This window comes from Rhinoderma darwinii, unplaced genomic scaffold (genome assembly GCF_050947455.1).
Source record: "Rhinoderma darwinii isolate aRhiDar2 unplaced genomic scaffold, aRhiDar2.hap1 Scaffold_4161, whole genome shotgun sequence".
In the NCBI taxonomy this organism is placed as follows: Eukaryota; Metazoa; Chordata; class Amphibia; order Anura; family Rhinodermatidae; genus Rhinoderma; species Rhinoderma darwinii.
In genome coordinates, this window is record NW_027463723.1 from 1 (window position 1) to 70,092 (window position 70,092).

Consider the following 70,092-nt stretch of genomic DNA (forward strand, 5'->3'; position numbering starts at 1 on the left):
GATGTACATGGAGGACTGTGAATTTTATGAGATGTCGCATGTAATGACATATATTTATGGGGTCACGATCGCTCTGGCCTGAGGCTACAAGATATTCAGGAGCAGGAACGGCAACATATTACTGGATTTGGCTGGACCCTGCAATGCCTATCACTTATATTAGAAAAGACGTAGATTTGGATCTGACAACTCGGTTCCCAGGATTTTGCTGCAAGCATGTATGACATTATATGGAAATGGTGCAGACCCAGCAGGAAAAAAAGTGAAGCGATGGAACATAACATACCCCACAGAATAATAATAATAATAATCTAGTATAGTGTCAGTAATAATCTAGTACACACTCTCTGTAGTGTCAGTAATAATCTAGTACACACTCTATAGTGTCAGTAATAATCTAGTACATGCTCTCTATAGTGTCAGTAATTATCTAGTACACACTCTCTATAGTGTCAGTAATAATCTAGTACACACTCTCTGTAGTGTTAGTAATAATCTAGTTCACACTCTCTATAGTGTCAGTAATAATCTAGTATACACTTTCTATAGTGTCAGTAATAATCTAGTACACACTCTCTATAGTGTCAGTAATAATCTAGTACACACTCTGTAGTGTCAGTAATTATCTAGTACACACTCTCTATAGTGTCAGTAATTATCTAGTACACACTCTATAGTGTCAGTAATAATCTAGTACACAATCTCTATAGTGTCAGTAATTATCTAGTACACACTCTCTATAGTGTCAGTAATAATCTAGTACACAATCTCTATAATGTCAGTAATAATCTAGTACACGCTCTCTATAGTGTCAGTAATAATCTAGTACACGTTCTCTATAGTGTCAGTAATTATCTAGTACACGCTCTCTATAGTGTCAGTAATTATCTAGTACACACTCTCTATAGTGTCAGTAATAATCTAGTACACACTCTCTGTAGTGTTAGTAATAATCTAGTTCACACTCTCTATAGTGTCAGTAATAATCTAGTATACACTTTCTATAGTGTCAGTAATAATCTAGTACACACTCTCTGTAGTGTCAGTAATAATCTAGTACACACTCTCTATAGTGTCAGTAATAATCTAGTACACACTCTGTAGTGTCAGTAATTATCTAGTACACACTCTCTATAGTGTCAGTAATTATCTAGTACACACTCTATAGTGTCAGTAATAATCTAGTACACAATCTCTATAGTGTCAGTAATAATCTAGTACACAATCTATAGTGTCAGTAATAATCTAGTACACACTCTCTGTAGTCGGTAATTATCTAGTACACACTCTCTATAGTGTCAGTAATAATCTAGTACACGTTCTCTATAGTGTCAGTAATAATCTAGTACACACTCTCTGTAGTGTCAGTAATAATCTAGTACACACTCTCTATAGTGTCAGTAATTATCTAGTACACACTCTCTATAGTGTCAGTAATTATCTAGTACACACTCTCTATAGTGTCAGTAATTATCTAGTACACACTCTCTATAGTGTCAGTAATAATCTAGTAAACACTCTCTATAGTGTCAGTAATAATCTAGTACACACTCTCTATAGTGTCAGTAATAATCTAGTACACACTCTCTATAGTGTCAGTAATAATCTAGTACACACTCTCTATAGTGTCAGTAATAATCTAGTACACACTCTCTATAGTGTCAGTAATTATCTAGTACACACTCTCTGTAGTGTCAGTAATTATCTAGTACACACTCTCTATAGTGTCAGTAATAATCTAGTACACACTCTCTATAGTGTCAGTAATTATCTAGTACACACTCTCTATAGTGTCAGTAATTATCTAGTACACACTCTCTATAGTGTCAGTAATTATCTAGTACACACTCTCTATAGTGTCAGTAATTATCTAGTACACACTCTCTATAGTGTCAGTAATTATCTAGTACACACTCTCTGTAGTGTCAGTAATTATCTAGTACACACTCTCTATAGTGTCAGTAATAATCTAGTACACACTCTCTATAGTGTCAGTAATTATCTAGTACACACTCTCTATAGTGTCAGTAATTATCTAGTACACACTCTCTATAGTGTCAGTAATTATCTAGTACACACTCTCTATAGTGTCAGTAATTATCTAGTACACACTCTCTATAGTGTCTGTAATAATCTAGTACACGCTCTCTATAGTGTCAGTAATAATCTAGTACACTCTCTATAGTGTCAGTAATTATCTAGTACACACTCTCTATAGTGTCAGTAATAATCTAGTACACACTCTCTGTAGTGTCAGTAATAATCTAGTATACACTTTCTATAGTCTCAGTAATAATCTAGTACACACTCTATAGTGTCAGTAATAATCTAGTACACAATCTATAGTGTCAGTAATAATCTAGTACACACTCTCTATAGTGTCAGTAATAATCTAGTACACACTCTCTGTAGTGTCAGTAATAATCTAGTACACACTCTCTGTAGTGTCAGTAATTATCTAGTACACACTCTCTATAGTGTCAGTAATTATCTAGTACACACTCTCTATAGTGTCAGTAATAATCTAGTACACAATCTCTATAGTATCAGTAATAATCTAGTACACTCTCTGTACTCAGTAATTATCTAGTACACGCTCTCTATAGTGTCAGTAATAATGTAGTACACGCTCTCTATAGTGTCAGTAATTATCTAGTACACGCTCTCTATAGTGTCAGTAATAATGTAGTACACGCTCTCTATAGTGTCAGTAATAATCTAGTACACGCTCTCTGTAGTGTCACTAATAATCTAGTACACACTCTCTATAGTGTCAGTAATAATATAGTACACGCTCTCTATAGTGTCAGTAATAATCTAGTATACACTTTCTATAGTGTCAGTAATAATCTAGTACACACTCTGTAGTGTCAGTAATTATCTAGTACACACTCTCTATAGTGTCAGTAATTATCTAGTACACACTCTATAGTGTCAGTAATAATCTAGTACACAATCTCTATAGTGTCAGTAATAATCTAGTACACTCTCTTTAGTCAGTAATTATCTAGTACACGCTCTCTATAGTGTCAGTAATAATCTAGTACACGTTCTCTATAGTGTCAGTAATAATCTAGTACACGTTCTCTATAGTGTCAGTAATTATCTAGTACACACTCTATAGTGTCAGTAATAATCTAGTACACACTCTCTATAGTGTCAGTAATAATCTATTACACACTCTCTATAGTGTAAGTAATAATCTAGTACACACTCTCTATAGTGTCAGTAATAATATAGTACACGCTCTCTATAGTGTCAGTAATAATCTAGTATACACTTTCTATAGTGTCAGTAATAATCTAGTACACACTCTCTATAGTGTCAGTAATAATATAGTACACGCTCTCTATAGTGTCAGTAATAATCTAGTATACACTTTCTATAGTGTCAGTAATAATCTAGTACACACTCTATAGTGTCAGTAATAATCTAGTAAACACTCTGTAGTGTCAGTAATTATCTAGTACACACTCTCTATAGTGTCAGTAATTATCTAGTACACACTCTATAGTGTCAGTAATAATCTAGTACACAATCTCTATAGTGTCAGTAATAATCTAGTACACTCTCTTTAGTCAGTAATTATCTAGTACACGCTCTCTATAGTGTCAGTAATAATCTATTACACGTTCTCTATAGTGTCAGTAATAATCTAGTACACGTTCTCTATAGTGTCAGTAATTATCTAGTACACACTCTATAGTGTCAGTAATAATTTAGTACACACTCTCTATAGTGTCAGTAATAATCTAGTACACACTCTCTATAGTGTAAGTAATAATCTAGTACACACTCTCTATAGTGTCAGTAATAATCTAGTACATGCTCTCTATAGTGTCAGTAATTATCTAGTACACACTCTCTATAGTGTCAGTAATAATCTAGTACACACTCTCTATAGTGTCAGTAATAATCTAGTACACACTCTCTGTAGTGTCAGTAATTATCTAGTACACACTCTCTATAGTGTCAGTAATAATCTAGTACACACTCTCTATAGTGTCAGTAATAATCTAGTACACACTCTCTATAATGTCAGTAATAATCTAGTACACGCTCTCTATATTGTCAGTAATAATCTAGTACACGCTCTCTATAGTGTCAGTAATAATCTAGAAAACACTCTATAGTGTCAGTAATAATCTAGAAAACACTCTCTGTAGTGTCAGTAATTATCTAGTACACACTCCTATAGTGTCAGTAATTATCTAGTACACTCTCTCTATAGTGTCAGTAATAATCTAGTACACGCTCTCTATAGTGTCAGTAATTATCTAGTACATGCTCTCTATAGTGTCAGTAATTATCTAGTACACACTATCTATAGTGTCAGTAATTATCTAGTACACACTCTCTGTAGTGTCAGTAATTATCTAGTACACACTCTCTATAGTGTCAGTAATTATCTAGTACACACTCTCTATAGTGTCAGTAATAATCTAGTACACACTCTCTATAGTGTCAGTAATAATCTAGTACACGCTCTTTATAGTGTCAGTAATAATCTAGTACACGCTCTCTATAGTGTCAGTAATAATCTAGAAAACACTCTCTGTAGTGTCAGTAATTATCTAGTACACACTCCTATAGTGTCAGTAATTATCTAGTACATGCTCTCTATAGTGTCAGTAATTATCTAGTACACACTATCTATAGTGTCAGTAATTATCTAGTACACACTCTCTGTAGTGTCAGTAATTATCTAGTACACACTCTATAGTGTCAGTAATAATCTAGTACACAATCTCTATAGTGTCAGTAATAATCTAGTACACTCTCTTTAGTCAGTAATTATCTAGTACACGCTCTCTATAGTGTCAGTAATAATCTAGTACACGTTCTCTATAGTGTCAGTAATAATCTAGTACACGTTCTCTATAGTGTCAGTAATTATCTAGTACACACTCTATAGTGTCAGTAATAATCTAGTACACACTCTCTATAGTGTCAGTAATAATCTATTACACACTCTCTATAGTGTAAGTAATAATCTAGTACACACTCTCTATAGTGTCAGTAATAATATAGTACACGCTCTCTATAGTGTCAGTAATAATCTAGTATACACTTTCTATAGTGTCAGTAATAATCTAGTACACACTCTCTATAGTGTCAGTAATAATATAGTACACGCTCTCTATAGTGTCAGTAATAATCTAGTATACACTTTCTATAGTGTCAGTAATAATCTAGTACACACTCTATAGTGTCAGTAATAATCTAGTAAACACTCTGTAGTGTCAGTAATTATCTAGTACACACTCTCTATAGTGTCAGTAATTATCTAGTACACACTCTATAGTGTCAGTAATAATCTAGTACACAATCTCTATAGTGTCAGTAATAATCTAGTACACTCTCTTTAGTCAGTAATTATCTAGTACACGCTCTCTATAGTGTCAGTAATAATCTATTACACGTTCTCTATAGTGTCAGTAATAATCTAGTACACGTTCTCTATAGTGTCAGTAATTATCTAGTACACACTCTATAGTGTCAGTAATAATTTAGTACACACTCTCTATAGTGTCAGTAATAATCTAGTACACACTCTCTATAGTGTAAGTAATAATCTAGTACACACTCTCTATAGTGTCAGTAATAATCTAGTACATGCTCTCTATAGTGTCAGTAATTATCTAGTACACACTCTCTATAGTGTCAGTAATAATCTAGTACACACTCTCTATAGTGTCAGTAATAATCTAGTACACACTCTCTGTAGTGTCAGTAATTATCTAGTACACACTCTCTATAGTGTCAGTAATAATCTAGTACACACTCTCTATAGTGTCAGTAATAATCTAGTACACACTCTCTATAATGTCAGTAATAATCTAGTACACGCTCTCTATAATGTCAGTAATAATCTAGTACACGCTCTCTATAGTGTCAGTAATAATCTAGAAAACACTCTATAGTGTCAGTAATAATCTAGAAAACACTCTCTGTAGTGTCAGTAATTATCTAGTACACACTCCTATAGTGTCAGTAATTATCTAGTACACACTCTCTATAGTGTCAGTAATAATCTAGTACACGCTCTCTATAGTGTCAGTAATTATCTAGTACATGCTCTCTATAGTGTCAGTAATTATCTAGTACACACTATCTATAGTGTCAGTAATTATCTAGTACACACTCTCTGTAGTGTCAGTAATTATCTAGTACACACTCTCTATAGTGTCAGTAATTATCTAGTACACACTCTCTATAGTGTCAGTAATAATCTAGTACACACTCTCTATAGTGTCAGTAATAATCTAGTACACGCTCTTTATAGTGTCAGTAATAATCTAGTACACGCTCTCTATAGTGTCAGTAATAATCTAGAAAACACTCTCTGTAGTGTCAGTAATTATCTAGTACACACTCCTATAGTGTCAGTAATTATCTAGTACACACTCTCTATAGTGTCAGTAATAATCTAGTACACGCTCTCTATAGTGTCAGTAATTATCTAGTACATGCTCTCTATAGTGTCAGTAATTATCTAGTACACACTATCTATAGTGTCAGTAATTATCTAGTACACACTCTCTGTAGTGTCAGTAATTATCTAGTACACACTCTCTATAGTGTCAGTAATTATCTAGTACACACTCTCTATAGTGTCAGTAATAATCTAGTACACACTCTCTATAGTGTCAGTAATAATCTAGTACACGCTCTCTATAGTGTCAGTAATAATCTAGTACACGCTCTCTATAGTGTCAGTAATAATCTAGTACACTCTCTCTATAGAGTCAGTGATAATCTAGTACACACTCTCTATAGTGTCAGTAATAATCTAGTACACACTCTCTGTAGTGTCAGTAATTATCTAGTACACGCTCTCTATAGTGTCAGTAATAATCTAGTACACTCTATAGTGTCAGTAATAATCTAGTACACACTCTCTAGTGTCAGTAATAATCTAGTACACACTCTATAGTGTCAGTAATAATCTAGTACACTCTCTATAATGTCAGTAATAATCTAGTACACACTCTCTATAGTGTCAGTAATTATCTAGTACACACTCTATAGTGTCAGTAATTATCTAGTACACACTCTCTATAGTGTCAGTAATTATCTAGTACACACTCTATAGTGTCAGTAATAATCTAGTACATGCTCTCTATAGTGTCAGTAATTATCTAGTACACACTCTCTATAGTGTCAGTAATTATCTAGTACACTCTCTATAGTGTCAGTAATAATCTAATACACGCTCTCTATAGTGTCAGTAATAATCTAGTACACACTCTCTGTAGTGTCAGTAATAATGTAGTACACGCTCTCTATAGTGTCAATAATTATCTAGTACACTCTCTATAGTGTCAGTAATAATCTAGTACACTCTCTATAGTGTCAGTAATTATCTAGTACACTCTCTATAGCGTCTGTAATAATCTAGTACACGCTCTCTATAGTGTCAGTAATAATCTAGTACACACTCTCTGTAGTGTCAGTAATAATGTAGTACACGCTCTCTATAGTGTCAGTAATAATCTAGTACACGCTCTCTATAGTGTCAGTAATAATCTAGTACACACTCTCTGTAGTGTCAGTAATAATCTAGTACACGCTCTCTATAGTGTCAGTAATAATCTAGTTCACACTCTCTGTAGTGTCAGTAATAATGTAGTACACGCTCTCTATAGTGTCAGTAATTATCTAGTACACACTCTCTATAGTGTCAATAATAATCTAGTACACACTCTATAGTGTCAGTAATAATCTAGTACACTCTATAGTGTCAGTAATAATCTAGTACACACTCTCTGTAGTGTCAGTAATAATCTAGTACACACTCTCTATAGTGTCAGTAATTATCTAGTACACACTCTCTATAGTGTCAGTAATAATCTAGTACACGTTCTCTATAGTGTCAGTAATTAATTATCTAGTACACACTCTCTATAGTGTCAGTAATTATCTAGTACACACTCTCTATAGTGTCAGTAATAATCTAGTACACACTCTCTATAGTGTCAGTAATAATCTAGTACACACTCTCTATAGTGTCAGCAATAATCTAGTAAACACTCTCTATAGTGTCAGTAATAATCTAGTACACACTCTCTATAGTGTCAGTAATAATCTAGTACACACTCTCTATAGTGTCAGTAATAATCTAGTACACACTCTCTATAGTGTCAGTAATAATCTAGTACACACTCTCTATAGTGTCAGTAATTATCTAGTACACACTCTCTGTAGTGTCAGTAATTATCTAGTACACACTCTCTATAGTGTCAGTAATAATCTAGTACACACTCTCTATAGTGTCAGTAATTATCTAGTACACACTCTCTATAGTGTCAGTAATTATCTAGTACACACTCTCTATAGTGTCAGTAATTATCTAGTACACACTCTCTATAGTGTCAGTAATTATCTAGTACACACTCTATAGTGTCTGTAATAATCTAGTACACGCTCTCTATAGTGTCAGTAATAATCTAGTACACACTCTCTGTAGTGTCAGTAATAATCTAGTATACACTTTCTATAGTCTCAGTAATAATCTAGTACACACTCTATAGTGTCAGTAATAATCTAGTACACAATCTATAGTGTCAGTAATAATCTAGTACACACTCTCTATAGTGTCAGTAATAATCTAGTACACACTCTCTGTAGTGTCAGTAATAATCTAGTACACACTCTCTGTAGTGTCAGTAATTATCTAGTACACACTCTCTATAGTGTCAGTAATTATCTAGTACACACTCTCTATAGTGTCAGTAATAATCTAGTACACAATCTCTATAGTATCAGTAATAATCTAGTACACTCTCTGTAGTCAGTAATTATCTAGTACACGCTCTCTATAGTGTCAGTAATAATGTAGTACACGCTCTCTATAGTGTCAGTAATTATCTAGTACACGCTCTCTATAGTGTCAGTAATAATGTAGTACACGCTCTCTATAGTGTCAGTAATAATCTAGTACACGCTCTCTGTAGTGTCACTAATAATCTAGTACACACTCTCTATAGTGTCAGTAATAATATAGTACACGCTCTCTATAGTGTCAGTAATAATCTAGTATACACTTTCTATAGTGTCAGTAATAATCTAGTACACACTCTATAGTGTCAGTAATAATCTAGTAAACACTCTGTAGTGTCAGTAATTATCTAGTACACACTCTCTATAGTGTCAGTAATTATCTAGTACACACTCTATAGTGTCAGTAATAATCTAGTACACAATCTCTATAGTGTCAGTAATAATCTAGTACACTCTCTTTAGTCAGTAATTATCTAGTACACGCTCTCTATAGTGTCAGTAATAATCTAGTACACGTTCTCTATAGTGTCAGTAATAATCTAGTACACGTTCTCTATAGTGTCAGTAATTATCTAGTACACACTCTATAGTGTCAGTAATAATCTAGTACACACTCTCTATAGTGTCAGTAATAATCTATTACACACTCTCTATAGTGTAAGTAATAATCTAGTACACACTCTCTATAGTGTCAGTAATAATATAGTACACGCTCTCTATAGTGTCAGTAATAATCTAGTATACACTTTCTATAGTGTCAGTAATAATCTAGTACACACTCTCTATAGTGTCAGTAATAATATAGTACACGCTCTCTATAGTGTCAGTAATAATCTAGTAAACACTCTGTAGTGTCAGTAATTATCTAGTACACACTCTCTATAGTGTCAGTAATTATCTAGTACACACTCTATAGTGTCAGTAATAATCTAGTACACAATCTCTATAGTGTCAGTAATAATCTAGTACACTCTCTTTAGTCAGTAATTATCTAGTACACGCTCTCTATAGTGTCAGTAATAATCTATTACACGTTCTCTATAGTGTCAGTAATAATCTAGTACACGTTCTCTATAGTGTCAGTAATTATCTAGTACACACTCTATAGTGTCAGTAATAATTTAGTACACACTCTCTATAGTGTCAGTAATAATCTAGTACACACTCTCTATAGTGTAAGTAATAATCTAGTACACACTCTCTATAGTGTCAGTAATAATCTAGTACATGCTCTCTATAGTGTCAGTAATTATCTAGTACACACTCTCTATAGTGTCAGTAATAATCTAGTACACACTCTCTATAGTGTCAGTAATAATCTAGTACACACTCTCTGTAGTGTCAGTAATTATCTAGTACACACTCTCTATAGTGTCAGTAATAATCTAGTACACACTCTCTATAGTGTCAGTAATAATCTAGTACACACTCTCTATAATGTCAGTAATAATCTAGTACACGCTCTCTATAATGTCAGTAATAATCTAGTACACGCTCTCTATAGTGTCAGTAATAATCTAGAAAACACTCTATAGTGTCAGTAATAATCTAGAAAACACTCTCTGTAGTGTCAGTAATTATCTAGTACACACTCCTATAGTGTCAGTAATTATCTAGTACACACTCTCTATAGTGTCAGTAATAATCTAGTACACGCTCTCTATAGTGTCAGTAATTATCTAGTACATGCTCTCTATAGTGTCAGTAATTATCTAGTACACACTATCTATAGTGTCAGTAATTATCTAGTACACACTCTCTGTAGTGTCAGTAATTATCTAGTACACACTCTCTATAGTGTCAGTAATTATCTAGTACACACTCTCTATAGTGTCAGTAATAATCTAGTACACACTCTCTATAGTGTCAGTAATAATCTAGTACACGCTCTTTATAGTGTCAGTAATAATCTAGTACACGCTCTCTATAGTGTCAGTAATAATCTAGAAAACACTCTCTGTAGTGTCAGTAATTATCTAGTACACACTCCTATAGTGTCAGTAATTATCTAGTACACACTCTCTATAGTGTCAGTAATAATCTAGTACACGCTCTCTATAGTGTCAGTAATTATCTAGTACATGCTCTCTATAGTGTCAGTAATTATCTAGTACACACTATCTATAGTGTCAGTAATTATCTAGTACACACTCTCTGTAGTGTCAGTAATTATCTAGTACACACTCTCTATAGTGTCAGTAATTATCTAGTACACACTCTCTATAGTGTCAGTAATAATCTAGTACACACTCTCTATAGTGTCAGTAATAATCTAGTACACGCTCTCTATAGTGTCAGTAATAATCTAGTACACGCTCTCTATAGTGTCAGTAATAATCTAGTACACTCTCTCTATAGAGTCAGTGATAATCTAGTACACACTCTCTATAGTGTCAGTAATAATCTAGTACACACTCTCTGTAGTGTCAGTAATTATCTAGTACACGCTCTCTATAGTGTCAGTAATAATCTAGTACACTCTATAGTGTCAGTAATAATCTAGTACACACTCTCTAGTGTCAGTAATAATCTAGTACACACTCTATAGTGTCAGTAATAATCTAGTACACTCTCTATAATGTCAGTAATAATCTAGTACACACTCTCTATAGTGTCAGTAATTATCTAGTACACACTCTATAGTGTCAGTAATTATCTAGTACACACTCTCTATAGTGTCAGTAATTATCTAGTACACACTCTATAGTGTCAGTAATAATCTAGTACACGCTCTCTATAGTGTCAGTAATAATCTAGAAAACACTCTCTGTAGTGTCAGTAATTATCTAGTACACACTCCTATAGTGTCAGTAATTATCTAGTACACACTCTCTATAGTGTCAGTAATAATCTAGTACACGCTCTCTATAGTGTCAGTAATTATCTAGTACATGCTCTCTATAGTGTCAGTAATTATCTAGTACACACTATCTATAGTGTCAGTAATTATCTAGTACACACTCTCTGTAGTGTCAGTAATTATCTAGTACACACTCTCTATAGTGTCAGTAATTATCTAGTACACACTCTCTATAGTGTCAGTAATAATCTAGTACACACTCTCTATAGTGTCAGTAATAATCTAGTACACGCTCTCTATAGTGTCAGTAATAATCTAGTACACGCTCTCTATAGTGTCAGTAATAATCTAGTACACGCTCTCTATAGTGTCAGTAATAATCTAGTACACTCTCTCTATAGAGTCAGTGATAATCTAGTACACACTCTCTATAGTGTCAGTAATAATCTAGTACACACTCTCTGTAGTGTCAGTAATTATCTAGTACACGCTCTCTATAGTGTCAGTAATAATCTAGTACACTCTATAGTGTCAGTAATAATCTAGTACACACTCTCTAGTGTCAGTAATAATCTAGTACACACTCTATAGTGTCAGTAATAATCTAGTACACTCTCTATAATGTCAGTAATAATCTAGTACACACTCTCTATAGTGTCAGTAATTATCTAGTACACACTCTATAGTGTCAGTAATTATCTAGTACACACTCTCTATAGTGTCAGTAATTATCTAGTACACACTCTATAGTGTCAGTAATAATCTAGTACATGCTCTCTATAGTGTCAGTAATTATCTAGTACACACTCTCTATAGTGTCAGTAATTATCTAGTACACTCTCTCTATAGTGTCAGTAATAATCTAGTACACACTCTCTATAGTGTCAGTAATTATCTAGTACACTCTCTCTATAGTGTCAGTAATAATCTAATACACGCTCTCTATAGTGTCAGTAATAATCTAGTACACACTCTCTGTAGTGTCAGTAATAATGTAGTACACGCTCTCTATAGTGTCAATAATTATCTAGTACACTCTCTATAGTGTCAGTAATAATCTAGTACACTCTCTATAGTGTCAGTAATTATCTAGTACACTCTCTATAGCGTCTGTAATAATCTAGTACACGCTCTCTATAGTGTCAGTAATAATCTAGTACACACTCTCTGTAGTGTCAGTAATAATGTAGTACACGCTCTCTATAGTGTCAGTAATAATCTAGTACACGCTCTCTATAGTGTCAGTAATAATCTAGTACACACTCTCTGTAGTGTCAGTAATAATCTAGTACACGCTCTCTATAGTGTCAGTAAAAATCTAGTTCACACTCTCTGTAGTGTCAGTAATAATGTAGTACACGCTCTCTATAGTGTCAGTAATTATCTAGTACACACTCTCTATAGTGTCAATAATAATCTAGTACACACTCTATAGTGTCAGTAATAATCTAGTACACTCTATAGTGTCAGTAATAATCTAGTACACACTCTCTGTAGTGTCAGTAATAATCTAGTACACACTCTCTATAGTGTCAGTAATAATCTAGTACACACTCTCTGTCAGTAATAATCTAGTACACACTCTCTATAGTGTCAGTAATTATCTAGTACACACTCTCTATAGTGTCAGTAATTATCTAGTACACACTCTCTATAGTGTCAGTAATTATCTAGTACACACTCTCTATAGTGTCAGTAATTATCTAGTACACACTCTATAGTGTCAGTAATAATCTAGTACACACTCTCTATAGTGTCAGTAATAATATAGTACACTCTCTATAGTGTCAGTAATAATCTAGTACACACTCTCTATAATGTCAGTAATAATCTAGTACACACTCTATAGTGTCAGTAATAATCTAGTACACTCTCTATAATGTCAGTAATAATCTAGTACACACTCTCTATAGTGTCAGTAATTATCTAGTACACGCTCTCTATAGTGTCAGTATTTATCTAGTACACACTCTATAGTGTCAGTAATTATCTAGTACACACTCTCTATAGTGTCCGTAATTATCTAGTACACACTCTATAGTGTCAGTAATAATCTAGTACACGCTCTCTATAGTGTCAGTAATAATATAGTACACTCTCTATAGTGTCAGTAATAATCTAGTACACACTCTCTATAATGTCAGTAATAATCTAGTACACACTCTCTATAATGTCAGTAATAATCTAGTACACACTCTCTATAGTTTCAGTAATAATCTAGTACACACACTCTATAGTGTCAGTAATAATCTAGTACACACTCTCTGTAGTGTCAGTAATAATCTAGTACGCGTTCTCTGTAGTGTCAGTAATTATCTAATACACACTCTCTATAATGTCAGTAATAATCTAGTACACACTCTCTGTAGTGTCAATAATTATCTAGTACACACTCTCTACAGTGTCAGTAATAATCTAGTACACACGCTATAGTGTCAGTAATAATCTAGTACACACTCTCTATAGTGTCAGTAATAATCTAGTACACACTCTCCATAGTGTCAGCAATTATCTAGTACACACTCTCTATAGTGTCAGTAATAATCTAGTACACGCTCTCTATAGTGTCAGTAATAATCTAGTACACACTCTCTGTAGTGTCAGTATTTATCTAGTACACACTCTATAGTGTCAGTAATTATCTAGTACACACTCTCTATAGTGTCAGTAATTATCTAGTACACACTCTATAGTGTCAGTAATAATCTAGTACACGCTCTCTATAGTGTCAGTAATAATCTAGTACACACTCTCTATAGTGTCAGTAATAATCTAGTACACACTCTCTGTAGTGTCAGTAATAATCTAGTACGCGTTCTCTGTAGTGTCAGTAATTATCTAGTACACGCTCTCTATAGTGTCGGTAATTATCTAGTACACACTCTCTATAGTGTCAGTAATAATCTAGTACACACTCTCTATAGTGTCAGTAATTATCTAGTACATACTCTCTATAGTGTCAGTAATTATCTAGTACACACTCTCTATAGTGTCAGTAATAATCTAGTACACTCTCTATAGTGTCAGTAATAATCTAGTACACGCTCTCTGTAGTGTCAGTAATTATCTAGTACACACTCTCAGTAGTGTCAGTAATAATCTAGTACACTCTCTATAGTGTCAGTAATTATCTAGTACACACTCTCTATAGTGTCAGTAATAATCTAGTACACACTCTCTATAGTGTCAGTAATAATCTAGTACACACTCTCTGTAGTGTCAGTAATTATCTAGTACACGCTCTCTATAGTGTCAGTAATAATCTAGTACACTCTCTATAGTGTCAGTAATAATCTAGTACACACTCTCTATAATGTCAGTAATAATCTAGTACACTCTCTATAGTGTCAGTAATAATCTAGTACACTCTCTATAGTGTCAGTAATAATCTAGTACACACTCTCCATAGTGTCAGTAATAATCTAGTACACACTCTATAGTGTCAGTAATAATCTAGTACACTCTCTATAATGTTAGTAATAATCTAGTACACACTCTCTATAGTGTCAGTAATTATCTAGTACACACTCTATAGTGTCAGTAATTATCTAGTACACACTCTCTATAGTGTCAGTAATTATCTAGTACACACTCTATAGTGTCAGTAATAATCTAGTACATGCTCTCTATAGTGTCAGTAATTATCTAGTACACACTCTCTATAGTGTCAGTAATTATCTAGTACACTCTCTATAGTGTCAGTAATAATCTAATACACGCTCTCTATAGTGTCAGTAATAATCTAGTACACACTCTCTGTAGTGTCAGTAATAATGTAGTACACGCTCTCTATAGTGTCAATAATTATCTAGTACACTCTCTATAGTGTCAGTAATAATCTAGTACACACTCTCTGTAGTGTCTGTAATAATCTAGTACACACTCTCTATAGTGTCAGTAATAATCTAGTACACACTCTCTATGTCAGTAATAATCTAGTACACACTCTCTATAGTGTCAGTAATTATCTAGTACACACTCTCTATAGTGTCAGTAATTATCTAGTACACACTCTCTATAGTGTCAGTAATTATCTAGTACACACTCTCTATAGTGTCAGTAATTATCTAGTACACACTCTATAGTGTCAGTAATAATCTAGTACACGCTCTCTATAGTGTCAGTAATTATCTAGTACACACTCTCTATAGTGTCAGTAATAATCTAGTACACTCTCTATAGTGTCAGTAATAATCTAGTACACACTCTCTATAGTGTCAGTAATAATCTAGTACACACTCTCTATAATGTCAGTAATAATCTAGTACACACTCTCTATAGTGTCAGTAATTATCTAGTACACACTCTCTATAGTGTCAGTAATTATCTAGTACACACTCTCTATAGTGTCAGTAATAATCTAGTACACTCTATAGTGTCAGTAATTATCTAGTACACACTCTCTATAGTGTCAGTAATAATCTAGTACACTCTCTATAGTGTCAGTAATAATCTAGTACACACTCTCCATAGTGTCAGCAATTATCTAGTACACACTCTCTATAGTGTCAGTAATAATCTAGTACACGCTCTCTATAGTGTCAGTAATAATCTAGTACACACTCTCTGTAGTGTCAGTAATTATCTAGTACACACTCTCTATAGTGTCAGTAATTATCTAGTACACACTCTCTATAGTGTCAGTAATTATCTAGTACACACTCTCTATAGTGTCAGTAATAATCTAGTACACGATCTCTAAAGTGTCAGTAATAATCTAGTACACTCTCTATAGTGTCAGTAATAATCTAGTACACACTCTCTGTAGTGTCAGTAATTATTTAGTACACACTCTCTATAGTGTCAGTAATAATCTAGTAAACACTCTCTGTAGTGTCAGTAATTATCTAGTGCACACTCTCTATAGTGTCAGTAATAATCTAGTACACACTCTCTATAGTGTCAGTAATAATCTAGTACACACTCTCTATAGTGTCAGTAATTATCTAGTACACACTCTCTATAGTGTCAGTAATAATCTAGTAAACATTCTCTGTAGTGTCAGTAATTATCTACTACACACTTTCTATAGTGTCAGTAATAATCTAGTACACACTCTATAGTGTCAGTAATAATCTAGTACACACTCTCTATAGTGTCAGTAATAATCTAGTACACACACTCTATAGTGTCAGTAATAATCTAGTACACACTCTCTGTAGTGTCAGTAATAATCTAGTACGCGTTCTCTGTAGTGTCAGTAATAATCTAGTACACACTCTCTATAGTGTCAGTAATTATCTAGTACACACTCTATAGTGTCAGTAATTATCTAGTACACACTCTCTATAGTGTCAGTAATTATCTAGTACACACTCTATAGTGTCAGTAATAATCTAGTACATGCTCTCTATAGTGTCAGTAATTATCTAGTACACACTCTCTATAGTGTCAGTAATTATCTAGTACACTCTCTATAGTGTCAGTAATAATCTAATACACGCTCTCTATAGTGTCAGTAATAATCTAGTACACACTCTCTGTAGTGTCAGTAATAATGTAGTACACGCTCTCTATAGTGTCAATAATTATCTAGTACACTCTCTATAGTGTCAGTAATAATCTAGTACACACTCTCTGTAGTGTCTGTAATAATCTAGTACACACTCTCTATAGTGTCAGTAATAATCTAGTACACACTCTCTATGTCAGTAATAATCTAGTACACACTCTCTATAGTGTCAGTAATTATCTAGTACACACTCTCTATAGTGTCAGTAATTATCTAGTACACACTCTCTATAGTGTCAGTAATTATCTAGTACACACTCTCTATAGTGTCAGTAATTATCTAGTACACACTCTATAGTGTCAGTAATAATCTAGTACACGCTCTCTATAGTGTCAGTAATTATCTAGTACACACTCTCTATAGTGTCAGTAATAATCTAGTACACTCTCTATAGTGTCAGTAATAATCTAGTACACACTCTCTATAGTGTCAGTAATAATCTAGTACACACTCTCTATAATGTCAGTAATAATCTAGTACACACTCTCTATAGTGTCAGTAATTATCTAGTACACACTCTCTATAGTGTCAGTAATTATCTAGTACACACTCTCTATAGTGTCAGTAATAATCTAGTACACTCTATAGTGTCAGTAATTATCTAGTACACACTCTCTATAGTGTCAGTAATAATCTAGTACACTCTCTATAGTGTCAGTAATAATCTAGTACACACTCTCCATAGTGTCAGCAATTATCTAGTACACACTCTCTATAGTGTCAGTAATAATCTAGTACACGCTCTCTATAGTGTCAGTAATAATCTAGTACACACTCTCTGTAGTGTCAGTAATTATCTAGTACACACTCTCTATAGTGTCAGTAATTATCTAGTACACACTCTCTATAGTGTCAGTAATTATCTAGTACACACTCTCTATAGTGTCAGTAATAATCTAGTACACGATCTCTAAAGTGTCAGTAATAATCTAGTACACTCTCTATAGTGTCAGTAATAATCTAGTACACACTCTCTGTAGTGTCAGTAATTATTTAGTACACACTCTCTATAGTGTCAGTAATAATCTAGTAAACACTCTCTGTAGTGTCAGTAATTATCTAGTGCACACTCTCTATAGTGTCAGTAATAATCTAGTACACACTCTCTATAGTGTCAGTAATAATCTAGTACACACTCTCTATAGTGTCAGTAATTATCTAGTACACACTCTCTATAGTGTCAGTAATAATCTAGTAAACATTCTCTGTAGTGTCAGTAATTATCTAGTACACACTTTCTATAGTGTCAGTAATAATCTAGTACACACTCTATAGTGTCAGTAATAATCTAGTACACACTCTCTATAGTGTCAGTAATAATCTAGTACACACACTCTATAGTGTCAGTAATAATCTAGTACACACTCTCTGTAGTGTCAGTAATAATCTAGTACGCGTTCTCTGTAGTGTCAGTAATTATCTAGTACACACTCTCTATAATGTCAGTAATAATCTAGTACACACTCTCTGTAGTGTCAATAATTATCTAGTACACACTCTCTATAGTGTCAGTAATAATCTAGTACACACTCTATTGTGTCAGTAATAATCTAGTACACACTCTCTATAGTGTCAGTAATAATCTAGTACACACTCTCTATAGTGTCAGTAATAATCTAGTACACACTCTCTGTAGTGTCAGTAATAATCTAGTACGCGTTCTCTGTAGTGTCAGTAATTATCTAGTACACGCTCTCTATAGTGTCGGTAATTATCTAGTACACACTCTCTATAGTGTCAGTAATAATCTAGTACACACTCTCTATAGTGTCAGTAATTATCTAGTACATACTCTCTATAGTGTCAGTAATTATCTAGTACACACTCTCTATAGTGTCAGTAATAATCTAGTACACGCTCTCAGTAGTGTCAGTAATAATCTAGTACACTCTCTATAGTGTCAGTAATTATCTAGTACACACTCTCTATAGTGTCAGTAATAATCTAGTACACACTCTCTATAGTGTCAGTAATAATCTAGTACACACTCTCTATAGTGTCAGTAATAATCTAGTACGCTCTCTATAGTGTCAGTAATTATCTAGTACACACTCTCTATAATGTCAGTAATAATCTAGTACACGCTCTCTATAGTGTCAGTAATAATCTAGTACACACTCTCTATAGTGTCAGTAATAATTTAGTACACGCTCTCTATAGTGTCAGTAATAATCTAGTACACACTCTCTGTAGTGTCAGTAATTATTTAGTACACACTCTCTATAGTGTCAGTAATAATCTAGTAAACACTCTCTGTAGTGTCAGTAATTATCTAGTACACACTCTCTATAGTGTCAGTAATAATCTAGTACACACACTCTATAGTGTCAGTAATAATCTAGTACACACTCTCTGTAGTGTCAGTAATAATCTAGTACACACTCTCTATAATGTCAGTAATAATCTAGTACACACTCTCTGTAGTGTCAATAATAATCTAGTACACACACTCTATAGTGTCAGTAATAATCTAGTAAACACTCTCTGTAGTGTCAGTAATAATCTAGTACGCGTTCTCTGTAGTGTCAGTAATTATCTAGTACATGCTCTCTATAGTGTCAGTAATTATCTAGTACACACTCTCTGTAGTGTCAGTAATAATCTAGTACACACTCTCTATAATGTCAGTAATAATCTAGTACACACTCTCTGTAGTGTCAGTAATAATCTAGTACGCGTTCTCTGTAGTGTCAGTAATTATCTAGTACATGCTCTCTATAGTGTCAGTAATTATCTAGTACACACTCTCTGTAGTGTCAGTAATAATCTAGTACACACTCTCTATAATGTCAGTAATAATCTAGTACACACTCTCTGTAGTGTCAATAATAATCTAGTACACACTCTATAGTGTCAGTAATAATCTAGTACACACTCTCTGTAGTGTCAGTAATAATCTAGTACGCGTTCTCTGTAGTGTCAGTAATTATCTAGTACATGCTCTCTATAGTGTCAGTAATTATCTAGTACACACTCTCTATAGTGTCAGTAATAATCTAGTACACACTCTCTATAGTGTCAGTAATTATCTAGTACATACTCTCTATAGTGTCAGTAATTATCTAGTACACACTCTCTATAGTGTCAGTAATAATCTAGTACACACTCTCAGTAGTGTCAGTAATAATCTAGTACTCTCTATAGTGTCAGTAATTATCTAGCACACGCTCTCTATAGTGTCAGTAATAATCTAGTACACACTCTCTATAGTGTCAGTAATAATCTAGTACACACTCTCTATAGTGTCAGTAATAATCTAGTACACTATCTATAGTGTCAGTAATTATCTAGTACACACTCTCTATAGTGTCAGTAATAATCTAGTACACACTCTCTATAGTGTCAGTAATAATCTAGTACACACTCTCTATAGTGTCAGTAATAATCTAGTACACTCTCTATAGTGTCAGTAATTATCTAGTACACACTCTCTATAGTGTCAGTAATAATCTAGTACACACTCTCTATAGTGTCAGTAATAATCTAGTACACTATCTATAGTGTCAGTAATTATCTAGTACACGCTCTCTATAGTGTCAGTAATAATCTAGTACACACTCTCTATAATGTCAGTAATAATCTAGTAACGCTCTCTATAGTGTCAGTAATTATCTAGTACACACTCTCTATAATGTCAGTAATAATCTAGTACACACTCTCTATAGTGTCAGTAATAATCTAGTACACTCTCTATAGTGTCAGTAATTATCTAGTACACACTCTCTATAGTGTCAGTAATAATCTAGTACACACTCTCTGTAGTGTCAGTAATTATCTAGTACACACTCTATAGTGTCAGTAATAATCTAGTACACACTCTCTATAGTGTCAGTAATAATCTAGTACACTCTCTATAGTGTCAGTAATTATCTAGTACACACTCTCTGTAGTGTCAGTAATAATCTAGTACATACTCTCTATAATGTCAGTAATAATCTAGTACACGCTCTCTATAGTGTCAGTAATAATCTAGTACACGCTCTCTATAGTGTCAGTAATAATCTAGTACACACTCTATAGTGTCAGTAATAATCTAGTACACACTCTCTATAGTGTCAGTAATAATCTAGTACACACTCTCTATAATGTCAGTAATAATCTAGTACACACTCTATAATGTCAGTAATAATCTAGTACACTCTCTCTATAGTGTCAGTAATAATCTAGTACACACTCTCTATAGTGTCAGTAATAATCTAGTACACACTCTCTATAGTGTCAGTAATTATCTAGTACATACTCTCTATAATGTCAGTAATAATCTAGTACACACTCTATAATGTCAGTAATAATCTAGTACACTCTCTCTATAGTGTCAGTAATTATCTAGTACACACTCTCTATAATGTCAGTAATAATCTAGTACACACTCTATAATGTCAGTAATAATCTAGTACACTCTCTCTATAGTGTCAGTAATAATCTAGTACACGCTCTCTATAGTGTCAGTAATAATCTAGTACACTCTCTATAGTGTCAGTAATTATCTAGTACACACTCTCTATAGTGTCAGTAATAATCTAGTACATACTCTCTATAATGTCAGTAATAATCTAGTACACGCTCTCTATAGTGTCAGTAATTATCTAGTACACACTCTCTATAATGTCAGTAATAATCTAGTACACGCTCTCTATAGTGTCAGTAATTATCTAGTACACACTCTCTATAGTGTCAGTAATAATCTAGTACACACTCTATAGTGTCAGTAATAATCTAGTACACACTCTATAGTGTCAGTAATTATCTAGTACACGCTCTCTATAGTGTCAGTAATAATCTAGTACACGTTCTCTATAGTGTCAGTAATAATCTAGTACACACTCTATAGTGTCAGTAATTATCTAGTACACACTCTCTATAGTGTCAGTAATAATCTAGTACACACTCTCTATAGTGTCAGTAATAATCTAGTACACACTCTCTGTAGTGTCAGTAATAATCTAGTATAGTGTCAGTAATAATCTAGTACACACTCTCTATAGTGTCAGTAATTATCTAGTACACACTCTCTATAGTGTCAGTAATTATCTAGTACACACTCTCTATAGTGTCAGTAATAAAGAGTTTGTCCAGTTTCAGAAATGTAATGTTCTTTTCTGTATAAATGAAAGTTATACAATTTTCCAATATTAATTCCTCACAGTTTTGAAGATTCATTGTTTACTTCCCGTGGATAAAATCCTGTCCATGGTCATGTGATGGACACACAGGTGCAGGGCTCGTTATAAGGTCATGTGATGGACACCCAGGTGCAGGGCTCGTTATATAGTCATGTGATGGACACACAGGTGCAGGGCTCGTTACATGGTCATGTGATGGACACACAGGTGCAGGGCTCGTTACATGGTCATGTGATGGACACACAGGTGCAGGGCTCGTTACATGGTCATGTGATGATGAACACAAGTACGTTTTTAGTCATGTACAAAAAATTGATTTTAAAAAATATTCAAAAAACCTCCCATTTTTCTCATAAAGTAAAGTAAAAATTAAACAAAATTGGTATCGCCACATTCGTAAAAGTCCGAACTATTCTAAAATATAGTTATTTAACCCGCATAGTAAACGCAGTAAAAAAAATAAATATATATTTTTGCATTTTCCACTATGACTCGTATGTAGAGAGTTGGTGTATTGGGATAAGACATTCTGTCTGACTCAGATATTGTTGGTGGTCCCGAGGTCCAGAATTGTATTGAATATAATTATAATGGTTAGTATTTATCTGGTTCTCAATAGCCCACAACTTTTGGTAAATTCTTATTGCAGTTACCCCAATGACCCTCTCCCCCCACCCCACCCATTGTAGAACACATACCGGGATAAGAAATGCTGTCCATCTGTAGAGTAGTGTCGGTGGTTTCCTCACTGACGGGGGCCAGGCCTGGGCCTGTAGTAACATTACTTTGGAATACCTCCAAAGTAGTGTTGGGTGTTCCGACTGTTTCCTCTTTGATGTAGCTCAATTGTAAACCTGAAGTAACATTACTTGGGTATGCCTCTAGAATAGTGCTGGCGGTGCCGGGTGTTTCTTCACTAATGTAGGTCAGGTCTACGTCTGCAGTTACATTACCCCGGTATGTCTCTAGAGTAGTGTTGGGTGTTCCGGATGTCTCCTCAAAGATATAGGTGAAGTTTGGTCCTGTAGTATCATTACCCCTGTATGTCTCTAGAGTAATATCGGGGTGTCTGGTTGTTTCTTCGCTGGTGATGTAGACCAGGTCTGGTCCTGTAGTAACATTACCCCTGTATGTCTCTTGTGTAGTATTGGGGTGTCTGGTTGTTTCTTCGCTGGTGACATAGTCCTGGTCTGGTCCTGTAGTAACATTACCCCTGTATGTCTCTAGAGTAATATTGGGGTGTCCGGTTTCTTCGCTGGTGATGTAGACCTGGTCTGGTCCTGTAGTAACATTACCCCTGTATGTCTCCAGATTAATATCGGGGTGTCTGGTTGTTTCTTCGCTGGTGATGTAGACCAGGTCTGGTCCTGTAGTATCATTACCCCTGTATGTCTCTTGTGTAGTATTGGGGTGTCTGGTTGTTTCTTCGCTGGTGACATAGACCTGGTCTGGTCCTGTAGTAACATTACCCCTGTATGTTTCTAGAGTAATATTGGGGTGTCTGGTTGTTTCTTCGCTGGTGATGTAGACCTGGTCTGGTCCTGTAGTAACATTACCCCTGTATGTTTCTAGAGTAATATTGGGGTGTCCGGTTGTTTCTTCGCTGGTGATGTAGACCTGGTCTGATCTTGTAGTAACATTACCCCTGTATGTTTCTAGAGTAATATTGGGGTGTCCGGTTGTTTCTTCGCTGGTGATGTAGACCTGGTCTGGTCCTGTAGTAACATTACCCCTGTATGTTTCTAGAGTAATATTGGGGTGTCCGGTTGTTTCTTCGCTGGTGATGTAGACCTGGTCTGATCTTGTAGTAACATTACCCCTGTATGTTTCTAGAGTAATATTGGGGTGTCCGGTTGTTTCTTCGCTGGTGATGTAGACATGGTCTGATCTTGTAGTAACATTACCCCTGTATGTTTCTAGAGTAATATTGGGGTGTCTGGTTGTCTCTTCGCTGGTGATGTAGACCTGGTCTGATCTTGTAGTAACATTACCCCTGTATGTCTCTAGAGTAATATTGGGGTGTCCGGTTGTTTCTTCGCTGGTGATGTAGACCTGGTCTGGTCCTGTAGTAACATTACCCCTGTATGTTTCTAGAGTAATATTGGGGTGTCCGGTTGTTTCTTCGCTGGTGATGTAGACATGGTCTGATCTTGGAGTAACATTACCCCTGTATGTTTCTAGAGTAATATTGGGGTGTCTGGTTGTCTCTTCGCTGGTGATGTAGACCAGGTCTGGCCCTGTAGTAACATTACCCCTGTATGTTTCTAGAGTAATATTGGGGTGTCTGGTTGTTTCTTCGCTGGTGATGTAGACCTGGTCTGGTCTTGTAGTAACATTACCCCTGTATGTCTCTAGAGTAATATCGGGGTGTCCGGTTGTTTCATTGCTGGTGATGTAGACCAGGTCTGGCCCTGTAGTATGGAAACACATAAATGATGAAGATGTCCCCACACGTGCTGCACGTAAAGCCGTTCTTCACTAAAATCTGATAATAGGACAGTAAGAAATAGAGACGAGTAAGGACCAGTTCACATAGAGTTTTCTGGCGCTGATTTTGATGCGGAGTCAGCGCCAAAAAACAGCCAAAATCACCTCCCATTGATTTTAATGAGAGGCAGAGGTTTTTTTTTTCCCCGGGCGGCTGTTAGACGCTTGCGGTAAAAAAAAGCGGCATGTCCTGTGTTGCCACGGTTCTGCCTCCGACCTCCCATGGAAATCAATGAGAAGCAAATAAGACCTGCGGCGCTAGTTTCTGAGCGTTTTTTGCAACGTTTCTTGTCCTTGCTTTAATGGCTGCGGGCGAAAAACGCTGCGAAAAACAATGCGAAAATTGCAGCGAAAAAGCGCAGGCAGGTCAAAATCTGCCGCAAAACTCCTGAAGGAATTTTGGGGCATAAATTTTCTGCCGGCAAATAACTCTGTATGAACTAGGCCTAAGGTTTCAGCACTGCCTCCCTGCCCCCCTGTCGTCAGCTTTACCTTGAGGACAGACTAGTTGCTAGGAAGCTTGTTAGACAGTGAGCCCCTAGCAACCGGACACACATAATATGGGGAACGGCAGCTTCTCAGTAGTCAGGCTACACTATTCCCCATCTCAACCTGCGTTATTAATCCGATTTTTCTTAAATGTATATATATATTTTGGTGGTAAGACTGGTCATCTCTTCCCGTTCCCCCACACAGAAGTTTGGATCCGTAGACAGACCCTCATGCTCTAGTTGTATATATATGCTCTTTGCCCCCCACCTGAAGGTAAAAATTTACAGTATGTAGGGCACAACCAAAGCAAAACTTTTCCTTTTATTTGGGTCAGATTTTATCTAGTGGTGGAATAAGGTCCTGCGATCTGAGTGGACATAGAGGTGACCCTACTGTAGTGAAGACCACCACACAAGATCTGCTAAGCTGAGACACCGGCTTTATGCCGTCATTGGTTGCACGTGGCGCTAATTGTGGTTCTTTCAGTAGTGCAGCCTCAGGCTTGGGGCCTGTAAATTCAGTTGATCATATTTCAGCATGGATGGAAGATATGAAGATTATGTAATGTACAATAGAGGGACTTATTATAGGACCCATTTAAGCCAAGTCGGACACAAGGCTTTGACAATAAGGACACTTGGACGTGAGACTGTGTCATATCCCAACCAGATGCATTTACATTTCATACAAAAGCTGACAAAAATCGTATTGTTGATAAATATCGTCACTTCCTCCTCCTAGGGTGAAATAGTATTTGGCCGAAACTATTGCGCCAAACAAAAACATATCAAACACTGCAGATAAATACACGTAGTTTCTTGTGGTTTCCCAGCAGTTGGAGATTTACAGGTTACACACCGCCGGTCTAGACAGTGAATAAGGTGATAAAAAAAAATCATCTAAATTATACATGTGCCTTTTGTTGTGTGATGTCACGTAACCTTTATTGCACATTGATTTTTGCCTTCTAGCCCCAGCGACCCAGAATACATTCACCTCTGATCACCATGTTACAGTTTACATAGAGAATGACTCTACATAAACAACGGAGTCACTGTGTACATACATTACATATCCTGTATTATACTCCAGAGCTGCACTCACTATTCTGCTGGTGGAGTCACTGTGTACATACATTACATTACTTATCCTGTACTGATCCTGAGTTACATCTTGTATTATACTCCAGAGCAGCACTCACTATTCTGCTGGTGGAGTCACTGTGTACATACATTACATTACTTATCCTGTACTGATCCTGGAGTTATATCCTGTATTATACTCCAGAGCTGCACTCACTATTCTGCTGGTGGAGTCACTGTGTACATACATTACATTACTTATCCTGTACTGATCCTGAGTTACATCCTGTATTATACTCCAGAGCAGCACTCACTATTCTGCTGGTGGAGTCACTGTGTACATACATTACATTACTTATCCTGTACTGATCCTGAGTTATATCCCGTATTATACTCCAGAGCTGCACTCACTATTCTGCTGGTGGAGTCACTGTGTACATACATTACATTACTTATCCTGTACTGATCCTGTGTTACATCCTGTATTATACTCCAGAGCTGCACTCACTATTCTGCTGGTGGAGTCACTGTGTACATACATTACTTATCCTGTACTGATCCTGAGTTATATCCTGTATTATACTCCAGAGCTGCACTCACTATTCTGCTGGTGGAGTCACTGTGTACATACATTACATTACTTATCCTGTACTGATCCTGAGTTATATCCTGTATTATACTCCAGAGCTGCACTCACTATTCTGCTGGTGGAGTCACTGTGTACAAACATTACATTACTTATCCTGTACTGATCCTGAGTTACATCCTGTATTATACTCCAGTGCTGCACTCACTATTCTGCTGGTGGAGTCACTGTGTACATACATTACATTACTTATCCTGTACTGATCCTGGAGTTATATCCTGTATTATACTCCAGAGCTGCACTCACTATTCTGCTGGTGGAGTCACTGTGTACATACATTACATTACTTATCCTGTACTGATCCTGAGTTACATCCTGTATTATACTCCAGAGCTGCACTCACTAGTCTGCTGGTGGAGTCACTGTGTACATACATTACATTACTTATCCTGTACTGATCCTGAGTTACATCCTGTATTATACTCCAGAGCTGCACTCACTATTCTGCTGGTGGAGTCACTGTGTACATACATTACATTACTTATCCTGTACTGATCCTGAGTTATATCCTGTATTATACTTCTGAGCTGCACTCACTATTCTGCTGGTGGAGTCACTGTGTACATACATTACATTACTTATCATGTACTGATCCTGCGTTACATCCTGTATTATACTCCAGAGCTGCACTCACTATTCTGCTCGTGGAGTCACTGTGTACATACATTACATTAATAATGTACTAATACTGAATTATATCCTATATACAGTATACACAGTATAGATTATATTTGTGTATACTGTTTCTATATGTTTTTTAAAATGGGGTATGGCCATATAAACCAAAAACAAGGAGTCTGAGTTAACCGTTTCTTTATGTTAATGATTATGCATTGCAGGTTTTGTTGGTACAGTCTAGGCATATGGCACATTTACTGCGCTCTTTTGAGCTCCTGCTGCTCTTTTTTTCCAACCACATGACCTATAACTTGGGTTTTCCTCATTAAGAACGCAACCATATGTCCTTGTATCACACGGGGAACCACTAACATCTATAGGTAACAGTTGGGGGTCGTATGTGGAGCGTCACAAAAAAGCCAGAATCCCACAACCGGCTGCACCACAATGTGTGATTGAGATAAAATCCAGTTCTTCTAACTGGCCAAACAACATAGAGAAACCACAAGATAAAATATAATCCACAGAATAAAATAGACGTGGCGGGGTGGGGGATTATTTGACGATAGATCAACCAGTTGGAACCAAGGAACAAATGTAGCACAGCTCAATAGGTGATTTAACTCTAATGTTAGAGCATTGTGACTGCTCACACAGCTACGACGATGGAGCAGGTTTACCTACAGTCCTATGGATAACACGTCATGAGCTTACCACCATAAACTGTGCCACAGCAGAAGCCCAAGACTCACCATTAGTTGGAAACGTCTCCTCTGAGATGACCCACGTGTGCTGGAGAGTAACTAGGAACAAGACATGGAGCCACCACCGGGAGGACCTGGAGATCATGGTCAGATCCGTCCACCTTTATTGCAACCAGTAGACAACTCAACAATCCATGATCTGGCTCTGTCCGCAGTAAATGGACACCAGTGATAAGTCCAGGCCCCTGTCTCGGGATGGTTGTCCACCTGTGGGATCACCCACTGTCCCCTCGTTCATAATCTTCGTCTGTTGGGTTGTTTGACCAATGAGAACAGAGTCCATTTCTCTTTATTTGCAGGGAGGAGTCAGAGGTGCATTCCCCTCGGAGAGATGACACGAATATTGATCCAAAAAAGCCTCATGGGGAAAGAATTTGGAGATAAGAAGTCACTCAAATGTCAATCGGTGGCTTAGGAAATGTTACATAAGAAGAACCCAACGGGGAAGCCCGAAATCTCCAAATCTCTCAAGACAATATTCTCTTATAACTCAGACCAACCCGTGGGTGTCCAGGTTATAAACCCTCCAATAAAGGCATAGTCCTGTCATCCATGGAGAGGATCCTGGACGCCACCACCAGTCAGACACAACTTTTGTGGGTTGAGTATTCTTCAGATATAGAAATGACTCCCTTTATGAGCTGGAATGGCGGGTAATGGATTAGGGATTGCGCAGGGAAGTCCAACTCCCCGCAGCTTCACCGCAGATTGTCGGTAGACATTTTATGACAGTATGTGTCTACCACAGTCTGCCATAAAACAGCAGCCTATACTTTGCTGGCCGAGCCATCGCCAGCCACTTCTAGCAATGCCGTGTTCACAGACACTCATGGAGTCCTTGTATTAGACTGTATTACGGACCTCTAGGTCCCACGTGCATCGATATATGGTGGCTCCATTAGGCTCCGTATTCTCCCCTAGAATCATAGCTCCACAATACGACATGCATTGGACCATGGCAACTTTTTATTTAGTGGATATAGGCACACAGAGCTACCTTATAGGCAGGCTAGTGACTATAGCCCCACTGGGTCAGTCGATTAGGCTTCGTTCACATCTGTGCTAGGGCTCCGTTCCGATGTTCCGTCTGAGCTTTCCATTGGAACGGAGCCCTGACAGACACAAACGGAAACCATAGGTTTCCGTTTCCATCACCATTGATTTCAATGGTGACGGATCTGGTGCCAATGTTTTTTGCTTGTCTCCGTTGTGCAAGGGTTCCGTCGTTTTAACGGAATGAATAGCGTAGTCGGAGCACAACGGAGACAAACGGAAACCATTGGCACCAGATCCGTGTAATAAGGGGTTAATAGATTAGAATATAGCATTAATAAACAATTTCCTAATACTCGCAGATATATAACACGAGCAGACTATTGTACATGCGTTGTCTGCCGGCCCTGGTCAGCACGGTGGCTCAGTGGTTGGCACCATTTCCTTCGAGCACGGGGCCCTGGGTATGAACTCTGCCTGGAGTTTTTATGTTCTCCCCATAATCTCGAAACCTACAGCTATGTCGTGTGAGATATGGAATGGGAGTGACGACCTCTCTGTACAGCGCTGTGGAACATGTTGGCGCTATATAAGCAACGGGAAATCAATAAACCGGTGTTCTGTCAATTCAGAGGGTACAATGTAACAGAGCCTCAGCTCTCTGACATAGATCAGCATATGGGGTCCAGCTCTTGCAGACATAACACAGATACTGTGAACCCAAAAAAGCGAACTCTCCCATCTACAGCGGATCAGGTAATGTCCAGACCTGCGGTCCGTGACCAGATATCGAACATCAATGGAATCTCTGGTCACCGTGAGGTTAAAGACGAGGGCTCCGAATGCAGATAACCTATAGGCCTGACTGCAAATTACACATAACCCTTCAATGATGTGTGGTTAATCAATGATCTATAGGTGATCTCACCCAACCATCGATGTATGCTGTCGCTGCACCTATTAAGGGTATATTCACACTGTGCCGTTAGATTGCGGTTTATTGCAGGATGGGGGGGGGGGTGAGACTTTGCACATTGGGGTCATCGAGTGGTTAATGGGCTTGTCCCACCAGTACATCTCATGGTCTATATGACATATTAGGAGGACCCCCTATTAGCCAGAGCGGAAAGCCCCCCCCCCCCCCCATATCTGCATAACTAGACAGACCTGCCCTTCAACATATGAGGTAATCTGGGTGACAACCCCTGTGGTGAGCTGCAATGGTGGCCGTACTAGTTGTCACCCAGCATTTTTAGGAACAGGTATTAGTCCTTATGCACACGAACGCGTTTTTGCGTCCGCGATTCACCTGAAAATCTGCGGATGAATTGCGGACCCATTCATTGCTATGGGCCCATGCACACGACCGGGTCATTGAAATCAATGTGGGCATGGTCTGTGATTTGCGGGCGGCCCGCAGATGATACTCCGCGGCAGTTCGTGCCGCAATCACGGGCCGTGCACACCGCTGCGGTCGTGTGAATGAGGCCTTAGGGTACATAAATAAGTGGTTTTCCAAAAAAAAAACTACTCATGTACCATAACAAAAAAGGCTAGATGTTCTGTCAAGTCGAATGTAGGGGATTTCCAAGATATATGTCCAAAGGATTATCATCTATATACATGTATACAGTTAAATTCATGCCATCTGATTCAGAAAATCACCCCCGAAAAACACCCGTCCTGATCAAGTCCTATTGACACAGGTGCATGGCTCGTTACAGTGTATCCTAGCTCAGTTGGACATGATCGAGACAGGTTTTTCAGACTCTGGATGTAAACAAGAATGTTCCCATTCACTGACAGGTAACAGAGATCTTGAAAATTATCAGATAATGGAACATAAAGTCTATTAGGAAGTCCCATAACTTATCAGTATAGAGTGATTAAGCGTCATTGGCGTGCTGTTCTTCCCTTGACACGCTTCTTCATTCTTCCCGATGCCTCTGACTGACATACTCGAGACGGTAAAAAGATGACAGGTCAGGTTTTCTTTGTTGGGGTGGCCAGAAATAGAACAAGATAGCGGCTTTCTTTCAGAAACAGTGCCACCCCTATCCACAGGTTGTGTGTGGTATTGCAGATCAGCTCCTTTCATTTCAATGGGGTTGAGCTGTAATACCAGATACAACCCATGGACAGGTGTGGCGCTGTTTCTGAAAGCCATGTTTTTCTAATCCTGGACACGAGTTCTGCTCTACACCAGACATTAAGGCCTAGCAAGTAAATTATTATAACCTACAAAAACCCTCAATATGACATCTACATGTGCCTCCCCCTCCGTTATCTCTTAGACCCTACAAAAACATGGAGGCAAAGTATCCGGAACGTCAAATTATCACTAGGAATTGTGTGTGGGAACATTTTTATTTAATATTGAACATATAACGATATATCCATAAACTTTAATGGAATAAACAACTAAATAGGGGCGTCCCTTGTCCAAACGAAATGTTCTGTTTATAGTCTAAGACTGTGTGTACATTGAGAGTAGAGGACCATGTGCAGCGCCAGTAGGGGGCAACCCGCTCTTCAGAAGTTCTTTTAAATAAAAGTGAGAAGCTCCTCATAAAATGACCTCCTTGTTGTGTCTGGTGGATCGGTGCTCCAGTATCCGATGTCCAGTGGTTCGTTGGCCCAGTCCGGTCCCGGTTTGTTCTGCTTTCGGATGAACATAGGAACATTCCTGGTCTTCCGTTGATCATGAAAGAAGTAGAAACCAAAGGCGATATCTTTGTCCCCGATTACAGATAGTCACCTGACATTGTGGCTGGTGTTACTTGGAATGTAGGCAAATGGTCCACCAGGATGTTTCTCCCATGGACTGGCGCAGTCTTCATGGTAGAGGTGGAAGACTGGTTAAGGTTACTTGGAATGTAGGAACATGGACCTGCAAGATGTTCTTCTCATGGACTGACCAAGTCTTTACGGTAGAGATGGTAGACTGGTTAAGGTTACTTGGTAAAGTAGGAACTTGGACCTGCAGGATGATCCTCCCATAGACTGGCACAGTCTTCATGGTAAAGGTGGTAGACTGGTTAAGGTTACTAAGTAAAGTAGAAACATGGACCTGCAAGATGTTCTTCTCATGGACTGACAAAGTCTTTACGGTAGAGGTGGTAGACTGGTTAAGGTTACTTGGAATGTAGGAACATGGACCTGAAGGATGATCCTCCCATAGACTGACCAAGTCTTTACGGTAGAGGTGGAAGACTCGTTAAGGTTACTTGGTAAAGTATGAACATGGACCTGTAGGAGCTTCTTCCCATGGACTGGCAGTCTTCATGGTAAAGGTGGTAGACTAGTTAAGGTTACTTAGTAAAGTAGAAACATGGACCTGTAGGAGGTTCTTCCCATGCACTGGCACAGTCTTCATGGAAGAATGGTTTAGGTTACTTCGTATGTAGGAATAAGCACCTACAGGATGTTCTTCCCATGGACTGGCCCTGTCTTCACGGTGAGGTGGAAGACTGGCGTAGCTTACACGTAGGTGTTGGTGGGTCCTCTTACATCAGGGCCCCTTTAGAGCTGCACTGGTTACATATCCAGATACACACTGTACATATATACAATAGACTATACAGAAGACAGGAGGCCAATGTGCCTAGAAATCTGCTAATGCCATCTAACTCTTTGGGTTGTTTTTATGCCTATGGATATTCCGATTGTCTGGCAGCTACAAATCTCAAACTGGTTCTAAAGTTCTAGAGCAATCTGTAAACCCCTGCTCAATATACCAAACAAAAACACCCATAACAACTATTCTATAAATCTACTTCTATGTGTCTTAATATGTCTATGCAGACCGGGGAGTGTGGTCAGTGAAACATCTCCTACACGGGGAACACGGTTATGCCTTGATATTGTGAGTCTTGCTATGCCTATTTCGGACTGAACAGTCGTTGAAACTTTTTCCGCAATCGTCACAATGGAAAGGCTTCTCTCCCGTGTGTATCCTGAGATGCCGCTGCAGTTTGGAAAATTCATTGAAGTCCTTACCACACTGGGAGCAGAGGTGAGACCTATTACCCACGTGGCTCCGAATGTGCAGGATTAGGTGTGAAATACGCCCGAAAGCTTTCTCACATTCGTTGCACTTATAGGATTTATGGCTGCTGTGGGCCTTCTGGTGCTGTTCCAGCTGGAAGCTGTGCTGAAATCTTTTGCCGCAGTCACACTCAAATAAGATTTCTTTTAAACTACACCTGTGGGGGATGAGTCGGCGACAGTCATAGATAAAGCTCTCCCCACACTGGTTACACGTCCGTTTCTTGTTATCAGTCCCTCGTTTTTGCCTCCTTGTCTTAGTTCCATCTTTCTGATTGCCCGGTGACTCCTGATTCTTGGCCCGGCTATGCTGTGAAACCTCTTCACCATCCCACACAATCCGAGGTGACACTTGGTCTTTTTGCCTCCTTGTCTCAATTCCATCTTTCTGATTGCCCGGTGACTCCTGATTCTTGGCCCGGCTATGCTGTGAAACCTCTTCTCCATCCCACACAATCTGAGCGGACTCTTGGTCTTTTTGCCTCCTCATCTTAGTTTCATCTTTCTGATTGCCCGGTGACTCCTGATTCTTGGCCCGGCTATGCTGTGAAACCTCTTCTCCATCCCACACAATCCGAGGTGACACTTGGTCTTTTTGCCTCCTTGTCTCAATTCCATCTTTCTGATTGCCTGGTGACTCCTGATTCTTGGCCGGGCTATGCTGTGAAACCTCTTTGCTATCCCACACAATCCGAGCGGACTCTTGGTCTTTTTGCCTCCTCATCTTAGTTTCATCTTTCTGACTGCCCGGTGACGCCTGATTTTTGGCCCGGCTATGCTGTGAAACCTCTTTGCTATCCCACACAATCCGATGTGACACTTGGTCTTTTTGCCTCCTTGTCTCAATTCCATCTTTCTGATTGCCTGGTGACTCCTGGTTTTTGGCCCGGCTATGCTGTGAACTATCTTCTCCATCCCACACAATCCGAGCTGACTCTTGGTCTTTTTGCCTCCTCGTCTTAGTTCCATCTTTCTGATTGCCCGATGACTCTTGATTCTTGGCCTGGCTATGCTGCGAAACATCTTCTCCCTCACAGACAATACGAGGTGACTCTTGGTCGGTGTCTGGTGTGAATCCAGAAACGTTCTCCCCAGTTTTGAGCTCTTCTTGTGTAAAGCAATTTACTTTCTGCGTCACCTCCCGTTCATCAACCTCACACTTGACACTTGACGGTGGTGCGCTCACTTGACTTTCACATATTTTCTTCTCCAAAAGCCCATCCTCACATTCTTGCTTGACACGAAGAGTGTATAACTGGTTTTGACCCTCAGATTTGTTGGTGTTTGTGGTAGAAGGACCCTCATGGGGACCACAGACAGAGTTGAGTAAAATGCCATCATCTTGTTTCGTTTTTATTTTAAAGCTGGTGTTTTGGCGATCATAGTTGCAGTTGACCGCGTCTTTGACCACGTTCTCATCTGTAGTTCTTGTATTTGGCGTGTGTATATTACTGGTTTTGGCAGGTGGCACAATAAATATTAAGTAGGCCTTGTACTCATCATTTACTTTACCCTTAACGTGGGTTTCGGGCACCGGGGTCTTCACAGACCCATACCCGGTTCCACCACACTCTCTAGTCGAGTGTAACTTTTTGTCACTTGTATCTAATGGTTTCAGATCTTTATTTAGGATTTCTTGGACTGCACCACTGGCATGGTTTAACTCTTTGATGGTGGGCAACTTGGCATCACCCATGACTTGGGAAACAAACTGTAAACTTCCCATGACTTTGGGGGCTGGAAGACTATTAAAAAGCTGTCCACCGTCCACCTTTGTGATTTGTCGTTTAGCTTCCGGAGCGCAATCTGTGGGTTCCTCTTTGACCAGGCGAGACTTTTTTAAGTCGCCCTTTACGGAAGGACAATACCTATTCCGATGTCTAACCAATTCAGACGAGTCGTTGAAACGTTTATCGCAGTTTTCGCACTGAAAGGGTTTCTCGCTGGAGTGAATGCGTAAATGTCTTTGTAGTCGGCTACGTTTGGTAAAGCTTTTATTACATAGGTGGCAGACAAACGGTTCATTATCCGTGTGGGTCCGACCGTGAGCGGTCAGAGAAGATTTGCTGAGGAATTGCCTTCCACAGACCGGACATTCATAGGGCTTAGGGTCGCTGTGCGTTTTCTGATGAGTGAGAAGTTGGGATTTATAATGAAAAAAAGCTCCACAATACGAGCACGAGAGCGTTCTCGAGCAGGAGTTGGTGCTCGTATGTCTTACTAGAGAGGACCACAGCTTAAAGGTCTTGCCACAGTCAACACAGATGTAATTCTTCTCCCCTTGGTCTATAACGGGTGGCATCCCTGTGCGCGGGTCACCGTAGTTCTCCCGGGTGTTCTCATGGATTCCACTCTTTGTGGGCGTTGCCTTCTCTATCTGTCGGGTACATCTGGGGAATATTTCAGGAGGAAGATTGAGTTTTTTATGTCTGAGGGTCATTTGTGTCCCACTAGTGTTATTTTCCGGTGTTGGTGTTGTGAAGGTGTTACCCTGAGGTCTGGCTGGAGACATCGCTGTGGAATAGAAGAAAAGATATTACATGAATACACAGTGGGCCTCAAAACTTTCCAGTGGGTGACAAGATACAGAGGGGCATCACCTCCCGGTTCTCTACATGATATTACTTGAGCACTGTGTGGCCGTATTAATTGAGGCGTATATGGAGTGATAAAGTATAATAATCATCATAGCTTTTGTGAATAATCAATTTCCATTATTATACGCTTATACTACATATATGTGTACTCCGGCTATGTGTACTCCGGCTATGCGTACTCCGGCTATGCGTACTCCGGCTATGCGTACTCCGGCTATGCGTACTCCGGCTATGCGTACTCCGGCTATGCGTACTCCGGCTATGCGTACTCCGGCTATGCGTACTCCGGCTATGCGTACTCCGGCTATGCGTACTGCGGCTATGCGTACTGCGGCTATGCGTACTCCGGCTATGCGTACTCCGGCTATGCGTACTGCGGCTATGCGTACTCCGGCTATGCGTACTCCGGCTATGCGTACTCCGGCTATGCGTACTCCGGCTATGCGTACTGCGGCTATGCGTACTGCGGCTATGCGTACTCCGGCTATGCGTACTCCGGCTATGCGTACTCCGGCTATGCGTACTCCGGCTATGCGTACTCCGGCTATGCGTACTGCGGCTATGCGTACTCCGGCTATGCGTACTCCGGCTATGCGTACTCCGGCTATGCGTACTCCGGCTATGTGTACTCCGGCTATGTGTACTCCGGCTATGCGTACTGCGGCTATGCGTACTGCGGCTATGCGTACTCCGGCTATGCGTACTCCGGCTATGCGTACTCCGGCTATGTGTACTGCGGCTATGCGTACTCCGGCTATGTATACTCCGCCTCTGGAATGTATTTGATAGAATCTTGCTCACTAAGGTTTGTTCTTAACCCCTTAGTGACCAGCCTATTTTAGGCCTTAATGACCAAGCTATTTTTTTTTTACGTTCTTCCATCGTCTCATTCAAAGAGCTATACATTTTTTATTTTTGCGTCGACATACGGTAGCTGTATAAGGTCTTTTGCGGGAGAAGCTGTATTTTTTAATAGCACCATTTTATTGATCAACTTTTATTGGGGGTGGGATAGAAAAATACATTTGTAATTTCGCCATACTTTTATGCGTTCTAAACTTACGCCGTTTACCATGTGGTATAAATAACATAATCATTTTATTCAGCGGGTCGTTACGATTGCAGCGATACCAAACGTATATCGTTTTCTTATGTTTTGCTACTTTTACACAGTAAAAACACTTTTTTTTCCCCCAAAATTATTTGTTTTTGTGTCTCCATATTTGAAGAGCCATAACTTTTTTATGTTTCTGCCGATGCAGCTGTGTGAGGGCTTTTCCTTTGCGGGACGTGCGACTTTTTGATCACTTTTTAGCACATTTTTTTAAAGTTATTTGTTTTCTTACGGCGTTCACCGTGCGGGTTAAATAATGTAATAGCTTTATAGTTGGGGTCGTTCCGGACGTGGCGATACCAAATATGTGTAACTTTTTTTTAAATGTTTTTCATAATAAAGCATTTTGAAAGGGGAAAAAGTGGGTTTTTCATTTTTTTTTTTTACTTTGGATTTTTATTTATTTATTATAAACTTTATTAAACTTTTTTTTTTAGTCTCACTAAGGGACTTTACTGTGCGATCATTTCATCGCTTTTATAATACACCGCAATACTTCTGTATTGCAGTGTATTACTGCCTGTCTGTTCAAAATGGACAAGCATGGCCTAGCAGGCATTAACTAGAGGCAGATCTGGGGGCCTTTATTAGGCCCCCGGCTGCCATAGAAGACACCGGCACCCTGCGATCACATCGCAGGGTGCCGGTGGGGTGAGAGAGAGGCCCTCCCTCCAAAACCAGCTATTGAGCACGGCATCTGAGGGGTTAAACGAGCGGGATCGATACTGATATCGATCTCGCCCATTCGAGCAGGTCTGCTCCCTGCTGTTTATTTATTCCGATGCAGCGCCGTAAAAAGGCTACTGCATTGGAATGAAGCCCGTTAGTGGCCACTGTAAAAACAGCTATGGGGGGTCACTAACAGGTTAATTAGTATTCGCTGAATATCAGACTGCTGGCCTCCTTACCAAGCCTTCAAGGCCGTTCTGATGCAAGACTGCTAAGTTTACTCAAGATGGACATGATGTGTTATCTGTACGCATTTCTTATGTGGCCAATAACTCATACGGTGGCGGTGCTCCACACAGTTGTGTTCGGTCGGCGAGGTACGGACCGTATGTCAGCCGTATTTCCCGGGCCGAACACAGTTCAGGGAGCCAGACTCCTAGTTATCTATGATGCTAGGAGTCCCTGCCTCCCCACGGGAACACTGTCCCATATTGAAAACATGATTACAGCACGGGACAGTATGCCAGCGGGGAGGCATGGACTCCTAGCATCTTACATAACTATGATGCTAAGAGCCCGGCTCTTTTGGAACGGGAAATACAGACGACACGATTGGTATATCGGGCTGAACAAGGCCGTGCGCAGCAGGACTAACTCTTCAGGATCTCCGTGGCTATGTTTTTCCTTATTTCTCTCTCCCTCTCAAACTTTTTATTGTAGCCTCACTTCTTAGTAAACGTTTCATTTAATTTCACCGTGAGACAAGAGAGTTTGTTCGAGGTTTCCTTATCAGGAATTATTATTTGAGCACCATATAGCGGTATTAATTGAGCAGTATATGCACTATTATTGTGACCTATATGGCGATATTAATCGAGCAGTGTATGTAGGTATTATTTGAGCAGTATATGGCGATATTAATCGAGCAGTATATGTAGGTATTATTTGAGCAGTATATGGCGATATTAATCGAGCAGTGTATGTAGGTATTATTTGAGCACTATATAGTGGTATTAATTGAGCAGTATATAGAAGTATTATTTAAACCCTATATGGCGGTATTGAGCAGTAAATGGTAGTATTATTCAAGCACTATATGGCAGCATTATTTGAGCAATATATAGCGGTATTAGCTGAACAATATATGAAGTATTATTTGAGCAGTATATGTAGGTATTATTTGAGCAGTATATGTAGGTATTATTTGAGCAGTATATGTAGGTATTATTTGAGCAGTATATGTAGGTATTATTTGAGCAGTATATGGCGGTATTATTTGAGCAGTATATGTAGGTGTTATTTGAGCAGTATATGGCGGTATTATTTGAGCAGTATATGTAGGTATTATTTGAGCAGTATATGGCGGTATTATTTGAGCAGTATATGTAGGTGTTATTTGAGCAGTATATGGCGGTATTATTTGAGCAGCATATGTAGGTATTATTTGAGCAGTATATGTAGGTATTATTTGAGCAGTATATGGCGGTATTATTTGAGCAGTATATGGCGGTATTATTTGAGCAGTATTTGTAGGTATTATTTGAGCAGTATATGTAGGTATTATTTGAGCAGTTTATGGCGGTATTATTTGAGCAGTGTATGTAGGTATTATTTGAGCAGTATATGTAGGTATTATTTGAGCAGTATATGGCGGTATTATTTGAGCAGTATATGTAGGTATTATTTGAGCAGTATATGTAGGTATTTGAGCAGTATATGGCGGTATTATTTGAGCAGTATATGTAGGTATTATTTGAGCAGTATATGTAGGTATTATTTGAGCAGTATATGTAGGTATTATTTGAGCAGTATATGGCGGTATTATTTGAGCAGTATATGTAGGTATTATTTGAGAAGTATATGGCGGCATTATTTGAGCAGTATATGGCGGTATTATTTGAACAGTATATGGCGGTATTATTTGAGCAGTATATGTAGGTATTATTTGAGCAGTATATGGCAGTATTATTTGAGCAGTATATGGCGGTATTATTTGAGCAGTATATGGCGGTATTATTTGAGCAGTATATGGCGGTATTATTTGAGCAGTATATGTAGGTATTATTTGAGCAGTATATGGCGGTATTATTTGAGCAGTATATGTAGGTATTATTAGAGCAGTATATGGCGGCATTATTTGAGCAGTATATGGCGGTATTATTTGAGCAGTATATGGCGGTATTATTTGAGCAGTATATGTAGGTATTATTTGAGCAGTATATGTAGGTATTATTTGAGCAGTATATGGCGCTATTATTTGAGCAGTATATGGCGGTATTATTTGAGCAGTATATGGCGGTATTATTTGAGCAGTATATGTAGGTATTATTTGAGCAGTATATGTAGGTATTATTTGAGCAGTATAGGGCGGTATTATTTGAGCAGTATATGTAGGTATTATTTGAGCAGTATATGGCGGTATTATTTGAGCAGTATATGGCGGTATTATTTGAGCAGTATATGGCGGTATTATTTGAGCAGTATATGGCGGTATTATTTGAGCACTATATGTAGGTATTATTTGAGCAGTATATGGCGGCATTATTTGAGCAGTATATGGCGGTATTATTTGAGCAGTATATGGCGGTATTATTTGAGCAGTATATGGCGGTATTATTTGAGCAGTATATGTAGGTATTATTTGAGCAGTATATGGCGGTATTATTTGAGCAGTATATGTAGGTATTATTTGAGCAGTATATGGCGATATTATTTGAGCAGTATATGTAGGTATTATTTGAGCAGTATATGGCGGCATTATTTGAGCAGTATATGGCGGTATTATTTTGAGCAGTATATGGCGGTATTATTTGAGCAGTATATGGCGGTATTATTTGAGCAGTATATGGCAAGATTATTTGAGCAGTATATGGTGGTATTATTTGAGCAGTATATGTAGGTATTATTTGAGCAGTATATGGCGGTATTATTTGAGCACTATATGTAGGTATTATTTGAGCAGTATATGGCGGCATTATTTGAGCAGTATATGGCGGTATTATTTGAGCAGTATATGGCGGTATTATTTGAGCAGTATATGTAGGTATTATTTGAGCAGTATATGTAGGTATTATTTGACAAGTATATGTAGGTATTATTTGAGCAGTATATGGCAGCATTATTTGAGCAGTATATGGCGGTATTATTTGAGCAGTGTATGTAGGTATTATTTGAGCAGTATATGGCGGCATTATTTGAGCAGTATATGGCGGTATTATTTTGAGCAGTATATGGCGGTATTATTTGAGCAGTATATGGCGGTATTATTTGAGCAGTATATGGCGGTATTATTTGAGCAGTATATGGCGGTATTATTTGAGCAGTATATGTAGGTATTATTTGAGCAGTATATGGCGGTATTATTTGAGCAGTATATGGCGGTATTATTTGAGCAGTATATGGCGGTATTATTTGAGCAGTATATGTAGGTATTATTTGAGCAGTATATGTAGGTATTATTTGAGCAGTATATGGCGGTATTATTTGACAAGTATATGTAGGTATTATTTGAGCAGTATATGGCGGCATTATTTGAGCAGTATATGGCGGTATTATTTGAGCAGTGTATGTAGGTATTATTTGAGCAGTATATGGCGGTATTATTTGAGCAGTATATGGCGGTATTATTTGAGCAGTATATGGCGGTATTATTTGAGCAGTATATGGCGGTATTATTTGAGCAGTATATGTAGGTATTATTTGAGCAGTATATGGCGGTATTATTTGAGCAGTATATGTAGGTATTATTTGAGCAGTATATGGCGGTATTATTTGAGCAGTATATGTAGGTATTATTTGAGCAGTATATGTAGGTATTATTTGAGCAGTATATGGCGGTATTATTTGAGCAGTATATGTAGGTATTATTTGAGCAGTATATGGCGGTATTATTTGAGCAGTATATGGCGGTTTTATTTGAGCAGTATATGGCGGTATTATTTGAGCAGTATATGTCGGTATTATTTGAGCAGTATATGTCGGTATTATTTGAGCAGTATATGTCGGTATTATTTGAGCAGTATATGTCGGTATTATTTGAGCAGTATATGTAGGTATTATTTGAGCAGTATATGTAGGTATTATTTGAGCAGTATATGTAGGTATTATTTGAGCAGTATATGGCGGTATTATTTGAGCAGTATATGGCGGTATTATTTGAGCAGTATATGTAGGTATTATTTGAGCAGTATATGTAGGTATTATTTGAGCAGTATATGGCGGTATTATTTGAGCAGTATATGTAGGTATTATTTGAGCAGTATATGTAGGTATTATTTGAGCAGTATATGGCGGTATTATTTGAGCAGTATATGGCGGTATTATTTGAGCAGTATATGTAGGTATTATTTGAGCAGTATATGTAGGTATTATTTGAGCAGTATAGGGCGGTATTATTTGAGCAGTATATGTAGGTATTATTTGAGCAGTATATGTAGGTATTATTTGAGCAGTATATGGCGGTATTATTTGAGCAGTATATGGCGGTATTATTTGAGCAGTATATGGCGGTATTATTTGAGCAGTATATGTAGGTATTATTTGAGCAGTATATGGCGGTATTATTTGAGCAGTATATGTAGGTATTATTTGAGCAGTATATGGCGGCATTATTTGAGCAGTATATGGCGGTATTATTTGAGCAGTATATGGCGGTATTATTTGAGCAGTATATGTAGCTATTATTTGAGCAGTATATGGCGGTATTATTTGAGCAGTATATGTAGCTATTATTTGAGCAGTATATGGCGGTATTATTTGAGCAGTATATGTAGCTATTATTTGAGCAGTATATGGCGGCATTATTTGAGCAGTATATGGCGGTATTATTTGAGCAGTATATGGCGGTATTATTTGAGCAGTATATGTAGGTGTTATTTGAGCAGTATATGTAGGTGTTATTTGAGCAGTATATGTAGGTGTTATTTGAGCAGTATATGTAGGTATTATTTGAGCAGTATATGGCGGTATTATTTGAGCAGTATATGTAGGTATTATTTGAGCAGTATATGTCGGTATTATTTGAGCAGTTTATGGCGGTATTATTTGAGCAGTGTATGTAGGTATTATTTGAGCAGTATATGTAGGTATTATTTGAGCAGTATATGGCGGTATTATTTGAGCAGTATATGTAGGTATTATTTGAGCAGTATATGTAGGTATTATTTGAGCAGTATATGTAGGTATTATTTGAGCAGTATATGTAGGTATTATTTGAGCAGTATATGTAGGTATTATTTGAGCAGTATATGTAGGTATTATTTGAGCAGTATATGGCGGTATTATTTGAGCAGTATATGTAGGTATTATTTGAGAAGTATATGGCGGCATTATTTGAGCAGTATATGGCGGTATTATTTGAACAGTATATGGCGGTATTATTTGAGCAGTATATGTAGGTATTATTTGAGCAGTATATGGCGGTATTATTTGAGCAGTATATGGCGGTATTATTTGAGCAGTATATGGCGGTATTATTTGAGCAGTATATGGCGGTATTATTTGAGCAGTATATGTAGGTATTATTTGAGCAGTATATGTAGGTATTATTTGAGCAGTATATGGCGGTATTATTTGAGCAGTATATGTAGGTATTATTTGAGCAGTATATGGCGGCATTATTTGAGCAGTATATGGCGGTATTATTTGAGCAGTATATGGCGGTATTATTTGAGCAGTATATGTAGGTATTATTTGAGCAGTATATGTAGGTATTATTTGAGCAGTATATGGCGCTATTATTTGAGCAGTATATGGCGGTATTATTTGAGCAGTATATGGCGGTATTATTTGAGCAGTATATGTAGGTATTATTTGAGCAGTATATGTAGGTATTATTTGAGCAGTATAGGGCGGTATTATTTGAGCAGTATATGTAGGTATTATTTGAGCAGTATAGGGCGGTATTATTTGAGCAGTATAGGGCGGTATTATTTGAGCAGTATATGGCGGTATTATTTGAGCAGTATATGGCGGTATTATTTGAGCACTATATGTAGGTATTATTTGAGCACTATATGGCGGCATTATTTGAGCAGTATATGGCGGTATTATTTGAGCAGTATATGGCGGTATTATTTGAGCAGTATATGTAGGTATTATTTGAGCAGTATATGGCGGTATTATTTGAGCAGTATATGGCGGTATTATTTGAGCAGTATATGTAGGTATTATTTGAGCAGTATATGGCGGTATTATTTGAGCAGTATATGTAGGTATTATTTGAGCAGTATATGTAGGTATTATTTGAGCAGTATATGTAGGTATTATTTGAGCAGTATATGGCGGTATTATTTGAGCAGTATATGTAGGTATTATTTGAGCAGTATATGGCGGTATTATTTGAGCAGTATATGGCGGTATTATTTGAGCAGTATATGGCGGTTTTATTTGAGCAGTATATGGCGGTATTATTTGAGCAGTATATGGCGGTATTATTTGAGCAGTATATGTCGGTATTATTTGAGCAGTATATGGCGGTATTATTTGAGCAGTATATGGCGGTATTATTTGAGCAGTATATGTAGGTATTATTTGAGCAGTATATGTAGGTATTATTTGAGCAGTATATGTAGGTATTATTTGAGCAGTATATGGCGGTATTATTTGAGCAGTATATGTAGGTATTATTTGAGCAGTATATGTAGGTATTATTTGAGCAGTATATGGCGGTATTATTTGAGCAGTATATGTAGGTATTATTTGAGCAGTATATGTAGGTATTATTTGAGCAGTATATGGCGGTATTATTTGAGCAGTATATGGCGGTATTATTTGAGCAGTATATGTAGGTATTATTTGAGCAGTATATGTAGGTATTATTTGAGCAGTATAGGGCGGTATTATTTGAGCAGTATATGTAGGTATTATTTGAGCAGTATATGTAGGTATTATTTGAGCAGTATATGGCGGTATTATTTGAGCAGTATATGGCGGTTTTATTTGAGCAGTATATGGCGGTATTATTTGAGCAGTATATGTAGGTATTATTTGAGCAGTATATGTAGGTATTATTTGAGCAGTATATGTAGGTATTATTTGAGCAGTATATGGCGGTATTATTTGAGCAGTATATGTAGGTATTATTTGAGCAGTATATGGCGGCATTATTTGAGCAGTATATGGCGGTATTATTTGAGCAGTATATGACGGTATTATTTGAGCAGTATATGGCGGTATTATTTGAGCAGTATATGTAGCTATTATTTGAGCAGTATATGGCGGTATTATTTGAGCAGTATATGTAGCTATTATTTGAGCAGTATATGGCGATATTATTTGAGCAGTATATGGCGGTATTATTTGAGCAGTATATGTAGGTATTATTTGAGCAGTATATGTAGGTATTATTTGAGCAGTATATGGCGGTATTATTTGAGCAGTATATGGCGGTATTATTTGAGCAGTATATGGCGGTATTATTTGAGCAGTATATGGCGGTATTATTTGAGCAGTATATGGCGGTATTATTTGAGCAGTATATGGCGGTATTATTTGAGCAGTATATGTAGGTATTATTTGAGCAGTATATGTAGGTGTTATTTGAGCAGTATATGTAGGTATTATTTGAGCAGTATATGGCGGTATTATTTGAGCAGTATATGTAGGTATTATTTGAGCAGTATATGTAGGTGTTATTTGAGCAGTATATGTAGGTATTATTTGAGCAGTATATGGCGGTATTATTTGAGCAGTATATGTAGGTATTATTTGAGCAGTATATGTAGGTATTATTTGAGCAGTATATGGCGGTATTATTTGAGCAGTATATGGCGGTATTATTTGAGCAGTATATGGCGGTATTATTTGAGCAGTATATGGCGGTATTATTTGAGCAGTATATGTAGGTATTATTTGAGCAGTATATGTAGGTATTATTTGAGCAGTATATGTAGGTATTATTTGAGCAGTATATGTAGGTATTATTTGAGCAGTATATGTAGGTATTATTTGAGCAGTATATGGCGGTATTATTTGAGCAGTATATGGCGGTATTATTTGAGCAGTATATGGCGGTATTATTTGAGCAGTATATGGCGGTATTATTTGAGCAGTATATGGCGGTATTATTTGAGCAGTATATGTAGGTATTATTTGAGCAGTATATGTAGGTATTATTTGAGCAGTATATGGCGGTATTATTTGAGCAGTATATGTAGGTATTATTTGAGCAGTATATGGTGGTGTTATTTGAGCAGTATATGGCGGTATTATTTGAGCAGTATATGTAGGTATTATTTGAGCAGTATATGTAGGTATTATTTGAGGAGTATATGTAGGTATTATTTGAGCAGTATATGGCGGTATTATTTGAGCAGTATATGGCGGTATTATTTGAGCAGTATATGTAGGTATTATTTGAGCAGTATATGGCGGTATTATTTGAGCAGTATATGGCGGTATTATTTGAGCAGTATATGTAGGTATTATTTGAGCAGTATATGGCGGCATTGAGCAGTATATGGCGGTATTATTTAAACAGTATATGCAGTATTATTGTGATCTATATGGAGGTATTTTTAGAGCACTGTATGTTAGTGCTGAGTACTGTGTGACTGTATTGAGCACTGGCATTTTTTAGGCACCTCATTATTTTAGGACTGTGGGGGTTTTAAAATGATTTAAGTCCCTAACAACACCCCTGGCCATCTTACTACACAGAGCTCTCGTTCTGGGGCTGACAGATATCACCTCCGATAGACATGAGGATTCAGTTCAGCCAGACACGCATGTTATGGAGGCAGAGACGCCTCTGGCGCCGCTCATCTCTATCATCTCGGCAGCTGTCAGGTCCACACTCGAGACATTAGACTGTTGGTCGAGCCAATAAGAATTTTTAGGATCCGCCAACAAATATCGAATGTCTGTAAATATAACCAGTCCAGCCATGATAATATACAGGAATGTGGCGTCACCTGGTGCAGGGGCCTCCGGTGCAGTCACACAGGCCGCACTATTGTGGTTCACGGACGGTTCTTCTCCGGTCATAATCCTCAGTATAATCTCTGGTGTCACCTTCATCAGACCTGTTCAAGGACAAAAAAAATTATCCGTATGACCAGGCTGCCATTCCTCCAGAGATTCCCACCTCACCTGCTCCGAGCCCCGTCCTTCCTCTTCAACAAAACAACGTTTTACTGGATCTTTAGTTATATCTGATCCTGGGAAAGCTGGGTGACAACCAATTCCTCCCAAAAGAGTGGTCAGCCAGCGTTTCCAGAGATCTGAATGGAAACCCTGAATAGCTCTGCAGTGACGATGCACAAAACTCACCGACAGAGAGCAGCATCTGGTAATGGTCCACCATGACTTCCCGGTACAGCTCCTTCTGCCATTTTTCCAGCGTTTCCCACTCCTCCGCAGAGAAATATATCGCCACGTCATCAAACGAAACCTGCAGGACCAAACACAGAGGCGGCCGGCGTAAGATGGCGTCTAGTGTTACCTATAGTGTCCTGCAACGTCCCCACCAGATCAAACCGCGGCTGAACAGACACGGACTGGGGGCGGTTACCACCATGATGGCGACGCACCGGTACACAATGCTCTGCAATATACGCCATTCTGCCATAACATTAACCTGATGAAGCCCGTACACGTACGGCGAATGAGTGCTATAAGAACATGGCGTGAGCACAACCCGCACCATACGTGGCCAGTGTCGGCGGTTTTATACAACGGACATCCGCCTGCACTTGACAGGAGATAGCGCCGATCCTGGGCTTTTTAACCCATCAGATGCTGCAATCAATAACAACCACAGCATCTGGGTGAGGGAGCTAAATCCTGGGGTGCTGAGCGGTTGCTATGGCAGCCAGAGGCCTAGTGAAGATACCAGATCTGCCTCTCGTGATTGATTATTAAGCCTTGCCAGAAGCAGGACCTAGTAGTAGAGCGCAGAACATGGAAGCGCACTGCCATATATATAATAGTTACCGTGCACCAGCGATTCAGCGACCGCACGGTAAAGACCCCTGGGGGGGGGACTAAAAAAAAAAAAGTTAAGAAATGGTTAATTTGAGGGAGAGACTCCATGACAGGTCAGGACCGTGCGCCCTTCTATAATAATCTCCGGCCGACGCCTCAGGCGTCAAAAACGCTCAATTTATATTTGAAAATATAAAAAAAGTTAAAGTAGAAAAAAAAAAAATGACCCTATTCCTAATTTTGACTTCAACAAAATAACACCCAGCGACGCGGCAGGAAAAACAACGTCAGAATTGCCGTTTTTTTTAGTCATTTCGTCCAAAAAATTTAATAAAAAGTCGTATGAACCCAAAAATAATACCAATGAAGCTCCAGTTGGCCCCGTAGTGCTGCACTATTATATTGGGGGGCGCTATGTGTGGGATACAATATATTTGGGGCACTATAGACGTGTCCTGTGAGTCGCCGACTAGAATTGTACCGTATTTACTGCGCTCGTCTGTACAGTGTACGGCGCGTCTGTCAGACTCCGCGTGTACGGCGACGTTCTGCGAATATGGCAGAAAACGAAGGGGCCGCCGCGCTGTTGTAGTGCTGCGTCCCCCGCACAGTGACACTAGACAGAGATTGGTTGGGGCTAGAGGCGTGGCCTAACATTAATTTGCGCCGCACGTGCCACCAGAATTCTCTCTTTTGTACTGTATATTTAAGCACAGCGTAACGCTCTGCAAGAGCTCACTGTACAAAACGCAACGCTATGCAAGAGCTGACTGTACGAAACGCAACACTCCGCAAGAGCTGACTTTACGAAACGCAACGCTCTGCAAGAGCTGACTGTACGAAACGCAACACTCCGCAAGAGCTGACTTTACGAAACGCAACGCTCTGCAAGAGCTGACTGTACGAAACGCAACACTCCGCAAGAGCTGACTTTACGAAACGCAACGCTCCGCAAGAGCTGACTGTACGAAACGCAACGCTCTGCAAGAGCTGACAGTAAGAAAAAGCTCCGCAATTGCTGACTGTACGAAACGCAACGCTCTGCAAGAGCTGACTGTACGAAACGCAACGCTCTGCAAGAGCGGACTGTACGAAACGCAACGCTCTTCAAGAGCTGACTGTACGAAACGCAACGCTCTGCAAGAGCTGACTGTACGAAACGCAATGCTCTGCAAGAGCTGACTGTACGAAACGCAACGCTCCGCAAGAGCTGACTGTACGAAACGCAACGCTCCGCAAGAGCTGACTGTACGAAACGCAACGCTCCGCAAGAGCTGACTGTACGAAACGCAACGCTCCGCAAGAGCTGACTGTACGAAACGCAACGCTCTGCAAGAGCTGACTGTACGAAACGCAACGCTCAGCAAGAGCTGACTGTACGAAACGCAACGCTCCGCAAGAGCTGACTGTACGAAACGCAACGCTCCGCAAGAGCTGACTGTACGAAACGCAACGCTCCGCAAGAGCTGACTGTACGAAACGCAACGCTCCGCAAGAGCTGACTGTACGAAACGCAACGCTCCGCAAGAGCTGACTGTACGAAACGCAATGCTCTGCAAGAGCTGACTGTACGAAACGCAACGCTCCGCAAGAGCTGACTGTACGAAACGCAACGCTCCGCAAGAGCTGACTGTACGAAACGCAACGCTCCGCAAGAGCTGACTGTACGAAACGCAACGCTCCGCAAGAGCTGACTGTACGAAACGCAACGCTCCGCAAGAGCTGACTGTACGAAACGCAACGCTCTGCAAGAGCTGACTGTACAAAACGCAACGCTCTGCAAGAGCTGACTGTACAAAACGCAACGCTCTGCAAGAGCTGACTGTACTAAACGCAACACTCCGCAAGAGCTGACTTTACGAAACGCAACGCTCTGCAAGAGCTGACTGTACGAAATGCAACGCTCCGCAAGAGCTGACTGTACGAAACGCAACGCTCTGCAAGAGCTGACAGTAAGAAAAAGCTCCGCAATTGCTGACTGTACGAAACGCAACGCTCTGCAAGAGCTGACTGTACGAAACGCAACGCTCTGCAAGAGCGGACTGTACGAAACGCAACGCTCTTCAAGAGCTGACTGTACGAAACGCAACGCTCTGCAAGAGCTGACTGTACGAAACGCAATGCTCTGCAAGAGCTGACTGTACGAAACGCAACGCTCCGCAAGAGCTGACTGTACGAAACGCAACGCTCCGCAAGAGCTGACTGTACGAAACGCAACGCTCCGCAAGAGCTGACTGTACGAAACGCAACGCTCCGCAAGAGCTGACTGTACGAAACGCAACGCTCCGCAAGAGCTGACTGTACGAAACGCAACGCTCCGCAAGAGCTGACTGTACGAAACGCAACGCTCCGCAAGAGCTGACTGTACGAAACGCAACGCTCCGCAAGAGCTGACTGTACGAAACGCAACGCTCCGCAAGAGCTGACTGTACGAAACGCAACGCTCCGCAAGAGCTGACTGTACGAAACGCAATGCTCCGCAAGAGCTGACTGTACGAAACGCAACGCTCCGCAAGAGCTGACTGTACGAAACGCAACGCTCCGCAAGAGCTGACTGTACGAAACGCAACGCTCTGCAAGAGCTGACTGTACGAAACACAATGCTCTGCAAGAGCTGACTGTACGAAACGCAACGCTCCGCAAGAGCTGACTGTACGAAACGCAACGCTCCGCAAGAGCTGACTTTACGAAACGCAACGCTCCGCAAGAGCTGACTGTACGAAACGCAACGCTCTGCAAGAGCTGACAGTAAGAAAAAGCTCCGCAATTGCTGACTGTACGAAACGCAACGCTCTGCAAGAGCTGACTGTACGAAACGCAACGCTCTGCAAGAGCGGACTGTACGAAACGCAACGCTCTTCAAGAGCTGACTGTACGAAACGCAACGCTCTGCAAGAGCTGACTGTACGAAACGAAATGCTCTGCAAGAGCTGACTGTACGAAACGCAACGCTCCGCAAGAGCTGACTGTACGAAACGCAACGCTCCGCAAGAGCTGACTGTACGAAACGCAACGCTCCGCAAGAGCTGACTGTACGAAACGCAACGCTCCGCAAGAGCTGACTGTACAAAACGCAACGCTCTGCAAGAGCTGACTGTACGAAACGCAACGCTCTGCAAGAGCTGACTGTACAAAACGCAACGCTCTGCAAGAGCTGACTGTACTAAACGCAACGCTCTGCACACGGACACCGTCTATAATGTTATATCAGTGTATACAGTGCAATAGTCTGCAGGGTATGGGTGACAGTCTGCAGATATGATAGACTAGTGTCCAGGCACGGTGCAATGCTCTGCAGAGGACCTGTAAATGTGGTGCAATGCTCTGCAGAGGACACGTAAATGTGGTGCAATGCTCTGCAGGGGGCCGCAGTACAGTATTAAATAGACCGTGTGATACTCTGCAGATAAATATATATGCAATGTTCTGCAGACACATAGAGGACAGGTCCGTGCAGAGCCGGTATTACGACACTCTGCAGCACCGTGCGCGGAGCCGGCGGGACGTGACGTGCTGCCGCCGCTCATGTGACGGAGACGCCCGGATCTATTATAAGACGCCCGGCCCGGGTACAGGACGCCCGGACCTGGTATAGGACGCCCGCCTCGCGACACTCACCCCTTCACCCCACATCCTCCCAGGAGAAGGACTTTCGGGTGTTCCGTGCGCAGTTGTCGCGTGATGACGTCACTGAGCACGTGCTCCGAGGAGGGAGGAGTCACGTGACCAGCGCCAGTCGCAGCAGCTCAGCCGAGAAAATAATGATAATAATAATATAATATAATATAATGGTCATAAAAATGTTATAATAATATAGTAGTAATAGTAACTAATCATGTAATAAATAGCAAATAATGTAATACTGGGGCTATGTTCACACAGGCATAAATGTACACGGAGTATCCGTCCTGGGCGCGGCAGGGAATTCCGGCTGAAAAACCGCACCAAACTGTGGTGCAGTTTTTCGGGCCGGAATGTCCGGTGCGGAAATCTGTACATAAAAAACAAAAGTTTCACATTGACATGTAGTCATGGCGACGCGCGTCCCTCTGCCGTCCTGCAGCCCCGCCTCCTGGGGTGACGTTTCATCCCATGTGACCGCTGCAGCCTGTGATTGGATGAGTATTCTCATGGGATGAAACGTCATCCCGGGCGGGCGGCCTGAATGAAGGAGCACCGGATTCTGGGTAAGTATAAGATTTAATTTTTTTCTGAGTTGGGTTTTCTGCAGCGGAATCGCAGCTTTTCCGCTGTAAAAATCGCAACCTCTGCTATTTGTTGTGGGTTTTACCTCCCCATTGAATTCAATTCAACATTTGACGTATACCTACGTCATAGCGGGGTAGGTGAAGTATGGAGCGGGGGTCACAGGGTGTCGACACTTCAAAGTAACGAGCGGGACCACACGTTTAACCCATTAAATGCCACGGTCAATAGCGACCGCGGCATTTAAGTCGTTAGAAAGAGGGGGGCCACTTCGTCTAACAGCTCATCGCCCCCCCCCCCCCACGCGCGATGTGATCCCGGGGCGCAAATGGTTGTTATGGCAGCCTGAGGGCCTATTGAAGACCCGCAGGTCTGAGCTCAATAGACGCCTGTCAGAAAGGCGATATATTGCAGTACATTAGTATTGCAGTATATCGTGCAAGTGATCCAATGGTCGCTGGTTCGAGTCCCCTAGGGAGCGAAGAAAAAAAGTAAAAATCAGTTGAATAAAGTTTTTTTTTCTGTTAAAAAAAAAATATGCAAAAAAACCTTTCCCATTTTTCCCCTGAAGCATTGTACAAAAATAAATAAACATAATTGGTATCGCCGCGTCCGTAAAAGTCTGAACTATTACAATATATCATTATTTAACACGCACGGTGAACGCCGTAAAAAAAAAAGAAAAGTAAAACGCCAGAATCCGTTTTTTGGTCACCTCGTCTCCCACAAAAAATGGAATAAAAAGTGATCAAAACCTCACATGAACCCCAAAATGGTACCATAAAAAAAACGACAGCTTATCCCGCAAACAATAAGCCCTCATACCGCTCAATCGATGGAAAAATAAAAAAGTTCTTTTCTTTTAAAGTAAACGTTTTTTACTTTAAAAGTAGTAAAATATAGAAAAAATATCTATAAATTTGGTATCGCCGTAATCGTATCGACCCGCAGAATAAAGTTATCATGTCCTTTTAACCCCTTCCTTCTTTAGCCACTTTTGACCTTCCTGACAGCCTCATTTTTCAAATCTTTCATGTTTCACTTTATGTTGTAATAACGTCGTAATGCTTTTACCTATCCAAGCGATTCTGAGATTGTTTTCTAGTGACACATTGGACTTTATGTTACTGGCAAAATTTGCTCAGTATTTAATTGCGAAAAATTGCAAAGACAGGCAGTTATACCGCACAAAATAGTCGCTAATTAACATCCCCCATATGTCTACTTTATGTTTGCATCGTTTTTTGAATATAGTTTTATTTTTCTAGGACGTTACGAGGCTTAGAACTTTAGCAGCAATTTCTCACATTTTCAAGAAAATTTCAAAAGGTTTTTTTTACAGGGGCCAGTTCAGTTGTGAAGCAGCTTTTAGGGCCTTATATATTAGAAACCACGAATAAGTCACCCCATTTTAAAAACGTAACCCCTCAAAGTATTCAAAACAGCATTTAGAAAATGCCTTAACCCTTTAAACATTTCACAGGAATTAAAGCAAAGTAGAGGTGAAATTTACAAAGTTCATTTTTTGTTGTTGCAGAAATTCTTTTTGAATCAATTTTTTTTTGTAACATTGAAAGTTTTACCAGAGAAACGCAACTCAATATTTATTGCCCAGATTCTGCAGTTTTAGAAAATATCCCACATGTGACTCTAGTGTGATAATGGACTGAAACACCGGCTTCCGAATTAAAGGAGTACCTAGTGGATTTGGGGCCTCCTTTTTATTCGAATATATTTTAGGCACCATGTCAGGTTTGAAGAGGTCTTGTGGTACCAAAACAGTGAAAACACCCCCAAAAGTGACCTCATATGGGAAATTATCTATGGGTATAGTGGGCATTTTGACCCCGCAGGTGTTTTGCAGAAATTATTGGAAGTAGGCCGTGAAAATAAAAATCTACATTCTTTCAAAGAAAATGTAGGTTTAGCTAATTTTTTCTAATTTCCACAAAGGCTAAAGGAGAAAAAGCACCACAACATTTGTAAAGCAATTTCTCCCGAGTAAAACAATACCCCACATGTGGTCATAAACGGCTGTTTGGACACATGGCAGGGCTTAGAAGGGATGGAGCGCCATTTGGCTTTTGGGGATCACATTTAGCAGGAATGGTTTGCGGCGGCAAAGCCCCTGAGGGACCAAAACAGTGAAAACTCCAAAAAAGTGACTCCATTTAGGAAACTCCACCCCTTGAGGAATTAATCTAGGGATGTAGTGAGCATTTTGACCCCACAGAGGTTTCATAGATTTTATTAGAATTGGGCAGTGAAAATATAAAAAATCCTTTTTCTTCAATAAGACGCAGTTTTAGCAAAAAATGTTTCATTTTCTCAACAAATAAAGCAAAAAAAGAAACCCAACACTTGTAAAACAATTTCTCCCGAATACGGCAATACCCCACATGTGGTCATAAACTGCTGTTTGGGCACAGGGCGGGACTCAGAAGGGAAGGAGCGCCATTTGCTTTTGGAGTACAGGTTTTGCTGGATTGGTTTCTGGTCGCTATGTCGCATTTGCAAAGTCCCGGTGGGACAAAAACAGTGGATCCCCCCCAGAAGTGACCCCATTTTGGAAACAACACCCCTCAAGGTATTCACCTAGGAGTGTAGTGAGCATGTTAACCCCCACAGGTGTTTGGCAGAAATTGGTGTGCACTCGATGTTGCAGAGTGAAAATGGGATTTTTTTCTATAGATACGCCAATATGTGGTGCTCAGCTTGTGCCACCATAACAAGACAGCTCTCAATTATTATGCGGTGTTTCCCGGTTTTAGAAACACCCTTCATGGGGCAATAATCTTTTGCCTGGACATTTGAAAGGGCTCAGGAGTGAAAGCGTACCATGTAAAATTGAGGCCTAATTTGGCGACATATAAAGTATTGGTTCACAATTGCAGAGGTTCAGATGTGAAATAATAAAAGAAACATCTGAGAAGTGACTCCTTTTTAGAAACTACTCCCCTCAAGGCATTTATTTATTTTGGTCCACACTCCGCACCTTTGCAGTTTGGGTAATTTTGCTGGGAAAGTGTTGTCCTGGTATAATACGGGCGCCCTCGCTTCTAGCAGATATGTTTGGGCCCCCCCTCCCCTTCCTGGTTCCCTAATTTTAGGTCCTTGATAATTCGCCTCTTGAAATGTTCCCCTCGGGTCGGCACAACTGCATATTTTTTTATTTCCTGACTTATTGGAGCCTTAACTAATTGTATTTTTTCATAGACGTAGTGGTATGAGGGCTGTTTTTTTGCGGGACGAGCTGTAGTTATTATTTGTACCATTTTGGGGTACATGCGACTTTTTGATCACTTTTTATCCTATCTTTTAGGAGGCCAGGTAAACAAAAAAAAACAGCAATTCTGGCATAGTTTTTTTTATACAGCGTTCACCACGCCTCATAAATTACATGTTCGCTTTTTTCTGCCAAATTTATAGGACTTTTTTATGTTTTACAACTTTTTTGCACAATAAAATTACTTTTGTAAAGGGAATGGATTTTTTCTGTGGCCAAGTTGTGAGAACCATAACATTTTAATTTTTTTGTCGACGGAGCTGTGTGAGGGCTTGTTTTTTGCGAGACGAGCTATAGTTTTTATAGGCACCATTTTTGGATACATGCGACTTTTTGATCACTTTTTATTTCAATTTTTAGGAAGACAAAGTGACCAAAAAAACAGCAATTATGGCAGTATTTTTTAGCAGCCGAGCAGAGTACACCTCGCTGCATGGTGCGTGCCCAAGCAGTACAAGGCAATGGCACATCCGAGGAAGTTGGAGGAGACTGGTAATGATGTATAACAGCCAGGGGATGTCAATCAAGCATGGAAAGGTGGGTTTGGAGGCAGGACTATGTGACTCTTCAGGATAGTGGCACCGACCCATGACCCTTTACTGAGTAATTAGCATATAGTGGGTACCGGTTTAAAAGTTGATTTTATAGATTTTTCTGCATCTGAAAACAACATACAGGGGAATGTATGGAAATATTTACAGGTCCTGTATTACCGCATGGTGGCGGTTCAAGGGGTTAAAACTACCATACAGGTTCCCATTAAATATACAATGAATTGAAAACAATTCCATCTGCCCTGCAATTTTATTATAAATATAGCCTATATAATTACAGCACCAGAACCAAGATCAGTACATAAATACAACACCAGAACCAAGCTCAGTACATAAATACAACACCAGAACAAAGCTCAGTACATATACACAATACCACAACCAAGCTCAGTACATATATACAGCACCAGAACAAATCTCAGTACATAAATACAACACCAGAACCAAGCTCAGTACATAAATACAACACCAGAACCAAGCTCAGTACATATATACAGCTCCAGAACCAAGCTCAGTACATATATACAACACCAGAACAAAGCTCAGTATATATATACAGCACCATAACAAGCACAGTACATAAATACAACACCAGCACCAGGCTCAGTACATATATACAGCTCCAGAACCAAGCTCAGTACATATATACAACACAAGAACCAAGGTCACTACATATATACAGCATCAGAACCAAGCTTAGCACATATATACAACACCAGAACAAAGCTCAGTATATATATACAGCACCATAACAAGCGCAGTAAATAAATACAGCAGAACCAAGAACCAAGCTCATTACATAAATACATTACCAGAACCAAGATCAGTACATAAATACTGTAAAGTCCATGGCCACGGACCGTCGGGATTACTCAACCCTCGATGGCCACAGCCAATGGCGGATCATCATAGGGCGTTTTGGGCGGCCTCCCGGGTGGGCCCATGGCCAGCCAAAGTACAATGTTGTTTTGTCACTTTTTTGCCGCGATTTTCGCAAAAACCACGAAGAAATGGCATTGTATATGTCCTGCAAAAGGACCTTTAGGCATAAGGTCACATGACCTCATCTCTGAAGTTCTTACTACTGTTTAGAGACCTGCTGGTCACATGACCCCAGCTCCATGAGCAGCAGCAAAACTCCACAGAGAAGATGAGGTGAGCGGCTATGTAAGTATAAGGCCTCATGCACATGACCGTAGCCATGTGCACGGCCGTGATATTCGAGTCGGCCGGGGGCGGAGTGTCACCCGCCAGCCACCCGCAAATCGCGGGCCGTGCACATGGCCGCGTCCATTATTTTCTATGAGCCTGGACCCGGCCGTAATAAGACTTGCCCGTTCTTTCTGCGGTCCGGGCTCCTGGGACATGCACGGACCGTGGAAACCACGGTTGTGTGCATGGCCCCATTGGAATGAATGGGGCCGCAATTCTCCCGCGGATTTTCGGGGGAATTGTGGCCGCAAAAGCACGTTCGTGTGCATGGGGCCTAAAGGGATGGATTTGTTTAAGGGGTCTGTATTTAGGGGGTCTGGTGCAGGGACTGTATTTAGTGGGTCTGGTTTGGGGACTGTATTAGGGGGTCTGATTTGGGGACTGTATTTAGGGGGTCTGGTCTGTATTTAGGAAGTTTGGTGTCTATTAGTTTAAGGGGTCTGTATTTCGGGGGTCTGAGGTCTGTATCAGTTTAAGGGGTTTAGAGTCTGTATATTTAGGGGTGTTAGTTTAAGGAGTCTGTATTTAGGGGGTCTGTATTAGTTTTACGTCTGGGGTCTGTATTAATTTCTGGGGTCTATTTAGGGGGCCTGTGCTAGGGTCTGTATTAGTTTAGGGGTCTTTATTTAGGGGTCTGGTCTGGGGTCTGTATTAGATTAGGGGGTCTGGTCTGGGGTCTGTATTACTTAAGGGGGTCAGGTCTGGGGTCTGTATTTAGGGGGTCTGTATTTGAGGTCTGGGGTCTGTATTTAGGGGGTCTGCATTTATGGGTCTGGTGTCTGTATTAGTTTATGGTATCTGTATTTAGGGGGCCTGGTCTAGGGTCTTTATTAGTTTATGGGTCTTTATTTAGGGGTTTGGTCTGGGGTCTGTATTAGATTAAGGGGTCTGGTCTGGGGTCTGTATTACTTAAAGTGTCACATTATAATTATCACATTATAATGATAGCCACTCCCACTAACCTTGAGGGGAGTGGTGTGTTGGGCATGGAAGTAAATGTGTAATAATAATAAATAAATAATAAAGTACTGTGTATAGTGGACATGTGAGGTATAGGGGACATGACTAAGTGTAGTGTGTAGAAATCAGGGCTGTGAGTGAAACAAAAAAAGTGAGTGTAGAGTGTAAAACATGGAGGCATAGTGTTTGGATAGTGAGGCACAGCATATATCGCCGAATAGCAGCCTATTTATAACGCCCATAATGTAAGAGAGCGGGCTGCCCTGCATGCAGTGCCAAACATCCGCACACCAGGCTATCCCAGCATCATAAGACCCGGGCGCGTCCTGAAAAAAAGTATGTACAATGTAAGTAACCATGAAAAAACATGGGGTATTAGTTGTTGTTTTGGCCAAAAAAACGCAAGCTCGCAATCCACGTCACGGATCCCCACACTTGCGAGTCCCTACCTAGAACTTTTCGTTCCAAAATCTAAGATATACAAAAAAATGGGACATAGAATGTAATTAAAACCACAGAAAAGGCCATACTCACAGATTAGGTGGTGGGTAAAATACCCGTTCCAAACAGGACGCAACCAGGTCAGAGAATGCTGTTGATGGGAAGTGCCCAGGTGTGTTTAAATAATGATAGCCACTCCCACTAACCTTGAGGGGAGTGGTGTGTTGGGCATGGAAGTAAATGTGTAATAATAATAAATAAATAATAAAGTACTGTGTATAGTGCACATGTGAGGTATAGGGGACATGACTAAGTGTAGTGTGTAGAGATCAGGGCTGTGAGTGAAACAAAAAAAGTGAGTGTAGAGTGTAAAACATGGAGGCATAGTGTTTGGATATATGCTGTGCCTCACTATCCAAACACTATGCCTCCATGTTTTACACTCTACACTCACTTTTTTTGTTTCACTCACAGCCCTGATTTCTACACACTACACTTAGTCATGTCCCCTATACCTCACATGTGCACTATACACAGTACTTTATTATTTATTTATTATTATTACACATTTACTTCCATGCCCAACACACCACTCCCCTCAAGGTAAGTGGGAGTGGCTATCATTATTTAAACACACCTGGGCACTTCCCATCAACAGCATTCTCTGACCTGGTTGCGTCCTGTTTGGAACGGGTATTTTACCCACCACCTAATCTGTGAGTATGGCCTTTTCTGTGGTTTTAATTACATTCTATGTCCCATTTTTTTGTATTACTTAAAGTGTAGCTAAACGTTCGACAAACTTCTGACATGTCATAGAGACATGTCAGAAGTTTGGATTGTTGGGGGTCCGAGCATGGAGACCCCCACCAATCTCTAGAACGAAGCAGCTGAAGTGCTCGTGTTAGCGCTCAGCTGCTTCGTTTCTGTTCGGCTTTTTCCGGAAAGCCGATGTATCGGATTACGGGCTCATAGACTTTGTATTGAGTCCGTACACCGATACATTTATTTCCGGAAATAGCCGAACATACACGAAGCAGATGAGCGCTCACACGAGACCTTCAGCTGCTTCGTTCTAGAGATTGGTGGGGGTCTGTATTTAGGGGGTCCGTATTTAGGGGTCTGTATTAGTTTATGGTGTCTGTGTTTAGGGGGCCTGGTCTACGGTCCGTATTAGTTTAGGGGTCTGTATTAGTTTAGGGGGTCTGGTCTGGGGTCTGTATAATGGGAGTCAGGTTTGGGGTGTAGAGGATCGGTTCTGGGGTCTGTATTTAGGGGTCCTGTCTGAGGTCTGTATTTATTTAGGGTGCTTGTTCTGGGGTCTGTATTTGTTTTGGGGGTCTGGTCTTGGGACTGCAATAGCTTAGAAGGTCTGGGGTCTGTATGTATTCTATGATCTAGTCTGGGGTCCAAATTTATTAGTCTGAGTAAAAGGGGTTGTCTGGGCACATTGATAGGTCATCAGTATAAAAACCGGTCCGTGCCCGGACAACCCCTTTAATTAATGGGCCTGGGCCCTGGTGTCTAAATTTGTCTGTTTCTATAGAGGTTGGAAATGGCTGCAGAAGTGATGGGCAAAGATGTCTCATCAAGAGAAGTCGTCATAACGGCCTGTGTCACATGGAGAAGAAAAGAAAACGACTCCCATCAGAGAAGACATCACCTGTGAGTCACTGGGTCTATAGGGGATCTGTCCCCTCTCCTGACATGTCTGTTGTAGTTAATCCTTGTATTCTACATATCTTTGTGTACCCAGGACTAATAGACAAATGCGTGTTACCATTTCCATTGTCAAGAGGAAGTGTCCCTACACAGTGTGATACAGTCAGCAATAGTTGGAGACTGTCAGTATGTAGGGACACAGTCCTTTGACAAAGGGAATCGTAACACCCATTTGTCAATGCTCGCACAAAAAGGTGGTGTTCACTATAGAGACAGCAGAGCGGCGGTGGGGAAGGGGGGCCCAAGTTTGGGGAACAGCCCAGGGCCTATGGTCTACTTAATCTGCCACTGGCCGCAGCCATGGTCTGGTGAGCGCTGGCCCGCATCTCCTCCCCAGGAGACACCAGCGCTCACTTCCGCTCCGCTCTGCTGTGTCCCGTAGGGTGCGCGTGTAAGCTCGTGCCCGGCCTTAAAGGGCCAGTGTACGCACATGTAAAATATTGTTAATTAGCCCATGATTCCCCTGGACTATAAGAAGGGCCCTGCCCCTTTGCTCATTGCCTCAGCATTGTTGTGTTTACCTGTGTTAGTCTTGCAAATGGTCCCTTAGTGTTATCCTGTTCCCGTTGTTTCCCGTGCCCTGTATCCCGTGCTATTTGTTCTTGTGCCTTAAACCTGTTGGAGTCATGTTGTGCCACAGGTCACGCCTGCTGTGTTACACCACATCTGGTGTCTGCTGTCAAGGTCCCATCTATGCCTAGCCATTGCTACTGTCTGAACCACTACAGGTACCCTTGTGCTTGGACTATTTATACATTGACTTGGTATTCTGTTGGCCAGCTGCTATCCCGCTACGGTGGTACGGCCCAGTGGGTCCACATACCCACAGTTTGTGACAGTACGCACAGGCCATGGACCCCGCTGGTCAACCCAAGACCATGATGACGTCACAAGCCATGCAGGCAGACCTGCGAGACTTTCGGTCAAGCCAAGACCAACTTCTCCTGGCAGTGAACTCCATTACACAGCAAATGGATGCGTAAGCTGCAGCCATCAAGGCACCTGTTCCTGCTCCTCAGGCTGTTCCTCCTATTATACCTCCTGGCAGTAGCAGTACCGACTCCCGATTCTTGCTGCAACTACCTTCTCACTTCAACTGAGACGCGAGTACCTGCAGGGTTTTTTTGAACCAGCGCCAGATCCACTTCATGCCGAAGCATTTCCATCTGATGATGCCAGGATCGCTTTCATCATCTCGTGCCTTACTGGCAAGGCTCTAGCATGGTCGAATCCTATCTGGAACGTCAGGGACCAGAGACCCGTGACTTCCAGAGTTTCCTACAGACTCATCTGCTGCTGCATCTCTGTTGACCCTTCTCCTCCGCGGGCGAGTATGCCATTCAGTTTCATACCCTGGCGGCAGAGCTGTCCTGGAACAATGAGGCGTTGGTGGCTACATTCTGGCAGGCACTGTCTTCCGAGATTAAAGACGAGCTTGCCGCTCGTGATCTGACACCGACCCTGGATGACCTCATTCTTCTCGCCACCTGGATTGACATGAGGATCCGGGAGCGATCCCAAGAGGTTCGTCGGGAGAGAAGACTTCCTAGGCTGGCTTCTACTTTCCAGCAATCCCTGTTGCTCTCACCAGTTGTTCCACCAGAGGAGCCTATGCAGGTGGACCGGCTCAAATTAGCCATCCAGTAGAGACAACGCAGACGCACTTCGGGACTTTGTCTGTATTGCGGCCTCGGAGGCCATGTTGTGCATTTGTGCCTTCAGAAGCCAATGAACTCCAAATGCCTAGGATTGGTTGGAGAGACAACCCTAGGCGATGCAGTGCTGAATAAAAAACTCTCTTCAAAACTGTCCATCCCCATGACCATAGTGTCTGGTGAAAAGACGCACCTGATCTCTGCATATCTGGACTCTGGATCCGCAGCTAACTTCATCTAAAAAGACCTAGTGAAACTTCTCCAGTTGCCCACAGTCCCTCTGGAGACGTCTTTGGCTATTGCCTCAGGGAATGGACGGCCTCTGCCTGATCCAATTGTGTCTGAGACCAAACCGCTGAAGCTCCAAGTTGGAGCCCTTTATTTGGAGCTAATTTCATTTCTTGTCCTGCACAAAGCCTTGGCTTTGACTACATGCCCCAGTCCTGGACTGGAATTTCGGAGAGGTTCTCCAATGGGGCTCTAAGTGTCTCAATCGCTGTCTGTTGTAGATCCATCTGGCCCAGCCTCCTCTGCCTCAGTCGTTGGCCGGATTACCTCCTCATTCCCAGTTTGCGGATGTCTTCAGAAAGAAGGAGGCTGAGATGCTGCTCCCACACCGGGCTTATGACTGCCCTATTGAACTGGTTCCTAATGCGTCCCCTCCTCAAGGTCTGGTATATCCTCTCTCCTTGCCAGAGACTCAGTATATGTCGGCCTATGTCAAGGAGAATCTGGCAAGGGGCTTCATACAAAAATCCTTCTTCCCTTCTTTGTCAAGAGGAAAGATGGATCTCTTCAGCCTCGCATCGACTACATGGGCCTCAATCAAATCGCGGTCAAGAACAAATATCCGTTGCCACTAATTTCCGAACTATTTGACCGCATACGAGGAGCCAAGATTTTCTCTAAACTAGACCTGCGTGGGGCTTACAACTTGATCTGGATCCGCCAGGGTGACAAATGGAAGACGGCATTTAACGCACAAGATGGGCACAATGAATACCTAGTAATGCCCATTGGTTTGTGTTAGGGTATGTTCACACGGCTTATTTACGGACGTAAATCGGGCGTTTTACGCCTCGATTTACGTCCGAAAATGCGACTCGATAGCGTCGGCAAACATCTGCCCATTGAAAGCAATGGGTTTCACGTTGGTCTGTTCCCACGAGGCGTAAATTGACGCGTCGCTGTCAAAAGACGGCGCGTAAATAGACGCCCGCGTCAAAGAAGTGCCTGTCACATCTTCAGGTGTAAATGGAGCCGTTTTCCATTGACTCCATGGAAAAACAGCTCCATTTACGTCCGTAATTGACGCAGCGAAAAGTGCCTCAACATGCCATGACGGCTGAAATTACGGAGCTGATTTCTCCTGAAAACAGCCCCGTAATTTCAGCCGTTACAGACGCTGCCGTGTGAACATACCCTAACGCTCCCAAGGTCTTCCAAGAGTTTGTCAATGATATCTTCCGAGATCTCCTCTGTCTGTGTTGTGGTCTATCCCGATGACATTTTGATTTTTACTCCAGATCTGACGACTCATCGGAGACATGTCCGTCAAGTTCTGCTGCGATTAAGGGAGAATGTATGCTAAGCTGGAGAAGTGCGTGTTTGAGAAGAATTGTCTACCCTTCCTGGGCTACATCATCTCGGATCAAGGCCTCAAGATGGATCCTGAAAAGGTAAAGTCCATCCTGGATTGGCCACGCCCTCAAGGCTTGAGATCCATACAGCGATTTTTGGGATTCACCAACTTCTACAGGCAGTTTATCCCAAACTTCTCTTCACTGACAGCTCCCATCTCTACCCTCACCAAAAAGGTATGAACGCCAAGGTGTGCACTCCAGAGGCAGAATCTGCATTTAATAGTGCCTTCACGTCAGCCTCTATCCTCCATCATCCCGATGTATCTCAACAGTTTTTGTTGGAGGTGGACGCCTCCTCTGTTGGTGCAGGTGCAGTTCTGTTCCAGAGAAGTTCCAAATGGAAAGCAGTGGTATGTGGCTATTATTCTAGACTTTTTTCTCCCGCAGAGCGCAACTACTCTATTGAGGATCGGGAGTTACTGGCTTTCAAATTGGCTCTGGAGGAATGGAGAAATCTACTAGAGGGCGCAGCTCACCCCATCCTAATATATACCGACCACAAGAACCTCACCTATCTCCAGTCGGCCCAACGGCTGAACCCCCGTCAAGCCAGGTGGTCGATGTTCTTCGCCCGGTTCCAGTTTGTGCTCCACTACCACCCTGCCGACAAAAATGTCAGGGCCGATGCCTTGTCCACGTTGTTCGAGACAGAGGACACAGTGGAGTCTCTGCAAAGTACCATTGACCCATCCTGTATTATTCCTGTTAATCCTCTGCAAGTTAGAGACATCCCTCCGGGGAGGACTTTGTTCGGTTGGCAGACAGGAGGAGAATCCCTCGCTGGGGGCACAGCTCCAAACTGGCTGGGCATGCTGGTGCTCGTAAAACCCGAGATCTGATTGCCCGTCATTTCTGGTAGCCCACGCTGCCCAAAGATATTGTGGACTTTGTCTTGTCCTGCACTGTGTGCGCTGCCAACAAGGTTGCTCATTCCAAGCCTGCTGGTCTGCTCCAACCACTGCCCATGCCCAATGCTCCCTGGCAGCATGTAGCAATGGACTTTGTCACAGACCTTCTTTCCTCTGCTGGATGCAATACGGTCTGGGTGGTGGTGGACCGGCTCTCGAAGATTGCTCATTTTGTTCCGCTGACCGGCCTACCATCTGCTTCTCGACTGGCGAATCTCTTCATCCAACACTTCTTTCACTTACATGGCATACCTCTTCATATCGTGTCTGATCGGGGGTTCCGTTTACCTCAAAATTCTGGAGAGCCCTCTGTAAACTCCTAAATGTGAAGTTGGACTTTTCTTCTGCCTACCACCCCCTGTCCAATGGTCAAGTCGAGAGGATTAACCAAATCATGGAGAATTATCTACGACACTTCATCTCCACGCAGCATGATGACTGGGTACAGCTCCTTCCTTGGGCCGAGTTCTCAAATATATTTTCTATGGCCAACATCCACAAAATTCCTCTTCTTGTTTCAGCTACATCCCAGGTGCCCACAGCTGACTCTGCATTCAGGGGCTTTCTACAGATCTGGCAGTAAACCCGGTCCTCTATTCTGCTGGCAGTCGACCGCATGAAGCGAAAGGCAGATACTAGAAGAAGAGAGCCGCCTCAGTATCCTCCGGGTACCAAAAGACTGGCTGTCCTCAAGGAATTTCCGTCTGAAGGTGTCTTCATACAAATTTGCACCCAGGTTCCTCGGACCTTTTGAGATCCTGCATCAAATTAAGCCTGTCTCCTATAAACTTCGGCTGCCTCCTACCCTCAAAATCCCCAACTCCTTTCATGTATCCCTCCTGAAGCCTGCGGTCCTGAACCACTACACTAAAACTCCTAGCCCTGCAGTTGCTCCTAGCGGTTCTTCCGATGTGTTCGAGGTAAAGGAGATCCTGGACTTCAAGAGAGTAGAAGGAAGGACTTTTTATTTGGTGGATTGGAAGGGGTTTGGTCCAGAGGAGAGGTCCTGGGAGCCAGAAGAGAACCTCAATGCTCCTACCCTAATTAAGAAGTTTCTGTCTTGCTCTGGTCCAATGACCATGGACCGTTGGGATTACTCACCCCTCGACGGCCACTGCCATGGTCTGGTGAGCGCTGGACCGCATCTCCCCAGGAGACCCCAATGCTCACTTCCGCTCCGCTCTGCTGTGTCCCGTAGGGTGCGCGTGCACACTCGTGCCCGGCCTTATTGTTAATTAGCCCATGATTCCCATGGACTATAAGAAGGGCCCTGTCCCTTTGCTCATTGCCTGAGCGTTGTTGTGTTTACCGGTGTTAGTCTTGCAAATGGTCCCTTAGTGTTATCCTGTTCCCGTTGTTTCCTGTGCCCTGCTACCTGTGCCCTGTATCCCGTGCTATTTGTTCCTTTGCCTTAAACCTGTTGGGTCACGCCTGCTGTGTTATACCATGTCTGGTGTCTGCTGTCAAGCACCCATCTGTGCCTAGCCTCCACTACTGTCTGAACCACTACAGGTACCCTTGTGCTTGGACTATTTATACATTGACTTGGTACTCTGTTGGCCAGCTGCTATCCCGCTATGGCGGTACGGCCCAGTGGGTCCACATACCCACAGTTTGTGACACCAGAACCCAGCTCAATACATAAATACAACAACAGAACCAAGCTCAGTACATATATACAGCTCCAGATCAAAGATCAATACATATAAACAGCACCAGAACCAAGCTCATACATATATACAGCACCAGAACAAAGCTCAGTACATATAAACAGCACCAGAACGAAGTTCAGTACATATATACAACTCCATAACCAAGCTCAGTACATAAATACAGCACCAGAACCAAGCTCAGTACATAAATACAACACCAGAACCAAGCTCAGTACATATATACAGCACCAGAACCAAGCTCAGTGCATAAATAGAGCACCAGAACCAAGCTCAGTACATATATACAATCCAGAACCAAGCTCAGTGTCACGGACACAGGGTTTGTGGACCCACTAGGCCGCTCAGCCGTAGCGGGGAGGCAGCTGACCAGGTCACAGTCTAAGCGGAAGTAAATGGCAGACAGTAATGCTTGGGTACCTGAAATAGTCCGGGCGGTGGCTGTGGCTTCAGCACGGATGGAGGCAGGTGCGGCAAGTGGCGCCAGACGTGGCGGGCAGTATCCGATGAAGCGGTAGACACTTGACGTGGCAGATGGCACTTGACGTGGCAGATGGCACTTGACGTGGCAGATGGCACTTGGTGTGGCAGAAGACACTTGAACGCAGGTAGGCACAGGAACAATACGGAATACAGGAACGGTAACAGGGCACGGGTAACAGCTGGAACGGGAGACACTAAGGGACCATTTGCGAGACAGACTGGGAAAGACTAACAACACTCAGGCAAGGATTAGAAGGCCAGGGGCCTTCTTATAGACCAGGAAATCGTGGCAGTTGATGGTGATGACTATTTCCTAATTGCGTGCACTGGCCCTTTAAGGCCGGGCGCGAGCGTGCGCGCGCACCCTACGTGACCCAGCCGAACGGAGCGGAAGTGAGCTCTGGCATCTCCTAGGAGGGAGACGGAGACCAGCGCTCACAGATCCATGGCTGCGGGCGTCGGGAGGTGAGTAAACCCGACGGCCCGCGGCCATGGACGCTACACTCAGTATATATATACAGCACCAGAACCAAGCTCAGTACATATATACAACATCATAACCAAGCTCAGTACATATACACAGTGCCAGAATAAAGCTCGGTACATATATACAGCATCAGCACCAGGCTCAGTACATATATACAGCTCCAGAACCAAGCTCAGTACATATATACAACACAAGAACCAAGGTCACTACATATATACAGCATCAGAACCAAGGTCACTACATATATACAGCATCAGAACCAAGCTTAGCACATATATACAGCACCAGAACAAAGCTCAGTACATATATACAGCACCAGAACAAAACTAAGGACATATATACAGTCAGGGGCATAACTAGGAAAGACTGGGCCCCATAGCAAACTTTTGACTGGGGCCCCCCCTCCCCTGAGTGTCACACAACCCCCCTTGTAGATAGTGCCTCTCTGTAGATTTTGCCACACAGCGTCCCCCTGTAGATAGCACCATACAGCCCCCCTGTAGATAGCGCCATACACAGCCCCCTGTGTATAGCACCATACAACAACTCTGTAGATAGTGCCATACAGCCCCCTGTATATAGTGCCATACAGCCCCCCTGTAGATAGCGTTGTACAGCCCCCTCCCTGTAGATAGCACCATGCAGCTCTCTTTCTGTATATAGTGCCATACAGCCCCCCTTTATATAGCGCCATACAGCTCCCTCCTGTATATAGTGCCATACAGCCCCCTCCCTGTATATAGTTCCATACAGCCCCCCTGTAGATAGTGCCATACAGTCCCTTCCCTGTATACAGTGCCATACAGCCCCCCTGTACATAGCGCCATACAGCCCCCTCCCTGTATATAGCGCCTTACAGCCACCCTGTATATAGCACCATACAGCCCCCTGTAAGCCCCCTGTAGATAATGCCATACAGCCCCCCTGTATATAACGCAATATAGCCCCAATCCCCCTTCCCCCCCCAAAAAATGGCCTGTAGCCTATGGTTTGTCAGCTTCTCCCTTTTCAAACATTTCTGCACCTATAAACGAAGATAAAATTCTCATGATGCCACACACTACGCCCCTAAATATAATAGCGCCGTACACTGTGTCCATGATTATAATAGAACCATACACTGTGTCCCACACACACAGTGCTCCCTGTAGATAGTGCACCCCATATATCCCCTGTAGACAGTGCCCCCATAGACAGTGCCCTACATAGATCCGCCTGTGGATAGTGTCCTTCATAGATCCCCCTGTAGATAGTGCCCCACATATAACTCTCCCAGTTGATAGTGCCCTACATATAGCCCCTTTGTAGATAGTGCCCCACATATATCTCTCCCTATAGATTGTGCCCTACATATAACCCCCTATATATAGTGCCCCACATATAGCCCCCCTGTAGATCGTGCCCATATATAGCCCCCCTGAAAATAGTGCCACATTTAACCCCTTGTATATAGTGCCTCACATATAGCCCCCTATATATATTTCCCTACATATAGCGCCCACTGTAGATAGTTCCCTACAGATAGTCCCCTATATATAGTGCCCCACATATAGCCCCCCTGTAGATCGTGCCCCACATATAGGCACCCTGAAAATAGTGCCCCACATTTAACCCCCTGTATATAGTGCCTCACATATAGCCCCCTGGTATATATTTCCCTACATATAGCCCCCACTGTAGATAGTTCCCTACATATAACCCCCTCTATAGATTGCGCCCAACATATAGCCCTGCCCTGCCCTCCCCTAGATAATGCGACTCACAATTTTTAAAGAAAAAAAACAACTTTACACCTTAATCCCTTTTCCCGCGCCGTCCTGTGTCAATGCAGACCTGCTCTCTTCTAAGCAGGTCTGCTGGGGCTGAAGGATGCAAGAGTCATGATGAGGTCATCGCGCCGCTTGCGTCGTTGAAAGGCGCTGATTGGCAGGGCAAGTCATTCTGCCCTGCCAATCAGCATCATTGTAAGGCGCTGAATGGTTGGACATGGAACGTGCCCGACCATTCAGCGCTTATGCATGTAATTGTATCTGCGTCATATAGACGCAGGTACAATTAGTGCAGGAGGTTGTGGTGGCGGCTGGTTTCAGTGGCGCCACCGCCGCCTGAGGCGAGATGCTCATCTCGCCTCATGGACGATGCAGCCCTGGTCAGATCTGATTTAGTCCAAATAAATTTGTTTGCGAATTGAAGTGCCCCGATTGTCCTGAAAATTTGTGCATGACACTCTTCTAGGACCATTAACGCCAAGACAGCATTAGTAATGTCAATGTGACAGCAACATATATGACTATGGGTAAACTGATGGCGGCCGGAGGTAACAAACAGCCTTTTTAATAACACACTGCACTACCCGAATTTTTTATGCTTTTTAAAATTAAAAAAGGTTCAGAAATTATCCCTTTTTGGTGGTACTATTATAAATATGCAAAACTTTTCTAATAGAGCGCTTCCAGTGGTGTGCACTTCCAGCCTCCGCCGCTAGATGGCGAGCGCTCAGCACAGACAGGAAGTGAGATACGCGGTTACCATGACGACCGCGGCTAAACACGACCTGCGGCCTAGCGGGTGCTGCAGTCTGGGGAGGGGGAGAGCGGGGAGCCGGTGGTGAGAGGCCGGGCTGAGGAGCCGGGACATGGAGCAGAGCTTTATAGAGGCCGTGGCGTCGTCTCTAGTCAGGGAGTTTCTGAGCAGGAAGGTACGGGAGACATTGTGTGCGCTCACCGCTCATCTGCAGCTCGCAGCTGGGGAAGCTCCTGTGATACTACAACTCCCAGCATGCCCTGACCGCTTGTTCATGCTGGGAGTTGTAGTTTCGCACGTACTGGGGAGTCGCAGGTTGCTGAGCACTGGTGCATGGAGATATATGTGTGTGTGTGTATAGAGTGCAAGCTCTTGGGCTTCTGTCATGGCGGCAATGTAGTTTCTAGACACGGACGTCGTCTTTACACCGCCATTACTATTGTACGTGTTTGTATTTTGCACCCAAATAAATGGCGCACGTCCTCATTAGATATAACGCACAAGTAGTAAATTGACGCATTTCGTTTTACGGCTCCCTTGATATGATTAACCCCCGCAGGTCGTCACCCTCCCCCTCTGTGGCCGATATATTGTGACGCCATACGCTACTGAGACGTCCGGTTATTTCTACATCAATGAAAGAAACATCCGTGAACTCCGGTATAATCCGCCGATGTAGTTGCTGCAGGT

General features: G+C 41.1%; 2 protein-coding genes across 2 annotated transcripts; both read right to left on the reverse strand.

Annotated features, from left to right (window-relative positions):
• Window positions 1–22,917: 22,917 nt before the first annotated feature.
• Window positions 22,918–28,578, reverse strand: LOC142709577 (uncharacterized; the record flags this gene model as incomplete). The annotated part of the gene is made up of 2 exons (XM_075848494.1): window positions 28,297–28,578; window positions 22,918–24,630 (listed from the first exon to the last, which is right to left on the reverse strand). Coding segments are annotated over exons 1-2 (1,810 nt in total), but the record flags the coding sequence as incomplete, so codon positions are not given.
• Window positions 28,579–31,657: 3,079 nt separating this feature from the next.
• Window positions 31,658–51,356, reverse strand: LOC142709578 (uncharacterized). The gene is made up of 4 exons (XM_075848495.1): window positions 51,271–51,356; window positions 46,999–47,119; window positions 46,641–46,751; window positions 31,658–35,862 (listed from the first exon to the last, which is right to left on the reverse strand). The coding sequence occupies exons 1-4, from the start codon at window positions 51,283–51,285 to the stop codon at window positions 33,152–33,154; spliced, it is 2,958 nt and encodes a 985-aa protein (XP_075704610.1). The 5' UTR covers window positions 51,286–51,356; the 3' UTR covers window positions 31,658–33,151.
• Between the last annotated feature and the right edge of the window lie 18,736 nt (window positions 51,357–70,092).

Coding starts and splice junctions, on each gene's coding strand:
- LOC142709578 (XM_075848495.1), bottom strand. Junction 46,752..46,998: donor CCAGATGCTGCTCTCTGTCG/GTGAGTTTTGTG, acceptor GTCCTTGAACAG/GTCTGATGAAGGTGACACCA. Junction 35,863..46,640: donor ACCGGAGGCCCCTGCACCAG/GTGACGCCACAT, acceptor TCTATTCCACAG/CGATGTCTCCAGCCAGACCT.